Source organism: Pinus tabuliformis, chromosome 3_1 (assembly GCF_031772625.1).
Source record: "Pinus tabuliformis cultivar Carrire ecotype Pingquan chromosome 3_1, CPIR1, whole genome shotgun sequence".
NCBI lineage: Eukaryota > Viridiplantae > Streptophyta > Pinopsida > Pinales > Pinaceae > Pinus > Pinus tabuliformis.
The window spans coordinates 969,488,896-969,560,984 of NC_142301.1; the positions used below are offsets into that span (position 1 = coordinate 969,488,896).

The 72,089-nt window shown below is 38.7% G+C and overlaps 1 protein-coding gene and 1 pseudogene across 1 annotated transcript; both read right to left on the minus strand.

Annotated features, from left to right (window-relative positions):
* Window positions 1-5,869: 5,869 nt before the first annotated feature.
* LOC149191060 (uncharacterized) lies at window positions 5,870-49,011 on the minus strand. Its single transcript, XM_089410651.1, has 4 exons — window positions 48,813-49,011; window positions 10,876-11,579; window positions 10,319-10,788; window positions 5,870-10,067 (listed from the first exon to the last, which is right to left on the minus strand). The coding sequence occupies exons 1-4, from the start codon at window positions 49,009-49,011 to the stop codon at window positions 5,870-5,872; spliced, it is 5,571 nt and encodes a 1,856-aa protein (XP_089266777.1).
* A 9,918-nt stretch (window positions 49,012-58,929) lies between these two features.
* LOC149191061 (protein PLASTID MOVEMENT IMPAIRED 1-RELATED 1-like) lies at window positions 58,930-64,553 on the minus strand (annotated as a pseudogene).
* Between the last annotated feature and the right edge of the window lie 7,536 nt (window positions 64,554-72,089).

Below are 72,089 nucleotides of genomic sequence, written 5' to 3' on the forward strand. Positions count from 1 at the left end.
CAAGTAGCTCCTGAAAATCAAGATAAAACCACATTCACTTGTCCATGGGGAACTTATGCTTACCAGGTACTTCCCTTTAGGTTATTTAATGCTCCAACAACATTCCAAAGAGAATTCCTCGGCATTTTCTCTGATCTTATCCATGATTGTGTGGAAGTGTACATGGATGATTTCACAGTCTATGGGGAGTCTTTCAATGAAGCACTAGAAAATTTGGAAAAAGTCTTAAGAAGATGTCAAGAAACAAGCCTCTCATTAAGTCATGGAAAATGTTTCATGATGTTTAACGAGGGAATTGTTTTAGGTCACCATATTTCCGAAGATGGAATTAAGGTAGAATCATCTACGGCGGAAGTCATTTCCAAGTTGTCAGTGCCAAGTTGTCAAAAGGATGTTAGAAGTTTTCTCGACTTTACTGGATACTATAGAATATTTATAGAAAACTTCACAAAAATGCATCCCAACTCTTTAAATTACTCACCAGAGACTGTGAATTCAGTTGGGATTTTGAATGTCAAGTTGCTTTTGAAACTTTGAAAAAGAGAATTTCTAAAGCACCCATCTTAAAAGGACGTAAATGGAAATTGCCTTTCCATTTCTCAACAAATGCTTCAGATTCAGCCTTAGGAGCTGTTTTAGGTCAAAAAGGTCTCACTCCTTATGCCATTTATTATACTAGTAAAAATCTAACCCCTGCAGAGTTAAATTATATTGTAATAAAAAAGGAGTTCTTAGCTGTAATTCATGCCATTAATAAATTCAGACATTATATAACTGGCTATGAAACTTTTTTCCACACAGACCATTCTTCCATTAGATACCTAATGAATAAACCAATCACTAATGGAAAAATAACTAGATGGCTCCTACTTTTACAAGAATTCAACATAACCATTCTAGATAGGCAAGGAAAACAAAACACAATTGCCGATTTTCTATCTAGAATACAAAATGAAAACAATGATCAACTCGTAGAAGATAAATTTGCTAATGAATATCTTTTTGCAGTATCTACTAAATCACCTTGGTATGCAGATATTGCTAACTATTTGGCCACAAAAAAAATGCCATTTCATTTATCTCCCAGATAAAAAAGAAGAATAGTCCACAATAGCACATCCTATTCATGGATAAATGAGGAATTATACAAGATAGGACCAGACCTCATCATCAAAAGATGTGTTCGGGAGGACGAAATACCAAAAATACTAAAAGCTTGTCACGATGAGCCATGTGGAGGACATTTTTCTGACAAGAGAACTGCTTACAAAATCCTGCTTTTAGGATATTACCGGCCTTCCATTTTCAGGGACACCAAGGAATATGTTAAAAGATGTGACAATTGTCAGAGAATGGGCAAACCTATTCTTTCAAATGAGATGCTACTACAACCACAGGTACTTATTGAACCGTTTGAAAAATGGGCATTGGATTTTTTTGGACCAATCAGCCCACCTTCAAAGCAAAAGAAGTATATTCTAGTATGTACTAATTATGTCACTAAATGGGTAGAAGCTAAAGCACTTCCTTTTGCTACTGAAAATACTATAGTTTCATTTCTTTTTGAGGATATTTTTACTCGTTTTGGTGTTCCAAGAGAAATTGTAACAGATCAAGGGACACAATTCACATCTAGACTAGTGCAGAAGCTTATGGACCAATACAAGATAAAACATTGGAAGTCAACTCCATACCATCCACAAGCCAATGGAAAAGTTGACTCCACAAATAAGATGATCGAGGCTATCCTTACAAAGATTGTACATCTACACAGGAAAGACTGGGTGGAAAAGCTTCCAGAAGCCTTATGGGCCTATAGGACTACATGGAGGAATACTACAGGACATACTCCCTATGAACTTGTTTATGGGAAGCAAGTCTTACTTCCAATAGAGTTCTAGATCCAGACCTATAAGACAACAGTCCAATTAGATCTTGACTTATGAGAAGCCCAAAAGCAAAAGATGACACAATTAAATGAGCTCGATGAAATTAGACAAGAAGCCTTCCAGAGGACCAGCTTAGTGCAACAAGAGAGGTCAAGATGGCATGATAAGTACATTAAAGAAAGGAAGCTTCATCCGGGAGATTACGCATTGCTCTTTGATTAAAAATTCAAAAATTTTCAAGGGAAATTCCAAACCCATTGGCTTGGACCTTATGAGGTTGAGAATGTCTTTGACAATGGTGCAGTTAGAATCAGGACTATTGACGAAGAGAGAACTCCTCTATTAGTAAATGGACATCGACTCAAGCTTTACCAGAAACCATTAACAAGAGAGGAATTTGTTAAAATGTTTCAAGATAATTCAAAACTGAAGATGGTCAAGAAGAATTCTTCGTCTTTTCCACCTTAAAAATTTTCATTCAGTTTGTTCTCCAATAAATAAAATAAAAAAAGGAAAAAAATATAATAAATAAATTATATGTATATATATGCACACACACACACACACACACACACACACACACACACACACACATATATATATATATTAAAAAATAAAAATAAAATTATAAACATGAAACTAACATGTTGTTGGCATGTTTATACAAAAAATTTAAAGTAAAAACCAATTTGTTGGCACTTCAAATTTTCTTTTCAAAAGAAAAAAAAAACAATAAAGTTCATATACTAAAGCCTTCTTTCTCTTAAGTTGCAGAATAACAAGTTTTCGCAGCTAAACAAATTTCTGCAACCTAGTAATTTTGAAGTCTACAAGGATGCTTGGTGATCTGGCTTAAAGGATAGTTGACAGCAAGGCACCTGCAGAAGATCAAAGGACAACAAATAAGGTTAGCAACATAAAATTAAAGGTACATGCTGCTTTAATTTAACAATAGGGAAGGTTATATAACATGTATGATTAAGAAGATATAGTACTAAAGTGCAATCATTATAACCTAAGGGTAATGGCCGCCTAACAAAATATCATATGCCACCACTTTAAAAGTCATGTCACGACCTTATGCCAAATCTGCCAAATTAATTACCAAATCATAAGTTTGAATGCGCCTAACGGTCAGATTCATTCCCATAATCCTTATGATAACCCATCCATTCTTCCCTATTCTTACACTCCTCTGATCTTTCACAACCACTCCATCTTTCCGCCAGCTAGCAAACCCTACCAGTCCCGTTTTCCTGTCAAGGTAGCCAATCTTCGAGGCAAAGCATCCTTCGGCATGGGGGTAATTGTTCGAATTGAGCCAGCAGGGAAGCAATTCCTAGAGGGGTACCCACAAACTAGGGAGTTGTTGCAAAGAAGACAATGGCTGCAGTTCATTGAGAAATTTAACGGCTTCCACAAGGAGGTAACCAAGACATTTGTGCGCTCATTCGATGGAATGGAGGCCGAAATTGGGGACATAAAACTCACAGTAACGGAGTCTATGATCGCTGAGGCCACCGAGCTGCCAAGAAATGGAGAAAAATGGTTTAAAAACAAAGGGATTGACAGCGAGGACTGGAAGGTCTTCCTCAAGAATCCAAACATGGACACTACGGTCTACAAAAAAGGTATTCCCAGCTCTACTCTTAAAAACAAATGGAGAAACTTATTACTTGTGCTTCAAAAGTTTATCACTTGTGAGGGTAGGTTTGGGAAAATGTATTTTTATCATGTTAGAATGATGATGCACTTCCTTGAGGATCATCAGATGAACCTCCCCTATTTCCTCTTGAATAGCCTCAGGAAAATGGCTACAAATGTTCAGAAGAAAATTCAATGCATAGAAAACACCATGTACCTTCATGGTCTGGTAAAAATGTTGGTCAAATTTCATCTCCAAAGTATAGGGGATAACTGGGAGAGTTTCCTAATAAGGAATCATTTTGAGGAAAAATCCCTAGAAAAACCAAGTAGCAGTAGGGCCCTCAGAGGAAGAAAGAGAACCATAGAAATGATAAAAGAACAGGCACCTCAAACTCAGACAGAGGTAACCAAAGAAGAGCTGCCAATAGTAAAAATTTTGTAGAGAATTCGAGGGGAAACCCTAGAAGAAAGGAAGCCAGCCCAAGTAAAGAAGAATTCTCACAAACTAAAACCTCTCCTCTAGAAGAAAAATTAGAGAATAAAAGGAGGAAAGTGCAGAAAACACAAACCCTAGGGTTGAGAAGGAGCACGAGGTTGAGCACGATTCCACAAACAACCTCAAAAACTACAGAATACATTAATCTTGAGGAAAATGAGCCAAATGAAAAGGAGCCAACTGAAGAGGAGCCAACAGAGAACACTCCAACAGAGATTGAGCCAACAGAGAATGAGCCAATAGAGGATGAGCCAATTGAAAGCCCTGGGAATTCTCCAAAAGGGTCACCAAGATCATCACCACAGCCTTACAACTCACCTCTAGGAAGCCCAATACATAGTCTGGGTATTGACCTCGCTCAGCAGGAAATATATGACTACATAGAGTCACTGGAAAGGAAGGAGACAACAACAAAGGAAACCATTCAGAGCCCTGGAGAAGGAAGCAACCAGGTAAATGAGCAATCAACCTCAAACATCTTGAAGCAGGAGATCTTTGAACTAGAAACACTGAATCGATACCTCAAAAATGAAAATCAAGCCTTAAAGACACAGAGTGAGATATAGATTGCCAAGAGTGACAATCTAATCCTACATCTAAGCTTGTGGTATAAGAAAAACAAGAAGCTGAAGAAAGAAAACATAATTATCCAGAGAGAGATAATCAGTTTAAAGTACAAAATTCTAATGAGGAAGCCTAGAATGCCAATCTCTGCCAAAAATAAGAAAACAATGAAACATGGAAATGACAAACAAGAGGCACAAGCAAAAGACAAGGAAGAAGTGTATGAGGTCATACAACATCTCCAGTCTGGGGGAATGTAGAGTCTGAAGATTGTCCTACCATGAAATTCTTTTTTCCTAATGATCCTATCTTTTTCCTTTATATTTACCCCTTAAATAAAGCCATATCTACCATGTTTTGATGAAGGTATGCAATAATATGTCTTCTTGTTTATATTTAACTTTATACCCTATTGTTTTGTTAAAGTTGCAATTGGCTACCGAACCAGTCTGTTTCCGCAGCTAATCCAGGTTTTTGTAGTTGTTTCCTTTGTTCGCAAGGTTCCAGAGTTCCAGGTCAACAACGAAAGGTGCAGATGGATATAGGATGGCTCTCTCATGGATACCTTCCTATCCACTTGAAACTATTTGCTAAAAGAACAAGAGATCACGGTCAAACTCCAAGTCAACCGTCGGATTAATGCAAAACAAAACCCGAGATCAATTTAAACCTTATCGTTTTGCTTTCGAAATAGAAAAACGACGGTTTAGCGATATAAGTTTAGATAGGTTAGAGATATTAGGCTTGAAATATTCATACAGTTATGCCAAGAGACCTGCTATAAAACTAATGGCCGCACTGTTATTTAGGTGCGTGCCGAATGATATAATTGTGAACAGTTTGTGAATTTCGTGTGAATAGAATTGGTCTTTGTGTGCAAGTGTTATGTTGATTGGAAGCTCTGAACTTTTATGTGGAGGGCTCCTACAAACAGTGGCAGGTTTTAATCAATTACAATCTGATTTCCTTTAATTATTCAATTTCTCTGTTTTGTGTGACAATGCTGCATAATGATCTCGCCAGCGAATTGTTTTTTTTTTTTTTTTTTAACAGAAACGGGTATGATCCTTCATTCATTGGGCGGCCTGAAGCCATGAAATCGGTTACAAAAGGCTGGTGTATTTTCTGTTTGGCTTTTCAGCCAACAGACCCTGCCCTCTACTCTAGTCAGATTCTTCTTTTTGCACTTAGTAAAGTGTGCTTCTGCTGCTAATTTCCCCAGATGGAAGATACATACAAACTGGTGAAGAAGGAGACGGAAAAACATTTCACTTTAGGGTATTGGGTCCCAAAGGGCTGTATTATCTCTGAGGAGGGAGCCAATGTCCATCAGGGCTGCCTTATTTGCCTCGCTGTCTGCTTCACTGTTGTTTGATCTCAAGACATGAAAAAATTTCAAATTCATAGTTTTTGTCAAGCCTTTGATCCTTGAGATTATTCTTGCAAGTTGTAGATCCGTTGAGATGGAATTGTTTGCCAGCGCTTGGATAATTACCTGGGAGTCTCCAAATACATTTGCCTCCTTATAGCCCAGCTCTTTGAGGAATTTGGATCCTTGATAAAGTGCCATTGCTTCTGCTTGGATGCTTGTAGAGTGGCCTAATCCCCAGGCAAAGCGGTGGACAACAGCTCCTCCTGGATTTAAAATGATACCTCCGGCTCCCGCAATACCTGGGTTCCCTTTAGCAGCCCCGTCAAAGAAGAGCGATGGTAGTGTTTGGTTGGACAGCCAGGATTGGAATTCTTGTTCATTTTTCCTAATTTTCCAGTCCTTGGGGGGAGGGGGAGAGCTGGTTATTTTCCGGAATTTGAAGTTAAGAGCCAAACCAAGCTCTATGTCCTGTTGGCTTAAATTGGCATCATCCCCTTTGTCTTCCAGCCATTCTGCAAGCTGTCCTTTTACTGCATTGACCACCAACCTGTAATCCTGCTCTTTATTTCTAAAAATCCTGCGGTTCCTCTCCAGCCATACTTGCCAGCTGACAAATTTAGGCAAAGCGCTCCATGCAAATCTGATTGTTTTATTTTTTGGAGGGTGACCAGGATAATTGTTCATCCAACTTGCAAATAGATCAGGGACTGATGAGGGGAAGTTGAACTTGTAATTCCACAGGGCTAGGAGCTCCTGCCAGACTGAGTTAACGAATCTGCAATTAATCATGATATGGAGGGCAGTTTCAGAATTTTCCTTGCATAAGGAGCATCTAGACGGCCCATGAAATCCCCTTATCTGCAGCCTGTCTTCAGTCAATATTTTCTGGTGGCAAAGGAGCCAGCAGAAGTGGTCCACCTTTGGGATTGAAGGAGTTTTCCATATACCGTTCCAGGGAGCTGGATTGGGTGGCACATGAGGCTTCTCTAGGCATTTAACATAGCCCTGAGAGACAGAGTAGCCTGAACGCTTAACGCCCCAGCCTCTCACATCGTGACTGTTTTTTAATGTGGGAGCTAGCCCGTGCAGGTGCGTGTATAGCTCACTGAGGTCTGGGCGGAGGTGGATAGGAACCGCGGGAGTCTTCCAACCGGCCCACGCGTTCCCCTCCCAAGTCGACATATCCCACAGCGTTATTAAATTCGAATCTGTCATCCAACGCTGTAGCTCAGGCTTGCGCAGGACTTCAGCCAGCGGAGGATTATTGAGGATGTTGTCGTTCCATATTTGAATGCATTTCCCATTGCCTGGAACCCAGAAGGCGTTGTCGCGGATCAGAGAGCTGGTTTTGAATAGAAATTTACTGAATGGAGTATTGAATTTATTCTTGGGCTGGTCTAAACACCGCTTTCTTGGTCCTCTGTAATATTTTCTCCATAATGCAATTTGGACCCAGCCAGGATTTGGAGCAATGATCCTCCAAATTACTTTGGCGCCCATGGCAACATTCTGAGCTTTGAGGTCTTTTAATTTCAAACCTCCCTCCTGGAATGGTCTAGAGACAGTCTCCCAATTTATCAGCGAAAATCTTTTCTCATTTAGCTTCCCTCCCTTCCATAAAAATGTTTTGATTAACTCCTCCATCTTATTTATAATTCCTGCGGGTGCCAACAGGACTGAGAAAGTGAAAAGAGGTAAACTGCTGAGGACGGATTTTATGAGAACCGCCTTCCCTGCTAAGTTTAGCCAGGAGGACCCCCAAGCCTGAAGTTTTTGTTTAAATTTATCTAACAGAGGCAGCCAGTCCTTGCCCAATGCCCTTGAGTGAAAGATGGGCAAGCCCAAGTACTTGAACGATGACCATGAAACCGAGATTGCAAATCCCATGCAGCGAGCAATATATCTTGCAGTAGAGACGGGAATGTTCCAGCTGTATATGTGACATTTGGATTCATTTAGAGCGCTGCCTGAAATCTTACAGTATTCATCCAGGACTTCTTTGAACTTGGATGTTGAATGCATTGTTGCTGCCCCCAGTAAAATGGTGTCATCCGCAAAAAGCGCATGATTGATGTTTTTGGCCCCTCTAGCTATGCATAGTCCAGCTAGCTCATGATCCTGTTGTTTGCGTTGAAGGTAGAAGCTGAACACAGAGGCTTGAAGCACAAAGAGAAGAGGGGACAGGGGGCACCCCTGTCTCAGTCCTCTAGAGGCTTTGAAAAAGTCAGCTGCCCTTCCATTTACCAGGGGGGCAATCCATGGCTCCGATATACAGGCTCTAACCCATTTGATAAAGCTTGGGCCGAACCCCATTTTTTGCATAACATCAAACAAAAAACTGTGCCTAACTCGGTCAAAAGCATTTGCAAGATCGAGTTTGATAACCATACCTTTCTCCTTGCGGTGTAGACTGGAGTGGATCGCCTCTTGGACCAGCACAAAGTTGTCCACCAATTGCCTGCCTTGAATAAAACCGCCTTGATTATCGGGGATGATTTTGGGGAGGATCCTTTTCAGCCTATTGGCTATCACTTTAGTTATGACTTTATATCCAATATTGCACAATGAAATGGGGCGAAATCTGCTGAATGTATTTGCTCCCTTCTCTTTGGGGATGAGAGCGAGAAAGGCTGAGTTTGTACTGCCACCTATCTTTTGGCAATCCTGAGATTTCTGTATCATTTTAATCAGGTCTTTTTCTACAATCTGCCAACAAACCTGGAGGAACCTGGGCGTGAAACCATCAGGACCTGGAGCTTTGTCCGGGTCCATTGAGAACAGGGCTTCATTTACTTCCTTTATTGTGATTTTTTCTTCTAGAGACTTGTTCATTTTGGAGGAGATCATGGGAGGGACAACATCTAACCAGGCTGCGTTGACATTGGTACCAACATCTTCTTTGTACAGCTGCTCAAAGTGGGCTGTTGCTGCCTTTTTTATGCTGGTAAAGTCTTTCAGAACTTGATTGGCTTCCTTTATCTCGCTGATGGAGTTGCGACCTTTCCTGGCTTGGGCTTGCTTATGGAAGAATGAGGAATTTCTGTCTCCAGATTTGAGCCAGAGGCTCCTAGATTTGAGCCTCCAGAATTCTTCCTCTGCCAAACAGGCTTTATGGAGACTTTGCTGAAGCTTGGCCTCCTTTTCTAAATCAGCCTTAGTAATTTCTGCTGTTTCAAAGTGCTGATGCTGGATTTCTAGCTCATTTTGGATTTTTTTCCTTTCCTCTGCCGGATTTGGCAGGGTTTTGGCCCAAGCTTTTAGCATGATTTTGACTCTTCTGAGTTTTTCCTCCCATACAAAAAAAGGCGATCCATTGACTGGCTTCTTCCAGCACTCTCTGATTTTTTCCATGAAGTCTTTTTCTTTGATCCATAGGGGGCTGAATTTGAAGGGTATAGGTCCCAAATCCTTAGTAGTCATTAGTTCAAGGCTGATGGGTTTATGATCTGATATGCTGCTGTGGAGGATACGCGATCTGGCTTCTAGACCAAGGAGAAGAAAGGAGCTTTGCACTAGGAATCTGTCCAATCTAGCTGCTATATGCCCCGACCCTACCCTCTTGTTTGTCCATGTGTATTTGCCGACAGTTGGTTTGATATCTATCAGGTCCCAATTTTGCATGAGATCTTCTACTGTTTCTCTGGCCGGATCTCTGACTATACTGCCTCCTCTTTTTTCCGACGAGAGGAGGGTAAGGTTGAGGTCCCCGGCTATGATGACGTTTTCCAGATTTTCCTGCTCAGCCAGGCCTTTGATGGAGTCCCAACATGTTTGCTTTTCACCTGCATTGTTAGGGGCATATACATTGACCAGACTAATAATTTCCTTAGTTTCTAGATGTTGCAGCTTTAAAAGAATCCAGTGAGTATTCAGGGATTCAGAGATAAGGGAGAACTTATTTGAATTCCAGAGCGATCCAAGTCCTCCAGATGCTCCACGGGCGGAGGTTGCATGCGCTCCATCTTTTTTCCAAAACTTTCTGCTTGCTTGGAGGAAGGCTGTCTCCTCCAGCTTTGTCTCCTGGATGAGGAGAATGTCCGGGGCTTCCAGCCTTATTAGGCTATTCATTGCTTCTTCTTTAGCTTTGGAACCCATTCCCCTACAATTCCAGGAGACTATCTTCATCATTTACTTTTGCTGTGGTGAGCTCCTTTGGAGCTCAAAGTATGATTCTTCTTCGTCTTCGGGGTTTTAGCTAGAAGTTTTTCTAGCGTTGGCTGGCTGCCCTGGAGCTTTTCCTTGTATGTTTCTTGCTCCCTTTTTTCTTTGGATGACATTCGACCTCTTGTAGACCTTCTGGGGGTGGACTGGGACTCTCCTATTTCCCCTTCTTCCTCTGAGCCCTCGGACTCTTGGGTTTCCTCCTCGTCTTCCGATGCCTTCCCTTTAGCTTTCTCTGGTTCGCTTTTAGATTTGAGCGGGGAAACTTCTTTCTCAACTTCGGTTTCCTGGGTGATCATGGTTTCAGATCCCAGGATCTCAAATTTATTTCCTTGGCTCTCTAAGGGTGTGTGCTGAGCAGGGCCCGGTTGGGTGGCTCTGGGATTAGTACTTGCAGTTTTCCTGTGCGCCGTTTTGGATCTTTTAGCCTGGTTCCATCCTTCTTCTTTCCCTTTTTCCTCTACCCCTTTGGACGGGCAATCTCTGGCGAAGTGTCCATACACTTGACACCTCCGACATTTGAACGGCAGCTGCTCGTAGTCCAATTTTTGTACATGCGTCCAGGGACCAACCCTTATTTTGATGGCTTCTGGTAGTCCGATCTCCAGATCAACCTCCACGCAGATTCTGGCGCAGTCGTACTGGTCCTTGCTGTTGGCCTTGTCTATGAATTTCCCAAGGGTGTTTCCGATGTGCTTCAGAGAATCCCAGTTCCAGCAATGGACCGGGAGGTTGGGGAGCCTTACCCAAACCGGGACTGCTGATGGCACGTCTACCGCCGGATCGAAATCCGGTGTCCATTTATTCAGATATAGCCCTTGAGGTCCCATGAAGTACGGGCCGTTTCTGAAGATTAGATCCTTATCTTCTTTATCTGAGAACTCAAATAGGAAGTATCCTCGACCGAGGAAGTAAGACGTTACCTTATTCTGGATCAGGGGAGCCCAGTTTCTAGCTACCCAGCTCTCTGTTGTTTTTGGGGAGGGCCAGAGTCCTGTAAATTGCCCGACCAGTGCACGATCTGCCAGCGACAAAGCTACTTGAATCGGCCCTTCAGGAGGTAGAGCGATCTCGGGAATGTCCTCCAGTCTTTTCACGAATTTGGCGGCTTCCACGGCTTTCTTCTTGGGCAGAGAAGCCAGCAAAGCTTTGAAGGCTTCAGCGGCAGATGGAGGGGGGGGGAGGAAGGCCCAAGAGGGGGGTCCGGATCCTCCATGAGGAAGATCCAAACCTAGCCGGTTGCGGCCAGGTACTAGGCAAATGACACAGAACTCGCAGCCTAAGGAAGAGGAAACACAGCGACCCAGCTCGCAGGAGTGCAGGGTCGGGGGGGTCTGCAAGAAACCGAGGGGAGCCGAGGCGGGCACGGGCTCAGGGCCCAAGATCCGCCGGATGCGGATCTCGCAGAGGCTGGGTCGAAGCAAAGTTGATCTCGCTAGCGAATTGTTATCTGCATAAGAACTTTAATTTGCTTTATACCTAGTTTAGACTGTTATCTAATTTGCTTTATAACTGGTACTGCACGGTCCTTTCCTTTGCTAATTATCCAACATAATTGAAGTGTGTTCACTTCACAATATAGATGTTGCTTGGGTTACTTTGTTTGAGCAGAAATTAAATAAGTGAGAAGTCCTCTCCTAAACAATTGAGTTCAACAATATTCCTTCATAGATGATAGAATAGGTTTCTTTTTGCACTTAGAGAATTAGGAGCTGCAACATAGAGATTCAAGATCAAAAATCCCAAACAATCTAACATAAGTAAAACCACTCTCACATCATCTATAAACTAATTGGATAAAGATTAATTCTAGGAAACTTAATCAACATCCTTAAGAATTACGACACTAATAAAATTGACAAACACCGCCCCCATATTAAGTTTAGATCTTAACAAATATTTAACGACCTAATGAATAACTTCTAAGCACATATTGTGCACCTGTACTTCATTAATCTACGCACCCTGGTTGACAATTTATGATTGACAATTCAAGGACATTGAATTGACCAAACATTTTGGCGCCGTTGCCGGGGAAGTACAATTAGAAGTTAAAAAAAAAACCATCATTAATTTAAAACATGACATGCGTAGGGATAGAGACTCTAGGGGTAGATTTGTAGGACAACAGAGAAGTTTAATTCCCACAAATCCACTCACCCCACCACGATTTCGAGATTCCACACCACCTACTCAAACCCGAATTCCATTTAGAGGTCGACAAAGACTTCCTGAAGTCTCAAGATCAGAAATTCAATCCAGAACTTCACCTACTTCTTCTACTGAAGCTGTAATTGAAGAAAATCCTACATCCCCAACCATAGGAGTAATATTTCTATCCCCCATTGGTGAAAAAATTTTGGGAGAAGAATTAGAAATTCCTAGTGAAGAAGAGGAATTGGAAACTTATTCTAATCAACCATTGATAGAGGAACCAAAAAGAATAGAAGAACACTATATTAGCTCCGAAGAATCTATCATAGCTGGCAGTTTGAGGTGGCGGTACAACACGCATCCATCGATTGCATCCATGTGTTCCCAACTCAGATGTGAACCCCGCCTGTGTTTTGGCGCGAAATATGTTATGTTCTTCGACGATTAGGGCTAGTTTGTTTATGGTTAGTTCATTTATGTCTGGGGCCGATAATTGATCATTATGCTCTGCCAGTAATTGTTTGAACGTGTCATAGCTCCTCATTCTACTTCGCCGGTAGATTTTTGTGTGCGCCGCTGTAGTTGTGAGGTGAGGGAGGGCTTATAGGTTGTTATGGTTGGTTGCTTGGTTACTGTATTGTCTTGTTCGACTTCTAAAGTGTGTTGTTCGGTTGCAGAGGTAGGGTGTGGGTGCAGTAAAGGGTTTTGACCCTTGGGTGTTTTCGGTTTGTTGCAAGGTTATATGTCACCAAATGTGGTTGGGCTTCAGACGGATGTTTCTTCAAATTCTCTCGCTTGCTTGACCTTGTTTGACCTAGACCCGACACTGGATACCATGGTTGGCTCGTTGCAAGCTTGGCGTCGTCATTCCCTGGTAGGTTCTTCATCCTGCCAACCATACCTGCAACTGTGTTTGTCAACGCATCTATTTTCTTGGTATTCACACCATTCGTCTTCTTTGTGTTAATATTTGGCTTTTTGTGCCTTCTGTGGAGTATATGTGGCTTCTGTGGCTTAAATGGGAAATTTTGTGGCCTAGTTTGAAAAAAAATTGTCTTTTGTGGAGTATTTGTGGCTTCTGTGGCTTAATTGGGAATTTTTGTGGCTTAGTTTGAAAAACTATTGCCTCTATGGATTAATTGGGAAGTTCTGTGGTTTAGTTTGAAAAAAAATTCGCCTTCTGTGGCTTAATTGGGAATTTATGTGGCTTAGTTAGAAAAAATTTCACCTTCTATGGAGAATCTGTGGCTTAGTTTGAAAAAAAATTCCTTTTGTGGCTTAATTGGGAATTTTTGTGGCTTAGTTTGAAAAAAAATTGCCTTGAAGTATTTAAAGCTATTTCAAGTTCTCAAAAAGGATTGGATATGAAGTCCTTTGTTAAACCACATTGAATTTTTACAGTTTATTTAATATATTCACGTTGAGCTAGATATTGCCCCCAGGATCATTGCATTGGCCCCCAGGATCATTGAGATAATAATTCTAGTTACGAATGAGATCTCAAAATTGACTTGGAGTACTTGAAACCATCTCAGGTTCTCATAAAGGATTGGATATGAAATCCTTTGTTAAACCACATTCCATTTTTACAGTTTATTCAATATATTCATGTTCAGTTAGATATTACCCCTAGGATCGTTGAGATTAGAATTCAAGTGACAAAAGAGATCTTGGTGTTTCATGTGGAGCCTGATTATCTTCTTTATTCAGAGGTATTGCCGCATTGGACCCCATTTCGTAATGTGGCGGCAATGCCGTCCATTTTTGCGCACCACCAAGGGGGTCTGGGGGGGTGACGACGCCCTTGAAGCTAAAAATAACAGTAAAATTGCCTTGTAAAATGTTGTAATTTTGTATTCAATCTAGGCTGTTCATTAGGCGGAAATCTGATGGTAGAAGTTATGTTTAATTTAGGGTTTTTTACCCTAGAAGGAAACCCCTTGCTATATATGAGGGAATTGTATTGCATCTAGGTAGGCGTGTATTTTGAGCAAGAAAGAGAGAGTAGATTGTGTGAGAGTGAAGAGAGAATAACATCGGATTTGTTGTAGGTTTTATCTCTTGATTTGCTGGATAATATAAAAGGAAGGATTGGCTGTTTCTTTGTGGACATAGCCAAAATTGGGTGAACCATGTATATTTGCGTCTCTCTTGTTTTATGCATTTTTTGTGTTTATATTTCTGCGATATTTTATGTGTTCCATTGCTCTATAATATATAATTTTCTAACACTTGGAATTGATTTGGACTACTTAAAGCCATCTCAAGTTTTGAGAAAGGATTGGATATGAAGTCCTTTGTTAAACCACATTGAATTTTTACAGTTTATTCAATATATTCATGTTAAGTTGGATATTTCAGAGGTTTGATTTACATAACATTTTAGCTATGATATGATACATTGACATAAGGATCACAACTTTTTGGGCGTTATGTGTTTCCTTCGCTTAGTCTTAGTTTTATATGGAAGTTATTTTGCAGACTAAGACTAGAGGAATGATTTTGTGTACTTTTTTCCACTTGTAAGACATTCATAACTACACCGAAAGTTGTAACATATGGTGATCTGGATCTCTTGAACAAAGTTTTTAGCTTTTGTATGTTTGCGTATTTTATGAATGGTTATGTTTCATATAAGATCATTGTTTTATACTTGAATGTTTATTTTCTATGTTTCCCTTGGGATCATGGAGATTAGAATTTGATCGATAAAATAGATATCTGAATTGATTTGGGTACATTAGGCAATCTCAATGTTCGTAGAAAACATTGGATTTTAGGTATTTTGTTAAGCCACTTTGAATATTTATAGTTTTTTCAATATTTTCATGTTAAGTTGATATTTCAGAAATTTGATATTGTATCACATTTAATGTATGATATGATATATGGGCACAAAGATCATGGTATCTTAGGACTCATATGCTGCTTCTAATTAGTATTAATGCATAAGAAGAATGACTTTGTGCACTTTATTCACTCTTCAGACATTCTCAAAGATACCCTAAATTTGATATGGTGATTTCTACTCTCTTGAACAAAGTTATGATTTCTAATTATTTTGGGTTTTAGTGAATTTCATAGTTATCCAAATACACATTGGAACTTACATTGCAACAGACCAAAAAGGGATGGTGACGAGGGCTAGTATTGCATCATGAACTCCTAGGGCTACCAACTTTACTTCATCAACCCAGGGTTTGTATAAACTTGGAGGTGACAGTGTTGTATACACAGTAGATGCAATGGTCTACTCTTGTCACTTTTCAACTGGGGTGATAGACCACTAGGGTTTTTCAAACCAATCTTCTATTGACTAGAAGGAGTCTGACTACCAAATGAAAAAGGAAAAATTATCCTTAATGCAAACAAGGAGTGCTGCCTAGTCTAGGAAATGAAAGACTGAATTGGAGGCTGTAAAGTGACATGCAATCATCTAGCTACACATTTACACATTTTGCTTGCAAAAGAAACCTAACTTAACCTTGTTGATAACATGTGATGATCTAGACTAACTGAGCATGGAATATGATCTAAGAAGTATTATGACTACTACATGCATGTGCTAATTTAGAAATTGTAGAAAAATCCTTTTTTATTTTATTTTATGTTTAGTGTTATGAATGCAAATGCTAATTTTCACTTGTTCTTTGGCAGGGGATATAGGTATGGACTAGTCTCAAGGGTATGGAAGCCAAGTGGAGGCCTAATCTAAGCTCAAATGACATTTTTTTAGTAAATTCCGGCTTAAAACATGCTGCTACAAGTTTTCTTGTAGTACTACTACATGATGTCCTAGTTCTGCTACAGGATGCCCTATTTTACTACAGGAAGCATGCTGAAAGCTTAGGAGATGGTAGGAAAGGTAGAATGAAGTGTGGGAAAGGTGTCTGATGGGGAAATGAGGCACGAAGGAGGTGGACACTATCCAAGGCTCAGTCAAATGCTTCAAGATGGTTGGATTTGCTCAATGGAAATGACAACTTTTCTTACAAAACAAGAATTCAGATTTACGGTTTAGTGGACCTTGGCAGCATGGATGGATAGGACTTGGATGAGGCGAATGAGATGAGGTCTCCCTGCAAATTAGAAGCTCCTGCAACAACATACACTCTTGTCTTCCTTTATGCACAAATTCATCTATACATGGAAAATATTCATTGAAAGGAGGAAAACTGAGTTATTATTAGCTAATGGTTAGGTTCATGAATGGAAGTGCTTTGAAACCATAACAAAACTTAAAAGGTAAAAATTGCAAATAATCCTAAGAAACTTAAAGACAATGATTTATTCATCAAGAAACCTTAGAATATGCAGTAATCAAACAAGAAATCTATTTTTTGGATGTGTGAATGGAACCCTCAAGTCATTATCCTATGAGGAAGATGAGGTGAAAGCCACTCCCATAAGATTTTATGAAGTGTTTACTATCACTATGATACCACTGATCTAACTATCCACAAATGGAAGCAAACTAATTAATCACCCAAATACTTGCATATTAACAAAACCAAAATCACTTCAACAACTAACTATGAATGTAATCTAAGGATACATGTACAAAAAGAGGAACCTCAGATGCTAGGGTTGGGCCCTAACCCAGGAGCTTTAGCCCTCTGAGTCAACTCAGTGCTGGATCAAGGGAATGCTTCTCATTTTCATTAAAATATCAAAAATACATAAGATTCATCAATCACAATGTCTTAGCTCAAAAATGCCTCTTGGCTACAACAAAAAAAGTCGAATCCTAATGAGGCTCTAGGCCTTCTTATTTATACAACTGAAGCTACCAACAAATTCCTTAAATTTAGGGAGGCTTGACTCCCATCTTGAGATGAACTGGTCTTCAAATATCACTGGCTTGGCTACCAATGACCTTAATGGCTCGACTGCTTGTAAATCCGAGCTAATAAGATTTGGTGGAGGAATCTTCGAGTGAGTGAGTAGTTAAGGAAGGAAATCCAATGTCCTAAAATCCCTCTTGCTTGTCTACTTCAAGTTCCTGCACTTTAATTAGCCAAAATTTTCTCAAAAACTTGCAATCAATGCATATTAGACCACAAGACATGACATCTCATCTTTACCCTTCTCACTAAGCAAAATATAACAAAACATGTAAAAGAAATGTGAGAAAAGTTGATTTTAATAAGCTGGAGAGTGGAATTAAGGTCCATATAATTTACTCATTGATGAGCCTCATCATCACCCCCCTATTGAAAGTGTTGCTCATCCTCTGAGCAACTCAATCTATGTCCATGTCTTTCATTGCTTTGGTGGCTTCCCTGACATTCCAGACTTTTGTTGCTGTATCCTCCTCTTGTGGATAAAATCTTGAATGCCTCTCTATTTCCTCCCATTGCTTTCTTTCCTCTTATTCCTTTCTTCCTTCTAACATACCCAAGAGCAATGGTGGACTGAGTGTAAAGCCAATCCAGTTGACTTTGAGTCTCTGCAGTGCCTTCTTATACAGTGGGGACCTCTCCAGTGCATCCCTCATTCTATCATGGGAATGATACTCCCTGATCTTTAGGCTGTAGGGTAAGGTGCTCCATCTCCTTTGGCATGCTTGCTAGCTTTCATCCCCTAGCAATATCAAAGTGTCCTAAAAATGAGTGATTGCTTGCTCTTGTGTAGCTAGGTATCTTGGTGCAAGCTAGGGATCATTGGCGATGAGGTTGTGGGTGCTAATGACAGCCATGGAGTTGATATGTTCTACTTTGATGTAAAGGGGCTTTGTTTCTTCTCTTTCCAATACTCTTTTTACTTCCTTAGCCCTGGCCTCCTCATGACTCATCCATGATTCCAAGGCCATTAGTTGTAAGTGCCCCAGCTTTGCATTGGGGTCCCACACATTCAAGTTTGTTAAGGGAAAGTTATGTAAGTAGAATTTAGATATCTTGGCCCTGTCCTCTAGGGTGCTTTGGTCGCATAGCTCAATGAACTACCTGTAGACTTTGAAAGGCATAGTCCCTCGTTGTGCTAGGGTTTTTATCTGAAACTACAACCATTGTTATTTGAGGTATAAGGCATATGATTTTGCTGGCATCCTGCATTGGAGTGCCTCCATGGAGAGACTTGCCATAGTTTCCAATTGGCTCTCTTTTTCTTGTACTTGCCTCCTCAGCCATGTGTTCTCAGCCTCTAGTTGAGATTTCATCACTCTTTCCTTGTCTCTTATCTCTCTCAACCCTCTGCCCATCTCTAGCAGCTCTTGCTCCATATGGCCCACATCCTCTACACTTTTTGATTTAGCAATTTTCATCCAATGATATGTCCTTGCTCTCTCCTTTTCAAGCTCAAAGAATAGAGGGATGGAAATTTTTTGTGGTATTACTCTGCCTCCCTCAATGAATCTATAATAGGAGCTGAGATTTGGTTGTGGGCTAGGTTCCTGCAGCTCTTGGGACTCTCCCTTTACTATCTTTGAAGTATCTTTCTCCCCCTATGCTTGTGTTGCTGCTTCCTTTCCTTCCCTTTGTCCCTGCTGTACTTCCTGCTCATGTTTCTATGTTTCCTATAGTTTTGACAAAGTTTCCTTTAGCAATATTTGTGTTTCCTGTAGGAGGTCTTTCCCTTTTTGAAAAGGGGTCAAAGGTTCTTTAATTTGTTTTGCTGAGGTTGACCTGGTGACAGGCCTCCTAACATAGGTGATTGGTGACCTTGGGGAAGCCTGTTTTGATGTGCTCTCTTCACCTCTAATTCCTAGGGAAACTAGATTTTCTTGTTCTTTTGGTGAGTCTTCAATGATTATAGGAGTCTTGGCAGGTGTTTGAGGTCTCCCTTATTTTATCCTGGTGTTCCTCCTTGTTCTGGAGTATAGGGGAGTCTGCCTCTGCCTCTTTCCTATTGATTTTATAGGTGTACTTATAATAGTCAAGGCAACAGTTGCTTGCTTCTCTATGGGCTCAGGAGACACTCTTGGGGATTCCTCCCCTTCCTTGCTATGTATTTCAGGGTTTGATTCATCCTTTTGTGCTTCTTCCCTACTGTCCTTTTCTTCCTCTATTTCATTTATCTTTGCCTCCTCTTCTTCCTCTAGTTCTTCTTCTTCTTCTGCGTGCTCCTCTTCTTCAAGCTCTTTTCCCTCTTCTTTAGGTTCTTCTTGCTCTTATTCTTCTGTCTTTTCTTCCTCTTCATCACCACTAGAAGTTGGATCTCTTTCATACTCAATGGCTTGAATTACATCTTCGTTGTTCATGTCTACAAAAGTTGACTACATAATAGGAATTCTTAATTGACTTAGGGTATCTTCTAGTATGAGCTTGATCAGTCCATGATGTGCCAGTTGTTGATGCTTCCCTTCTTGTAATTTGATGCTCATGTCTATCATTGATTGCAATTAAAAGTAGGGCACACTAAGTCTTCTATGAGGAGGTAACTCTTCTCAAAATCTCAGCTCATAGAGGAGTTTAAACTGGTAACCATAGACTATATCGAGCCTTCCATCACAAGAAATATACTTGAGAATGTGATAGCTTACTTCATCCCAAGGATATGGAATTATCTACCTTCTTATCCCATTTTTGTCCTCAATTGGTTCCTCATCTTCCAAGAAAATGTTCTTCTTGGCAAGAGTGCTGCTAACTTTATTCTCTTTTCTCCATTGTAAACCTAGAGGGAGTGTAGTAATTCTGCTAATGCTTTCAAGGGTAATTGTTACTAACAATCCTCTCACTACAACAATGGCACTAACTCTAGCTTGAGGTATGAGTGACATTTCAAACTCCCTAGCTACATCATCATCATATCCCCTAAGTAGATCGAAGAATCCCAACCATTTATGCCTTGTAAAGATTTATACCATAGGAGGATGTTGATGTATTCTAGTTGTTCAGGTGGGCTCCCTTTTATTGAAACCCCCTATCATCTTTTCTCTCTGTCAATCTAATTGTATGAATTTTGGTGGCTATAGCTTAAGTTCTTTCCTAGGTGACTGAGGGATTAGAGTTTAGGAGGATGATGACTACAATTCTCCCTTTACTCTACACAATCCTCCACACAATTCTGCCTATCTCTATGCACACAGTAATTACTAAAAGAAATGACAATTTCTTTTTTCCTTTTCCCTTTACAAATTAAAGCACAGAGGATATGGTACCTACCTTTCACTACAAAGCTTTAGTTGAGGAGAATTCTTGAGTACTTGGGCCCTAGGCACCCCCTCGTGGCATTTTTGACAATTCTCACTGTTTCCTGTAGGCGCTGATGAGGACCAATATTGCAGCAAGAATGCTGCAACTCTTGGGCTACCAGCTTTACTTTATCAACCCGGGGTTTGTACAAACTTGGAGGTGACAGTGTTGTATACACAAGTAAAAGTGATGGTTCTACCTTTTGTCACTATTCAACTAGCAAGAGACCACTAGGGTTTTCAAGCCAGACTTCTATGGATTCAAAAGAAGCTTGGTTCCTTGATGAAAGAAATAGAAATCTACTCTAAGAGAGAGCTGATCTACTGTAATAATGAAAAAGACTGAAATTCAATGCTAAGGCACACCATTTCCTAATTAACTGCTAAGAGCTATGCTTTGCAATAATGCTAAATTAACATGAACAAAATGCTACTGTCCTAAGCATGGAAGTCAAAAACATCAAACATCATTGTTATGCATGTAAAGGACTGTAATAAATATGTTTTGTCTTTTTATGCTTTTCATGAAAAATCAAGTGTGCAAGCTAATCTCTTTTGGTGATGTGGTAGGTGGCTTAGGGATGCTGGTGGATGGATGGAAGGTTCAGGAGATGGTTGGAAGGTTTGGGAGACCCTTGGGTGACCTTGGGTGGCTTCCTAGAGGTTTTCCCTCAATTCAGCCTCAAAACAGGCCACTACAGGAAAACCTACAAGATGTACTAGAAACCTACAAGATTCCCTGTATTTCTACAAGATATAGCCGAGAGAAAAATGATGGGTGTTGGAGGTGATGGAAGGCTTAGGGAAGGTGGTTGATGGGTGGAATGGAGTGAGAAAAGGCCTAGGATCACTCAGAACCCAAAACCAAGTTTAGGAGATGGTTGGATTCGCTCAACATGCTTGGGGGAATTTCTATGTAAAATGATGAAATTGGTGAAGGTTTTGATGAAAACAAGGAATGCCTATGGGTGGATGAAGTTGGAAGGTGGTTGCTTGCTATGAGATCTCTTTCTACTTCTGAAGCACCTGCTCTGCATCAAACATGTGTAATTTCCAAAAAGTCATGTAAACAAGAAGAATTCTCATGAGCTAGAAAAGCATAATTTAATGAACTAATTGTCTACCTTATGCATGAGGAAATTGCTGAATAAAATGGAATCATGGATGAGATCTACTGCAAGAATGAAGATATAAGAGATGGCAATAAAATCCTACTTTGCAAAACTGATCAAATGATGGATCAAGTATAGTACACTCTAAATATTATGAAAGAAATGAAAAACTGTGTTTTTGGGGCTGCATAAGGGTCTTTTCCTCAAATCATGATCCCAGAAGGAAGAAGTGAGGCCAGGAAACCTACTGACAGCTTTGTGGTGCTTCTTTTATCCCTTCTAACCTGCTACTGAAGTAAGGCACAAATGGAAGCAAACTAATAAAAAATTAATCAAATCTACACTACTTGCAATGAAATACTTCTAAAGACAATTTAACCATGAATCTATGAAACTAAGCTAAGCATACAGATACAAGAAGAGGAGCCTTTACTGTTAGGGTTGGGCCCTAACCCAAGAGCTTCAACCCTCTGAGTTAACTCAGTACAGGATCAAGAAAAAGCTCATTCTTATTACCAAAACAGAAAATTACATCAAAGTCTTCCACAAGTCTGGAGCTCGAAAATAACTAGAGTTTTTACAACAAAAATCCGAATCTTAATGAGGCTCTAGGCCTCTCTACTTATACCACTAAAGTCTCCAATGAATTCCTTAAATCTAGGGAGGCTCGGCTCCCAAACTCGAGATGAACTAACTCTTTGTCTATCACTTGCTCGGCTGCCTTTTGATCTTCATGACTTGGCTGCTTGCACTCCAAGCTGGTGTGATTAATGGAGGAATATTCAAGTGGGAGGGGAGTAAATGAGGAGGATTACCTCCTACAATCTCTCTCCCTTGTCCCATTCAAGTTTCAAACCTTAGTCTTGCCAAAATTCCTCGATTTTATCTTCCAAACCTACGTTCAATGCATATTAGTCCACTAGGCATAATATCTCACTTTAACTCATCTCATTAAACAAAATATAATCGAAACATGTAATAAGTTGCGAGAAGAGTTGGTTTGACTAAGCTAGGAGGTGAATTAAGGCCCATATAATTACCCAATGATGAGGCTCATCATCACCCCCTACTGAAAGTGTTGCTCATCCTCTGAGCAACTCAATCAATATCCATGTCTTTCATAGCTCTAGTGGCCTCCCTGACATCCCATGCCTTTGCTGTGGTTTCCTCTTCTTGTGCATAGAAACCTGCGTTCTTTTCTACCTTGTCCCACTGCCTCCTTTCTTCTTCTTCCTTCCTTCCTTCTAGCATCCCTAAGAGCATTGGTGGACTGAGTCTCAATCCAATCCAATTGACTTTGAGCCTTTGAATAGATTACTTGTACATGGGTGTTCTGTTCAATGCTTATCTCATTCTTTGAGGAGAGTGGTACTCCCTTATCTTTAAACTGTATGGCAATGTGTTCCATCTTCTCAAGCAAGCTTGCATGTTGTCATCCCCTAACAACCTGAACATGTCCTCAAAATGTGTAATTTTTTGCTCTTGGGCAGCAAGATACCTAGGTGAAAGCTGAGGATTATTTGCAATTAAATTATGTGTACTGATGATGGCCATTGGATTGGACTGCTCAACTTTGATCATAAGAGGCTTTGTTTGTCCTCTTGCCAATATCTTCTTCATTTTTGCAGCCCTTTCTTCCTCATGGTTCATCCATGATGCCAAAGCCATCAACTTTAAATCTCCTAGCTTGGCATTAGGGTCCCATACATTCATGTCTGTTAAGGCCATGTTATGCAAATAAAACCCATACATCTTGGCCCTATCTTCCAATGTACTTTGATCACAAAGATTAATGAACTATCTATAATCTTGAAATGGCATAGTGCCTCTCTATGCTAGGGTCTTGATTTGGAACTACAACCACTGTTCCTTAAGGTATAGGGCATAGGATTTAGCTGGCATCCTGCACTGGATTGCTTCCAAAGAGAGACTGGCCATGGATGCCAATTGATTCTCTCTTTCTTACAATTATCCTTTCAACCATGCATTTTCTATCTCTAGCTAATTTCTCATTAAGGCCTCTCTGTCTCTCAAGCTACTTAGTTCTATGCCCATCTCCTTGAGCTTCTCCTCCATGTGACCAATGTCCTCCACCCCCTTGGACTTGGCAATCTGCATCCATCTATGAGTTCTGGCTCTCTCCTTCTCAAGCTCAAAGAATAATGGAATAGAAAATTTTTGTGGAATGACCCTACCCCCTTCAATAAATCTATAGTAGGAGTCAAGGTTAGGTTGGGGGCTAGGTTCCCTTAACTATGGGTCCTCTTCTTTAGTTTCTTGTTGTAGGCTTCCCTCCTTATCCAATTTTTGAGTCTCCTATAGGTTTAGCAGAGTCTCCTGTAGGACTGCTTTTGCTTCCTGTAGGTCCTGCTGTGTATCCTGTAGGATTTCTTTTCCTTTGGATGAGGTGGATCTAGTTACAGGCCTTCTCACATAGGTGATAAGAGACTTAGGGGAGGTTTGTGCTGAGGATCCTCTTTTTTGAGTTTTCATTGGAGGAGGCATTTTCTCCTACTGTTTAGGTGAGTCCTAGATTACAATGGGAATTTTGGTTGGAGTTTGGGGTTTCCCCTGCCTTATCCTTGTGCTTTTCATTATTCTGAAATATAAGGGGGTTTGCCTCTATCTTTTGCCTTTTTGTTTGATAGGGGTGCTAAGCGCAGTGAGGGTAGCTGTTGCTTCTCTCTCAGTGGGTTCTAGAGACACCCTAGGCGACTCCTCATTGTCTTCTGCCTCCACTTTTCAATTTCCCTTTTCATCTATGTTTTTCCCCTCTTCTCCTCCTTCTAGATGCTCTTCTTGTTTATCGGTCTCCTCCTTGACATCTTCCTCTGTTTCTTCATCACCTTCCTTCTCTTTCTCCTCTTCTTCCTCCTCATCTATCTCATATTCATCCCTCTCTGTTTCTTCTCCTTCAGTTTCAGTTTCTTCCTCATCCTTTTCACTGATAGTGGGACTAATGTCATATGTGAGGGTTTTGATATCCTACTCTATCTGCATGTCTTTGAAAATTTCCCATTGGATAGGAATTATGAGGTTGTGGAGGGCATCTTCTATGATGATTCTAATTAACCCATGGTGGGCTAATTGTTGGTGGTGTCCTTCCTGCACCTTTATGCTTGTGTCTATCAGTGATTGCAGAAGGAAGTATGGTATGTTAAGCCTGTGGTGAGGAGGTGTTTCTGCTGCAAACCTCAATTCTTTAAGAAGCCTAAAGTGATATCCATAAACCACACTATACCTACCCTCACATGATACGTATTTTATAAGGTGGTAGCTCACCTCATTCCAGCGATATGGTAGGCTTGTTCTCCTTACTCCATTCTTGTCCTCAATGGGATCTTCTCGCTCTAAAAAGAAACTTCTTCTTGACAATTTGGCTATCTCCCTTGTCTTCCTTTCTCCAAGGAACTCCTAGGGGAAGTGTGGTACTCTCGCTAATGAGTTCAGGGGTGAGCTCTATGGAGAGGCCTCTCACCACAATAGTGGCATGGACTCTGGTCAGTGGAATGAAGGAGAGAGCAAAATCTCGGGCGACGTCATAATCATACGCTCTTAATTTTTATAAATACCCCATCCAATTATGCCTTGTGAAGATTTATAACACCTAAGGGTGTTGCTGGATTCTCACAGTGTTAATGGGCTCCCTTCTATTAAACCCCCCTGTCATTTTGGTTGGAGAATTTTGAGGAGCTGAGATGGTTGATACAATTTTTAAATGCAGAAGTAAATAACTGAAAGAACCGTGGAGACAATTCCCTTACACAGCTGCCAAATTCACTCAATACTAGGTGATTTTCTGTTCAATTCACTTTGAAAAAAAAAATTAATTATAGAGCCTACCTCCTCATAGTGTTTATTGTAGCCAACCCTCATGTTTTCCCCTCTGAAACTCCTCTCGGCCAATCCTATAGACTGTCTGTCTGTATCCTGTAGGATTCCTGTGTGATCTTGTAGGATTTCCTGTGTAATTCTATAGGAAGTCTTGTGCAAGGGAAAGGTGGAATTCTCTCTTATGTAGGTTTCTTGGGTACGAGAGAAACTTTACTATAGTGAGCCTCGAGGAGATGAGTGCATGAGTGCATGGGGATCAACGATTATTTCCTCTTATGGTCGAGTTGGGTGAGGTGGTGTGCTGTCAGCCGGGGTACGTTTTCTATTTTTGGACTGTTGGTCCCTACTACCACCTCATCATTCCCCTTTCCTCGTAATCAACTCCCAGTTCATGCCTCCATAGACTTAACTGCTTTTGTCCTTCTCCTCTCTTTTTTTGACTTGACTGCTGCTACATGTGAGAGGACTAACTATTTTGTCTTCGTTGACTGAATGAAGGTGGCCAAGTTAACTGGCCACCTTTTGCTTATAAACCAACTTACTCACAACCTTTACATTTTTTGGCTACATAATCAAAATGAGAGAGTGAAGCGAGATACTTACCTGTGGTGCTAATACCTTGCTGCAGTTTGTTGAAGACATGAGGTGCTTGCTACGTGTTGGTTGCATATTTTTCCTTCCTTTTTTATTGCTCTCTGATGATTCATTTGATGTGCAGGTACCTGGTGTTGAAGATGATGGTGGTGCTATTGCTTTGGAGCTCTTTCTGTCCTTGGATCTTCATGCTGGAAGCTTGCTGCTACTAATGATTTTTATTCTGTGGGATAGGCTGATATAGGATTTCCTACAAGATGTCTTGTAGTTGCTTCTCCCTCAAAACTTTTAATCATACACTCTGTTGGGATTTTGAAGATGATGACATGGATAGAGAGGAAGACTAGGAGTGTGGAGAATGAGAAATACTCAGGTGTTGTTCCCTTCTACCCTCTTGTTTCATTTTTTCTCTGTATTTTCTCTTGAGGATTGTGATTTTTTTTTTTTTTTTTTTTTTTTTAGACTAATTTTTTCATGATGAATGCAGGGGCAATCAAGGAGGAGAGAGGCATGGCAATGAAGTGGTGATGTAGGGATGTGATTTTTTCTTTGACATGGAAGGTCATTTTCTCGTCCTAGGGTCACTTCTTGTAGGATTCCTAACCCACTGTAATTCCTACAGGATCATCCTGTAGGTTTTCAGGGGATCATGTAGGTTAATAGGGGATCTTGTAGAAAACACAGTCCCCTTGTAAACTGAAGCAAAGGAGTGAAAAAAATGAAAGAAATGGTGGAGTGATGAATGATGATGGGTGGAAAAATAAAAGTGTGAGTGAAATGAGTCCCTTTTTTACTCTCTTTTTTTCTCTGATTGTCCTCCTGCTGGCCTGCAAACATAATTTTTTCATGATTTTTCTCTTTTTTTCCTTTTTTTTTGAAGACAACTAGTCTACCTCTAAGAGGTTTTCATTTTAGATGTTTTCCGTGGGCGCCTTAGGAGAGGTTTTCACCCAGGGATATCTTTATTTCCTTTTTTTTCTTTTTCCTTTTTGACACCATTGGGCCACCCCAAGAGGTTTTTAGGCCACTAGTGGGACTCAGGCGCCTCATTGAGGTTTTCACCTAAGTCCTTATTTTTCTTTTTCTTTTTTCTCTCAGTGTTTTGATGAGGCAGGAGCTGAAACTTGCTCCACCACCAGCACTATTTTATTGATACCATAAATGAACTCTTGCTTTGACAATGGTCTCTTGTAAACTTTCAGTTTGTGCCCATTAACAAGTAAAGGAATGACCTCTGCATCTATGGTTCTGATATGCATTGAATCATTATCATGACATATTTCTATAACATAAGGCCCTAGCCATCTTGTCCTTAACTTGACCTTAAAGTCTTTATATCTGGAATCATATAACAAAGCCCAATCACCTTCTTGAAATTGCTTGTCCTTGATGTTCTTATCATGCCAGATCTTCCTCTGAAGTTGGGCTACCTTTGTGTGTAGGAAGGCTTGCATTCTGAACTCATCTAAACCATTCAACTGGAGCAATATCTCTTTTTGTGCACTGCTGAGATCTAGATCTATTTGCGCTACCATCCTTAATGTGTTATACTCAAACTCAATGGACAATAGGGCCTTTTTCCTATAGACCAGCTCATAGGGTGTGAATATAGTGGTGGTCTTCCAGGTGGTATTATAGGCCCAGGTGGCCTCAACTAGTCTATTTGCCCAATCTTTCCTGCTACTGTTAACCACTTTGGTCAAGATGCCCTCCAACACTCTGTTGGTCACCTCCACTTGCCCATTAGCTTGTGGGTGATAGGGAGTGGAGGTTCTATGCTTGATCTTATGCTGGCTGAGCAAGTCTTCAATCATGTTGGAGGTAAACTGGTTGCCTTGATTAGTGACCAACTCTCTAGGGTACCCAAATTTGTAAAATACATTCTCCCTTAAGAACTCAGCCACCTTCTCCTTTGTTGCTGCCTTAATTGCCTTGGTTTCAACCCACTTAGTCAGATAGTCAGTGCACACAATGATGTATTGTTTTTGCTTCGAATAAGGGTCAATAGGTCAAATGAAGTCCATGCCCCACTTGTCAAATGGCTCGAAAGTCACTTTAGGCTGCAGAGGCATTTCACCCCTTGGAGTAGGCTTTCCCATCCTTTGGAACCAATCACATTGACTAGTGTATCTTTTCACATCCTGATGAAGAGTGGGACAATAATAGCTTGCTTGTAACACTTTGAATGTTTTCCTCTTTGCTGCAAAGTGACCTCCACAAGGCCCATCATGACAGGTCAGAAGGATGTCAAAGACCTGCTCCTTCCTGACATATCTCCTCAAAATTTGATCTGGGCCAAGTTTGAAGAGGTTTCCCCTAATCCAGGTGAAGGGGGCACTCTTCCTTATAATATTTCTTTTCTCTTCGGAGGACAAGTTCGGTGGGAACTGTGTGGATACCAAATAGTTTTCTATGTCAGCAAACCATAGAAAGAGAGCTGAAATGGTGAACAAGTGCTCATACAATAATTGGTCATCAACCATTCCCTCCTCACCTGCAGGCAGAGTTGATCTGGAAAAAAAGTCTGCAACAAAATTTCCCTTGCTACGCTTATCAACAATAGTTAGATCAAACATCTATAATAAAAGTAACCATCTTATAATACGAGCATTCACATTAGGTTTATTAATTAAATATTTGATTACAGCATGGTCAGTATGGAAAAATGTTTTATAGCCTGTAATATAATGCCTAAATTTGTTCAATGAATGCACAACATCTAGGAGCTCCTTTTCGGTTACTATGTAGTTTAGTTTGGCCTTTGACAAATTCTTACTGATAAAGTAAATCATATAAGGCAATTTTTCATCTATATAGCCTAGGGTTGCTCATATGGCTTTGTGTGAGGCATCAACATGAATATGAAAGGGAAGGGCCCAATTTGGGCCTCGGAGAATCGGTGCAGTGGTTAACTTGTTCTTCAGGATGTCCAAGGCCTCTTGACAACTTTTTGACCATATAAACTCAGAGTCTTTGGCCAACAACCCAAATAAAGGAGAGGCAAACTTGCTGAAGTCCTTTATGAACCTTCGATAGTATCTAACTAACCCTAGGAAACTTCTGACATCTCTCTGCTTTTGTGGAGGTGGGACCCTTTGGATGATAGCTATTTTGTTTGGGTCCACCTACAGTCTTTGCTAAGATATTGAATTTCGTAGCACAGTCCCTACAGTCATCAAGAATTCACATTTCTTGAGACTGAGAGACATGTTCATCTCAATGCATTTGTGCAGAACCTTACCTAATTTGGACAAAGCCTCCTCGAAATCACCCCCATAAGGTGTGAAATCATCCATATAGATTTCTTCTGCATCATGGACTAACTCAGCAAAGATACTCAGGACTGCGCTCTAAAAAGTGGCAGGAGCATTGCATAGGCAAAAAGAAAGGACCCTATAGGCAAAAGTGCCCCAAGGACAAGTGAAGGTGGTTTTATCCTGGTCCTTCGGGCTGATCTGGATTTGGTTGTACTCGTTGAATCCATCTAGGAAAGAGAAAAACTTTTTCCCTTCTAGGCCATCTAGCACTTGGTCGATGAAAGGTAGGGGGAAATAGTCCTTTTTTGTGGCTTTATTTAACTCCCTATAACCGACACAAATCCTCCACTTACCATTTTTCTTTGGAACTAACACCAAAGGATAGACTCACTCACTGTTGGAGATAGGATAAATGAATCCTTCATCTAGCAATTTTTGCAGTTCTTCTTTGACTATATCTTTAAGAGTTGGATTCATCCGCCTTTGTGGTTGCTGAACTGGCTTGCAACCTTCTTTGATGTAAATGTGGTGAGTACACACTGAGGGGTGTACTCCCTTCATTTCTTTGTAACTCCAAGCGAATGCATCCAGATGTTCCTTTAGCATGTTGCACAACTTCTCATCTTGGAGAACAGAAAGAGATGGATTGATTTTCAAAGTTCTCTTAGGGCCGAATTCTATGGTTTTGACATGGAGAGGGTTGGCATTGGCCAAGTATAGATCAATTGGATGGTTATTTAGGGTTTCCTTTACTACTTCTTCTAGGAACAATGTACCGGGAGTTAGACTTTAGAGTAGGTGTTCAATCAAATCATCTTCATCGTGTTGTCCTCCTCCCATGGTTGTTTCTAAGGTATACAGTTGGGCAGAATAAACTTCATCTTCTTCCTCCTCTTCCAGCCATAAAGGTAAATCATGTTCTAGATATGGCTAAGCAGGAGGGTATAGGACTAACTGCTTGGACATATGCCCATTCTTGATGGTCATATTCCTAGCTTTGTAGATGATGTAGGCATCGTCAGTGGCCAACCAGGGCCTCCCAAGGATGAGAGGGTAACTAGTAAGCTTAGCCTAAGGCTAGAGAACTAGGAAATCTGCAGGGTACTCCCAAGAGTCAATGGAGACCATCACATCCTCCACAATCCCCTCAGGGGTCACTGTGGAGCAGTCTGCAAAGCTGCAGGACTGTTGTGGTCTTTCTCAATGAACCTTGGAGGTTGAACTTGAGCATGTTGTCCTTGGTCATCACATTAATGGAAGCCCCAAGATCGATCAAAGTGTGTGGGACAATGGTGCCATTGATGTGCACATCTACTATAGGGCTTCCAGGGTCCAAATACTTTGGACAGATTACCTGCCCCAACATTAATTCAGAAAGTTTTCTAATGACATTAATGGTAGGGGCATCTCTTTTTCGCCTCCCTGGATGCTTGAAACACTTCTCCTTAATAAACTTGTTGTAAATAGGTATATCCTTGATGTCTTGGAGAAGTGGAATCTTAACACATAGGTTTTTCAATTCTCCCAGAAGTTCAGTCTCTTCTGGGGTAGGCTGGAGTGGTTGAGTTAATCTCTCAGGAAAGGGTGGATTTACTTTAAGAATGATTTCCTCTCTTTCTTCTTCAACCTCCCTAGGTGGAGGTGGAGGTTGGTTATCCAGGAGAACTCTCCCAGATCTCAGGTTAATTTCTTGGATCTCCACAACATAAGTTGGATATGATGTCTCTCCACTGTATACTTGTTGTGCCTGTTTGTTGTTCGGGTTCGGATTTGGCTGGGCAGGCATCTGGGGTTGTTTAGGTGGAGCAGAGTGTAATAGCTGTGGTTGGGCAGGTGGTGAAGGAAATAAAGTAGGAATATTGTTGTACTAGGGCCTCCACCCTTGGGGTGGTGCATTCCACTGAGGTTGTGGCAGAGCATATGGTTGAAATGACTAGCTAGCTGGCTGGGAATGATACTGAGATGCAAAGGACCAAGGAGGAGGTGTAGACTAGGAAGGATGAGCAGGGGGTCCCCAAGAAGGTATGGATGTGGTCTAGTTGGGGTTGTAATATGCATGGGATGACCCTTGCATGCCCTGCTGGTATGGCCTAGGCCCATGAGGTCTCCTTTGGTTTATGTAGCAGAGCTGCTCAGTGACCCCTTCAACTCCTTGATATACAACTTTGAGTCTAGGCGAAGAAGGCAACTTGTCTATGGAGTGGTTTTCTTCACAGACTACACAAATTTCAATAGAATTCAATGGACATTCATTCCTAGGGTGCTTCTTGGTGCATCTAGGACAGAAAATGGCCAAGGTTCTCTCTGCTTCCTCCTGCTTTCTCCCAATGTGCATAGTGTCCATCTGTAAGGCAAAGGTTTGCAACATCTCACTCTTAAAATCTTCCAGCATGTTTCCAATTTCACCCTTGATGGATGAATTGGAAGAGGATGTACTAACCATAGGTTGACTTCCCCTACCCTTTTTCCTAGCTACCCTAGAATGGTTTCTAAAGACAGTCTTGATATCCTCATAGGGTAACTGGTATATATCTCCTCCTGCTAACAAGTGTAGGGTATCCAAAAGGTCTTCCCTTACTCCTCTAAGTAGGACCAGCTTTAGTGACTCAGGGTCAAGTGTGCACCTGGCCCTTTTGTAACTAAGCTGGAATCTTTCTTCATAATCCTCTAGGGATTAATCATTACTTAAGTTCATCCTAAAAATTTCCTCTTTAGTATCTTTAGACCTACAATAGTCTCGATACTTGTTGTTGAAGGCTTGTTGCATCTGAGCCCAAGTTGTGATGTTATCCCCAAGTAAACCCATGAACTAGCGCAAAGCTACATCCTTGAGGGTAGATGGAAATAGTTTCAACTTCTGCTCATCAATTGTGTAGTCATAGGTTCAGCATATAATAACAAACTCAAATAGGAAAGTGTCAGGATATTTTATGGTCAAGCCATGGAAATGAGGAAGGGCAGAGGGGGTTATATTTTTCATCTTAGTGTCCCCATTGGCCTCCCTGATGGGGAAGGCACCCTCAACTCTCTCTCTATTCCCTCTGTCATTTATGTTTTCAGCCATTGGCTCGGTAGGAATGGGTTCTTCTTCTTCTTCTTCTTCCCCTGTAGGTTCTTCAAATATGTCTGGTTTCTCACCTAAGGGTTCCTCCAGTTCACAGCCACCAAAGAAGAGGGAAGGTTGGTTGTTTGATGCAGTGGGGGTATTTGGAAAAATTTTCCCTAAGTTATCCCTATTCCTACGAGGCATGAAAATAAATGTTCTTGTTTAGTTTTGTGATTTTTTTCAAACTTTGAAAGTGATTGCAGAATTGAAATTGCAGACTGAATGAAAACTACTGACTGAATGAAAAGATTAACTACTTGATTGAAATCTAACTTGCAGAATGGAAAGGAAAGCAAAGAATGCAAAATGAAAAGGAAGAAAACTAAATTAATTTTGCAGAAATGAAACTAATGGAAAAATATTAGAAACAAGAAATAGAAGAAAGAAATTAGTAATCACATATTACTCAGACGCCTTCCCGGGCAACGATGCCAAAAAGTGACGAGGACCACAACAAGAATGCTGCAACTCTTGGGCTACCAACTTTACTTTATCAACCCAAGGTTCGTACAAACTTGGAGGTGACAGTGCTCTGTACACAAGTAAAAGTGATGGTTCTGCCTTTTTTCACTATTCAGCTAGTGAGAGACCACTAGGGTTTTCAAGCCAGACTTCTATGGATTTAGAAGAAGCTTGGTTCCTTGATGAAAGTAATAGAAATCTACTGTAAGAGAGACCTGATCTACTGTAATAATGAAAAAGACTGAAATTCAATGCTAAGGCACACCATTTCCTAATTAACTGCTAAGAGTTATGCTTTGCAATAATGCTAAATTAACATTAAAAAAATGCTATTGTCCTAAGCATAGAAGTCAAAAACATCAAACATCATTGTTATGCATGTAAAGGACTATAATACATCTATTTTGTCTTTTTATACTTTTCATTAAAAATCAAATGTGCAAGCTAATCTCTTTTGGTGAGGTGGCAGGTGGCTTAGGGATGCTGGTGGATGAATGGAAGATTAAGGAGATGGTTGGAAGGTTTTGGAGACCCTTGGATGACCTTGGGTGGCTTCCTAAAGGTTTTCCCTTAATTCGGTCTCAAAACATGCCACTACAGGAAAACCTACAGGATGTACTAGAAACCTACATGATTCCCTATATTTCTATAGGATACAACCGAGAGAAAAATGATGGGTGTTGGAGGTGATGGAAGGCTTAGGGAAGGTGGTTGATGGGTGGAATGGAGTGAGAAAGGCCTAGGATTACTCAGAACCCAAAACCAAGTTTAGGAGATGGTTGGATTCGCTCAACATGCTTGGGGGAATTTCTATGTAAAATGATGAAATTGGTGAAGGTTTTGATGAAAACAAGGAATGCCTATGGGTGGATGAAGTTGGAAGGTGGTTGCTTGCTATGAGATCTCTTTCTACTTCTGAAGCACCTTCTCTGCATCAAACATGTGTAATTTCCAAAAAGTCATGTAAACAAGAAGAATTCTCATGAGCTAGAAAAGCATAATTTAATGAACTAACTATCTACCTTATGCATGAGGAAATTGCTGAATAAAATTGAATCATGGATGAGATCTACTACAAGAATGAAGATATAAGAGATGGCAATAAAATCCTACTTTGCAAAACTGATCAAATGCTGGTTCAAGTACAATAAACTCTAAATATTATGAAAGAAATGGAAATCTATCTTTTTGGGGCTGTATAAGGGTCCTTTCCTCAAATAAGAAGTGAGGCTAGGACACCTACTGACAACTTTGTGGTGCTTCTTTTATCCCTTCTAACCTGCTACTGAAGTAAGGCACTAATGGAGTCAAACTAATAAACAATTAATCAAATCTACACTACTTGCAATGAAATACTTCTAAAGACAATTTAACCATGAATCTATGAAACTAAGCTAAGCATACAGATATAAGAAGAGGAGCCTTTGCTGCTAGGGTTGGGCCCTAACCCAAGAGCTTTAGCCCTTTGAGTTAACTCAGTACTGGATCAAGAAAAATCTCATTCTTATTACCAAAACAGAAAATTACGTCAAAGTCTTCCACAAGTTTGGAGCTCGAAAATAACTAGAGTTTTTACAACAAAAATTCGAATCCTAATGAGGATCTAGGCCTCTCTACTTATACCACTAAAGTCTCCAATGACTTACTTAAATATAGGGAGGCTCAGCTCCAAAACTTGAGATGAACTAACTCTTTGTCTATCACTTGCTTGACTGCCTTTTGATCTTCATGACTTGGCTACTTGCACTCTGAGCTGGTGTGATTAATGGAGGAATATTTAAGTGGGGGAGGAGTAAATGAGGAGGATTTACCTCCTACAATCTCTCTCCCTTGTCCCATTCAAGTTTCAAACCTTAGTCTTTCCAAAATTCCTCGATTTTCTCTTCCAAACCTACATTCAATGCATATTAGTCCACTAGGCATAATATCTCACTTTAACTCATCTCATTAAACAAAATATAATCGAAAAATGTAATAAGTTGTGCGAAGAGTTGGTTTGACTAAGTTAGGAGGTGAATTAAGGCCCATATAATTACCCAATGATGAGGCTCATCAGGCGCCCACTGCAGGATGGTCGAGACTAGCCTTCCTCACTGTTTCCTGTAGTTTTCTTGTGTTTCCTATAGGTGCTCACTGTAGGATGGCCGAGACTAGATTTCTCCTTTGATGGATCCTCTAGGTGATCCCAATTCTCAAAATCTCGAAATGAACGATGTCATGCATGAAAGTTAGGTAATATTTCTATTTATGGCCGATTTCATTAAGTGATGTGTTGGATGGCTGAGTACGTAATTTATCCTTTTGGACCGTTGGACCACTAGTAGTTATCATGCAACCCTTTCTCGTAATCATCACCCACTCCTGTACAATGTAACTCGACCACATTTCCGATTTATTCCCTTTGATGTGACCTTTCCACGTGTTCATTTGACTAGCACTTTAACTTTTTGTTATCGGGCTGAGGGTGGCCAAGTTAATTGGCCACCTTCAGCTTATAAAACCAACTTTTTCATATTCCTACAATTTTAATCATATTCGTACTTAGGAGAGAGTGTGGATGAGGTGACATACTTGTGGCTTCCTTTTCTTTGTTGATGCATGCTGGAGGGTGGCTCTGCTATGCTGCTTATGGTTCAGGTACATCTTCTCTTTTGCTCTCTTTTTGTTGATTTTATTCTGTTGATAGGTTGTCTTCTTGTTGTGATGTGTAGGTGCTGGCTTCTTCTGTTGTTGTTGAGCTTTGGAGAGGTGCCATAGTGCTTGCAGGTATGTTGCTACTCTTCCAATGCATGGGTGTTGAAGGTTGAGCTTGGAGACTGCTGCTGCTTCAAAATAGGCTGCTACAGGGTTTCCTGTAGTACTATAGGAAATCTTGTAGCTGCCCTTTTTTTTTTGAATTTTTGTGGTCTTTCTTTTGCTTGGAGGGTGAAAATATATTGAAGGGAGTGGAAGGTGTGGCCATGGAGTGGTAGGTGAGGTAGGCAACTGGTGCTGTGGCCCTTTGATTTTTCTTTGTTTCCTCTCTCTTTTTTTTTAAGTGGATTTCTTGATGGACACAGAGGGTGACATGGTCATGAAATGGTGATGGTTGAGATTCGGTGAAGTCAATGGCCTTTTTCTCAACCCAAGATAGGTCTGCATCATGATTTTTCAATCGGAATTTCTTTCCTGTAGATTTTCAGGACTTCCTGTAGTACTACATGAAACTCCTATAGTAACTACAGGAAATCCTGTAAAAGTCACAAAATTCCCTAAAGATTGGATTTTTGATGGTTGGAGATGGGTATGGATGGATGAAACATGGGGGTCATGGAGGAGATGACATGAATGAAGGAAAAAGGGGGTTTTGCATGGATTTCTTCGCACTGAACGTGGTGTCCATTATCTTCTTGAAAACCTGCAAAAACCAAAACTATTATGAGTGAGTAGGTTTGAGGTCCCTGCTATTATTTTTGTGTCTGTGTTTTTTTTTTTGAAAGAAAACTAGGTTGCCTCAAAGGAGGTTTTCATCTTGGTTGCCTGCCCTAGGTGCCTTAAAGGAGTTTTTAACCCGGGGGTATTTTATTTTTCTCTTTTTCCTTTTTCCCCTTTTTTTCACTCTTGGGCCGCCTCAAGGAGGTTTTCAACCCAAATGTTGGCATGAGTTGCCTCATGGAGGTTTTCACCTAGGTTTCTTATTTTTTTCTTCTTCAAAGATTCAACAATATTCAGGAATTTGGTGAGGTGGAAGCTGAGACTGCTTCAATCACCATTACTGCCTTACTGATACTATTGATGAACTCCTATTTTGACAAAGGATTTTTGTAGGATTTCAATCTATACTCATTGACAAGCAAGGGGATACCTTCTTCATCAATGGCTCTTATCTGAGCAATCCCGTTGTCATGGAGCTTTTCTATCACATATGGGCCCAGCCATTTGGTCATCAACTTGCCTTTGAAATCCTTGAACCTGGAGTCATACAACAGAGCCCAATCGCCTTCTTGAAACAATTTGTCTTTGATATTTTTGTCATGCCAGACCTTTCTTTGTACTTGAGTCACCTTTGTGTGCAGGAGGGCCTGCATCCTGAATTCATCTAACCCATTGAGTTGGAGCAGCCTCTCTTGTTGTGCCCTTGTAACATCTAGATCCAATTGTGCTGCCATCCTTAAAGTGTTGTACTCAAACTCAATGGAGAGCAGAGCCTTCTTCCCATAGACCAAATCATAAGGGGTGAAGCCAGTGGTTGTCTTCCAAGTTGTATTGTAGGCCCAAGTGGCCTCCACTAGTCTGTCAACCCAATCCTTCCTGCTGTTGCTCACCACCTTTGTCAGAATGCTTTCCAATGCTCTGTTGGTAACTTCTACTTGTCCATTGGCCTGAGGGTGGTAAGGAGTGGACTTCCTGTGCTTGATCTTATGCTGGCTTAACAGATTCTCAATCATGTGTGAGGTGAATTGAGTGCCCTGATCAGTGACTAGCTCTCTAGGGTATCCAAACTTGTAAAACACATTCTCCCTCAAGAACTCAACCACTTTCTCTTCTGTGGCTACCTTGACAACTTTGGTTTCAACCCACTTTGTTAAGTAGTCAGTGCACACAATGATGTACTTTTTCTGTCCTAATGGAGGATCAATGGGCCCAATGAAATCCATGCCCCACTTGTCAAATGGCTCAAAAGTCACTTGAGGTTGCAAAGGCATTTCATCCCTGGGAGTAGGTTTCCCCATTCTTTGGCACCAATCACATTGGTTGGTATATCTTCTTGCATCTTGGTGGAGAGTGGGCCAATAGTAGCCAGCTTGTAGTACCTTGAAGGTTGTCCTTTTGGCTACAAAGTGACCTCCACAAGGCCCATCATGACAAGCCATAAGGATGTCAAAAAATTCCTCCTCTCTGACACATCGTCTCAGAATTTGATCTCGGCACAGTTTGAAGAGATTTCCCCCAATCCAAGTGAATGGGGAGATTTTCCTTATAATTCTGCTCTTTTCCTTGGAGGACAGATTTGGAGGGAACTGTGCAAATATTAAGTAGTTTTCTATGTCAGCAAACCACGAAGAGAGAATTGAAATGGCAAGCAAATGCTCATATGGCATCTAATCATCAACCATTCCTTCCTCACCTGCAGGTAAAGCCAATATGGAAAAAAAATCTGCAACTACATTTTCTCTGCCAGGCTTATCAATGATAGTTAGATCAAATTGTTGTAACAAAAGCAACCATCTAATAATTCAGGCATTCACATCAGGTTTGTTCATCAAATATTTAATAGTAGCATGGTCAGTATGTACAAAGGTCTGGTAACCAATAATGTAATGTCTAAATTTATTCAAGGAATGGACAACAACTAGGAGCTCCTTTTCAGTCACAGTGTAGTTCAACTCAGCTTTGGACAAATTTTTGCTGATGAAGTAAATGACATAAGGTAGCTTGTCATCTATCTGGCCCAGAGCTTCTCCTATAGCTTTGTCAGAGGCATCAACATGGATGTGGAAAGGAAGATCCCAATTTGGGCCTCGGAGTATAGGTGCAGTAGTCAACTTGTCCTTTAGGGTTTCTAGGGCCTCTTGGCAGCTTTCTGACCATAAAAATTTGGAGTCCTTGGCCAACAGTCCAAACAAAGGTGAGGCTACCTTGCTGAAGTCTTTTATGAATCTCCTATAGTATCCAATTAAGCCTAAGAAACTTCTGACATCCCTCTGCTTCTAAGGAGTAGGGACCCTCTTTATGATAGCTATCTTATTTGGGTCTACTTGCAGTCCTTCCTGGGATATTGAGTGACCTAGAACAGTCCCTGCAGTCATCAAGAAATCACACTTCTTGGGACTAAGGGATAAGTTCATTTCAATGCATTTGTTTAATACCTTTCCCAAGTTAGAGAGAGCCTCCAGGAAATCACACCCATAGGGGGTGAAATCATCCATATAAATTTCCATAGAGTCATGGAATAACTCTGCAAAGATGCTCAGGACTTCCCTCTAAAAAGTGGTAGGGGCATTGCATAACCCAAAAGGAAGGACCCTATAAGAAAAAGTACCCCAGGGATATGTGAAGGTGGTTTTATCCTGGTCGTTTGGGTTGATCTAGATCTGATTGTAACCACTGAATCCACCCAATACTTGGTCAATGAAAGGTAGAGGTAAATGGTCCTTTTTTTGTGGCTTTGTTTAGCTCTTGGTAATCCACACATATCCTCCACTTTCCATTTTTCTTTGGAACCAGAACTAGAGGAGACACCCACTTACTATCTGAGATGGGGTAAATGAACCCTACATCCAACAACTTTTGTAGTTCTTCTTTGACTATATCCTTGAGGGCTAGGTTCATTCTTCTCTAATATTGGCACACTGGCTTGCAACCTTCCTTGATGTAAATGTGGTGGGTACACACTGAAGGGTGCACCCCCTTCATTTCCTTGTAACTCCAGGCAAAGGCATCCATATTCTTTCTTAACATGCCACATAACTCCTCTTCCTGATGTATAGAGAGAGAGGGGTTGATTTTCAATGTTCTTTCTGGGCCAAATTCTATCATCTTGACATGAGTAGGGCTTGAATAAGCTAGGCATAGATCAGTCCAAGGGTTATCTTCGAATTTCTTCACTAACTCCTCAAGAGACATGGTGTTGGGGGGCTGATTCTGGAGGATTTTCTTAATCATGTCATTTTCATTAGGTTTCCCCCCTCCTATAGTAGCATCTAGGGTACTGATTAGGGAAGATTAGATTTCATATTATTCCTCCTCTTCTAAACATAATGGTAAGTCATGCTCCAGAGATGGGTGAGCAGGAGGGTACAAGACCGATTGTTTGGACAAATGCCCATTTTTAATGGTCATATTTCCAGCCCTGCAACTTATGTAAGCATCAACAATGGCTAACCATGGCCTTCTAAGGATGAGAGGATAACCATTGAACTTGGTATTAGGTTGGAGAACTAAGAAGTCAGCAGGGTATTCCCAGGAATCAATGGAGACCATCACATCCTCAACAAATCCCTCAGGAGCTATTGTGGACCTGTCCGCGAGCTGCAAGATTGTTGTGGTCTTTCTTAATGATCCCTGGAGATTTAGTTTAAGCATAGTCTCCTTAGTCATCACATTGATGGCATCCCAAAGATCGACTAAGGTATGGGGGACAATGATGCCATCGGTGTGTACCTCTACCACAGGACTCCCAGAATATAGATACTTTGGGAAAATCACCTGCCCCAACATTAAGTCGGATAGTTGTCCAATGACATTAATAGTAGGGGTGTCTTTCTTTCACCTCCTAGGATGTTTGAAACATTGCTCCTTGATTAACTTGTTGTAGATGGGGACATCCTTGATATCTTGGAGAAGCGAGATTTTAACGCACAGGTTTTTCAATTCACCCAGAAGTTCAGTCTCTTCTAGGGTGTGCTGGACAAGATGGATCAATCTCTTATGAAAAGGAGGTGGATTTTCTTAAGGGACACTCTCCTACTTTTCCTCTTCAATCTCCTCAGGTGGAGATGGAGCTTGATTATCTGGAAGCACTCTTCCAGACCTGAGGTTAATTTCTTGAATTTCCACAACATAGGCAGGGTAAGATGCTTCTCCATTGTAGACCTGTTGTTCCTGTCTGTTGTTCGGGTTCATATTTGATTGGGTAGGCATCTGAGGTTGCTTAGGTGGAGCAGGGTGTAGGAGATGTGATTGAGATGGAGGTGGAGGAAGTAAAGCTGGAGCTTGGTTGTATGGGGGCCTCCACCCCTGGGATGGTGCATTCCACTGAGGTTGTGGAGGAGCATATGGTTGAAATGGTTGGTTGGCAGGTTGGGAATGGTATTGAGGTGCAAAAGACCAGGGAGAAGGTGTGGACCATGAAGGATGAGCAGGAGGGCACCAAGGGGGAATGGATGTATTCTGGTTAGGGTTGTAATATGAATAGGATGCCCCTTGCATGCCTTGCTAGTATGGTTGAGGTCCTTGAGGCCTCCTTTGGTTGATGTAGCAGAGTTGTTTAATCACCCCTTCAGTTCTTAAAACACAACTTTTAGTCCAGGCAGAGAAGGGAACTTATCTGTGGAGTGGTTCTCCTCACAGACCGAGTAGATTTCTATAAGATTTAATGGACATTCGTTCCTAGGGTGCCTCCTGGTGCATCTAGGGCAGAATATAACTAAGGATCTCTTTTCTTCTTCCTACTTCCTCTTGATCTGCATGGTGTCCATTTGTAGAGCAAGGGTATGCAACATTTCACTCTTAAAATCTTCCAACATGTTCAAAATTTCACTTTTGATGGATGTGTTGGAGGAGGATGAACTAGCCAAAGCTTTAATAGCCCTACCCTTATTTCTAGTTGCCCTAGAATGATTTTTGGAAACTGTCTTGGTAACATCATATGGTAACTGATAGATGTCCCCTCCTGACAACAATTTTAGGGTTTCTAGGAGATCTTCCCTGATCCCTCTAAGAAGGACTAGCTTAGGCGATTTAGGATCAAGGATGCACCTGGCCCTTTTGTAGCTGAGTTGGAACCTTTCCTCATAATCTTCTAAAGATTCATCATGTCCCAAGGTCATTCTGAAAATTTCCTCTTTGGTATCTGTTATCACAAAACCTAACCCTGACAAGCTGCTGATCAGGTAGACCTTGAGTAACTGTTTCAAACCAACTTTTGGCTGAGGCTTAGCCTCCTCAACCTGAGAGGGATCTCTCACTAGGTTAAAGATTTTGATAATGGATTAGATGGCTAACTCTATGAAACAAATGAAGAAGTGTAAATGGTTGAAACATAGTCAATAAACATCCATTGGGCTTATGGAGTCAGAAAATGCTTAGTATGACAACAATATTAGCTGAACATGGAAGTCAGGGCATCAAAAGTTCAATGTATTAGTTAACACATAGAAAGATGTAGGAAACACAGTCTACAAATGCATGAAGGAAGTTAGAGCATTGCCAATGAGTTCTAAGTATCATACATTCATACCACTGCAAATAAGGAAATGAAGACAAACATAAAACAATCCACCATTGAACTCTTTCTGAATCCTGAGAAGTAAAGCCAAAGTCTGTATTCATAAAAACATAATCTTCTACAATGACACAATATGAGTGTTTTCTCTGAAAATTTCCAACCCTTGGTGCATTACATCTCTTGTCATATATAGAGTTTCCTTACAAGCTTGAATTCCTTCCTCCAGCAAGAGGGGAATTCGAATTTCTCTAGACCTGACACCTATTGAACTTTAAACAAATTATTAATTACAACTGACTGTAAACTAACAGTCTTAGAGACCTAATTTGACTAGGAGTGTAACTCCTTATCTATGCTGGCAACAACCTTAGCTATGAAAACAAACTCGTTCTTTGACATTTGTCCCTCTTCATCTTTGGCTTGAGTGATGACTTTAAACTTCATGCTGGCCTTTGATTGCTTGTCCTTTAACTGTCCCTAGATACTAGGAAAACTGCCCCTGTTTTTTCTGCTTTGGTCTTCAAAGTGGTTCCTCGAATTCTGCTAACCATTTTATCCCTTTTAATAACATGTGATGCCTTGAATTAGTCCAAAGGTCCTGCTTATATACTCGTGCTAAGACAAAACCCCTTAGATTCTGGTTGAAGCATGACAACTGTCTGAGCTATGAAATGACTGCTGTTTTCGTAGCGCAGAGTTTGGAGATATTAAATGCCTCTCATTCTTTGAATTTTCCTTTGCTTAGTATTCAAAACTTCTGAGGTGGCCCTTTTGTGTCTTCTACAACAGCATTCTTTCATAATGGTTCCCCCTTTTCATTTCAAAATTGATTCAAAAAACAAAACTGGTAGCTTCAGCAGTTTCGTAGCGTGCTACGAAACTGCTGTGCATTATATGTCATTTTTAGCAGTTTCGTAGCGCACTACGAAACTGTTGTGTGAGTCAAAAACACAATTTTTTTTCATTCTTGGGATTTTTAATGGCTTCTCCATATGCTAATGAGCCAACCAAAACTGACATTGTCCATCCAAAAATAATCTTCAATCTTCAAAAAGTAAGTTTTGTATCAAAATTGTGTCAAAATTTCTTCACTTATTGTCAGGTTCATTTATGTTGAGGCTGTTCTTCTGGTTCATTCAGTTGAATCTTCAAATCTTCAATCTATCTTTTCATCATTCAGATACTAGTTCTTAATTTTTCATTGACCCTTCTGATATATCTTGCCTCTTTTATTGCAGGGACCATCCAAGTGAAATATTGAGCATGACAGCTAACTACTTTAGGTATTGAAGCTTTTTTATCTTCCCATAGATCCTCCATTCTGTTGAAATTGGCTTCCTTAACTGCATGTTTCCTTGTTTTTTTTTCTAAGTTTGGAAATCTCAAGATTGGCAAGCTTCAATTTCTTCTTAACCTTCTCAAAGCTACATTCTTCCTTATGAGTGATAACTGTCTTACCTTTGTCATCTTTGTGTAGTTGTGATGATGTTTCTAATAGAACCACAGGTTCTTTATGTAATTCTGCTACCTCCCCTGTCTCACTTGCTTCTGGCTATGCCTCTTGTATCCTTCTTGAATGCCTTGTCATAGGTCTTCTTGGCTTGAACACAAACTCTGAGACCTGGTCATCAAATTGAAGCTTTTTGGAAGATTTAACTCTTTTGGTTTTGTTCTTGCTGGCTTCAAGTAGCTCTGCTTGGACCAAAGGAATCTCTTCTATGTCGATGGCCTAGAGGAGATCATTCAAATTTCTCTTTGAGGTTGGGCTTTCATCAACAATCACAGTCTTCCCCTTTTCCTTGGCTAATTGACTTCTTGTTACTCTTCTTTGGACAATTTTATCAACGGACTACTCTTGTACCACCTCATTGATCTGAACCTTCTTTCTCTGTGACTGTTGGAGTGTGTCTTGAACTGCTAATGGTGTCATAGGCTCCTTCACCTACTTTCTGGCTTTCAATTTCACAAATCTTCTTGATCTTGTTTCCTCCTGATGACTTACTGCTAGTGAAGAAATCTCCTCAGCCTTAGGGCTAAGTCCTGTTTTAGTTTTAAAGCCTGTCATAAACAAGAAAGCAGACCATTCTCTTCCAATCTTCTGAACCTCATGTAAAACAATAAACTTGATGAACCCATGATGGAATAAGGAGGTTTCAAAAGCTTCTTTCTTCAATTGAACCTTATCAGAAATTTTGCCTAAGCCACGAAACAGATAAAAAGGTAAATCAAGAGATATCTTTCTAGTGAAATGTAAGAGGAGCTTAAAATGGTAAGAGTACACCTTATGATATCTTCCCTCACAGGTAAAATATCTTTGGATGCATGTCAGCAAGTTGGCATATGAATCCTTTACATAGCTTCTGGGCACTGATTTGGTTAAGTCTGAGCCTATGAATTCTGGCTTCAAAAATTCTTGGCAGGGTGCCATTTCGAATTTAAAGTTCTTGAACCATCTTTCCTGGCCTCTTGGTATCTCGGTGACTGCAGATATGACCTCAGGAGAAATTGGAATTTCTAGCACTCCAACTCTTGAATTCAAACCAGTGAAATTGAAAGCAAAATCTTTGGTTACTTGAACATGACCACCTTGAAGTTTTTCGTAGAATCTCCAACAACCCACCTGTTTGAATGCATGTTCAACCTCTCTACTTCTCATGAGCACATATAAACCTTCAGGCTCAGCTCTAAGACACCGGCCTGATCTGTGATTTTTCCTTTCTTCGGACATGTCTATGAAATCCCTGCAAAGAAACTTGAAGATAAACCTACACTGTATTAGTTTTAACACTGCCTCACTTGAATTTGAAACTGAGAAGTGCCTCGCTTGAGCTTTCAAAAAGTTCTGATGAGTGCCGTCCTTAAGCTTGCCAATTGTCTTCTTATGCATGAAAGGAACACGAGAAAAACCAAGACTAACTCACCTCACCTTACTTTTTTTGAAATTTGAAATAATGTGTACAAGACATCTAACGAATCTAATGATGAGAATGAATGGCTACATGTGATAGGCATGGTTCAAGCACTGACACATGGTGATGAAACATTAACAGATTTTGATGGAAAAGACAACTAGACAAGATCTGGCACGAATCCCCGATTTCGTAGCGCAGCTAGTGCAAATTCTGGGTTTTGCGCTACGAAATCTCCTAGTTATGAATCCCTGTTTTCGTAGCGCACATAGTGTATTTTTATGAGTTTGCGCTATGAAAACTCCTAGTTGATTTCGTAGCGCATGCCAACTTTAAAACAGTCTTAACACATGACACCTATGAACCAATGTGGGACTAATGATAGTTAAAACAAGATTGTTGACCTTATTTAACAATGGGAATAAGACTCTATCCTATGTTTTAGACTCCCTAAACAAAACAATAGAAATGACTTGACCAAGACTGACTTACAACTTTGAAACCATACTAGTTGTCCAATTTTTTTTTTTTTTTTTAGTGATCACAGTATCTTTGGACTGGCAATAGTCCCTATACTTATTGTTGAAAGCTTGTTGCATGTGAGCCCAGGTGGTGATGCTATCCCCAGGTAAACCCATGAACCAGCGTAAGGCTGCATCTTTGAGAGCGGATGGGAACAATTTCAACTTCTGGTCATCAGAGGTGTAATCATAAGTTCTACATATGACAAAAAACTCGAACAAAAAGGTATTCGAGTCTTCTAAGGCTAGGCCATGAAAGCGAGGAAGAGCAGAGGGGCTTATGTTTTTCATCCTAGCATCCCCATTATTTTATTTGATGGGAAACACACCCTCAACTCTATTATTATCTCCTTCTATGTCTCCAATCCCATTTCTATTTTCAACCATGGTGTAAGTTGGTGGAATGGTCTCTTCTTCTTCCCTGATAGGCTCTTCAAAAATATTTGGTTGTTCGCCTAATGGGTCCTCTAGCTCACAGCCACCAAAGAAGAGGGAAGGTTGGTTGTTTGATGCAGTGGGGGTATTTGGAAAAAAATTCCCTAAGTTGTCTCTACTCCTACGAGGCATGAAAGGAGTTTGTTTTTTTTCTTCTTTAAGGTTTTTTTTTTTAAACTACTTGCATATTGGAAAGAATGCAAAACCAAATTGCAACTACTTGCTAAATTGGAAAGAAAGCACAAGATTGCAACTATTTGCTGAATGGAACTACTTCCAGAATTGGAAAGAAAGCAAAAGATTGCAACTATTTGTTGAATGGAACTATTTGTAGAATTAGAAAGAAATAAGGAAAGAAAGAAAGCAGAAATCACATCTACTTAGACACCTCCCTGGTAATGGTGCCAAAAAGTGACGAATGCTAGTATTGCAACAAGAATGATGCAACTCCTAGGGCTACGAACTTTACTTCATCAACCAGGGGTTTGTACAAACTTGGAGGTGACAGTGCTTTAACATAGTAGATGCAATGGTATAATCTTGTCACTTTTCAACTGGGGTGATAAACCATTAGGGTTTTTCAAACCAATCTTCTATTGGCTAGAAGGAGTCTGATTACCAAATGAAAAAGGGAAAATTATCCTTAATGCAAAAAAGTAGTGCTGCCTATTCTAGGAAATGAAACACTGAATTGGAGGATGCTATAATGTGACATGCAATCATCTAGCTACACATTTACACATTATGCTTGCAAAAGAAACCTAACTTAACCTTGTTGATAACATGTGATGATCTAGATTAACTGAGCATGGAATCTAATCTAAGAAGTATTTTGACTGTTACATGCATGCGCTAATTTAGAAATTGCAAAAAAGGCTTTTTTTTTTTAGTGTTATGAATGCAAATGCTAATTTTCACTTGTTGTTTGGCAGGGGAGACAATTATGGAGGGAAAGGTATGGACTAGTCTCAAGGGTATGGAAGCCAAGTGGAGGCCTAATCTAAGCTCAGATGACAATTTTTGCTAAATTCGGGCTTAAAACAGGCTGCTACAGGGTTTCCTGTAGTACTACTACATGATGTCCTAGTTCTACTATAGGATGCCCTGTTTTACTATAGGAAACAGGTTGAAAGCTTAGGAGATGGTAGGAAAGGTAGAATGAAGTGTGGGAAAGGTGTCTGATGGGGAAATAAGGCATGGATGAGGTGGACTCTATCCAAGGCTCAGTCAAATGCTTCAAGATGGTTGGATTTTCTCAATGGAAATGACAACTTTGCTTACAAAGCAATAATTCGAATTTAGGGTTTAGTGGACCTTGGTAGCATGGATGGACAAGACTTGGATGAGGTGAATGAGCTGAGGTCTCCCTACAAATTAGAAGCTCCTGCAACAATATAAACTCTTGTCTATTCATCTATACATGGAAAATATTCATTGAATGGAGGAAAACTGAGTTATTATTAGCTAATGACTAGGTTCATGAATGGAAGTGATTTAAAACCATAACAAAAATTAAGAGATCAAAATGACAATTGAAAATAATCCTAAGAAGCTCAAAGACAATGATATATTAATTAAGAAACCATAGATTATGCAGTAATCAAACAAGAAATTTGTTTTGGGTTGTGTGAATGGAACCCTAAAGTCAAGATCCTATAAGGAAGATGAGGTGAAAGCCACTCACACAAGCTTTTATGAAGTGTTTACTATCACTATGATATCACTGATCTAACTATCCACAAATGGAAGAAAAGTAATTAATCACCCAAATACTTGCATATTAACAAAACCAAAATCACTTCAGGAGATAACTAGGAATGTAATCTAAGCATACATGTACAAAAAGAGGAACCTTGGCTGCTAGGGTTGGGCCCTAACCCAAGAGCTTCAGCCCTTTGATTCAACTCAATGCTGGATCAAAGGAATGCTTCTCATTTTCATTAAAATATCAAAAGTACATAAGAGTCATCAATCACAATGTCGTAGCTCGAAAATGCCTCTTGGCTAAAACAAAATAAGTCGAATCCTAATGAGGCTCTAGGCCTTCTTATTTATACAACTAAAGCTACCAAAAACTTCCTTAAATTTAGGGAGGCTTGGCTCCCATCTTGAGATCAGCTGGTCTTTAACTATCACTGGCTTGGCTACCAATGACCTTAATGGCTCAGTTGCTTGTAACTTTGAGCTGATGAGATCTGGTGGAGGAATCTTTGAGTGAGTGAGGAGTTAAGGAGGGAGATCCAATCTCCTAAAATCCCTCTTGCTTGTCTACTTCAAGTTCCTGCACTTTAATTAGCCAAAATTTGCTCCAAAACCTGCAATCAATGCACATTAGACCACAAGACATGACATCTCATCTTTACCCTTCTCACTAAGCAAAATATAACAAAACATGTAAAGAAATGTGAGAAAAGTTGATTTTAATAAGCTGGAGAGTGGCATTAAGGTCCATATAATTTACCCATTGATGAGCCTCATCAGATGGTAACTTCATCCACATTGCAATTTGGTTACAAACAAAAAAGTCATGCCACCTCTATGCTTGATGGCCTCCATTTTCTGAGTTGCCCAAACCTGTTAAGTGCCTGGCTAAGCCAAATTTCTACCATATGCTTGAGTCCAGTTAACTCCTTGTAGCCATGGAGGGATTGAATAGCTTAATTGTCCACTTGTGCTACTAACCCCAACACTAACTGGATGTGGCCTATAATACATAGGATTTATCCCTGCACTAGTAGTTGTATAGGGGGTGGGTATAACCCCTGAATGATAGTGGGGGACTTGGATGTTAATCAAGTCTTGGTATGATGGTGTATGATTTTCAATGTGGTCCAAAGTGTTGGACATCATCCTGTTTGCCTCCAACTGATTTGCACCATACTCTTCCCTATCTGTGACCCCTTGTTTTACCAACACTTGTTGAGCCTTTCTTGCCTCCCTCTCTTGCCTTGCCAACTATTTTTGATGTTCCATCTCTTCCCTTGTCTTTTGTCTTTCAAACCTTTCCTTTGCCTGAGTTGTTGTTGTTGCAACATTTGAATCTCTCTTTTCCTTGGCCAAACCCTTCTTTCTCTATTTATATTCCTAAATTTCAGTTTTTCTACACTCAGACTTGAACATTAGGTTCATATATTCTTCAGAGGTGAGTAAATGTGAACTCCTCTCTAACCAAAGATAGTCTGTTGTTGAATGTGTTGAAGAGGCTTTCACTCTCTCCACTGGGAGTTTTAGGAACCTACCAAGTATTGTTTGGTTTGTTGAAACATGCTCCTGATGAACTGACACTTGCCTTTCAACCTCAGGGGAACCTGATTGAACCCCATTGTTTTCCTCATTTGGTACTTCATTCTGAATATACTCTTCTTCCAGTGATCCATTGTCCACAAAATAATGAACAATTTCAATGCTCAACTCTATTGGTTGAGAAGGCATTTCCATGCTTTCATCATTGGTGGATGACACATTATGTTTGTTGTTATTCATCATGGCCTCTGCCAACCATGATGGTGGGGTTACTTGGGTTGGCATGCTCAATTGGTCATTGTTGATTCTTGTTACATTCTCATTTGAAACCACATTTGCATTGTCATTTTCATGATCAACTGCCTCATTTGGAATATCACATGCAAAATTAGTAGGTGCTTCAGTGGGTGTGGCAACCTCCATGTTATTGACAATTGGTTCATTATTGAATTGTGTCTCACATACATGTTCATCATCATAGAGGTTCCCTTGAGAAAGGGATATCATACCTTCAACAGCAATAACATCTTCCTACCAATCCACATCTTCTTGGGCATCAACCTGGTCATGTAAGTCCTCTGCTTCCTGACCTTCCACAACAAATGCCTGGCTGCAACTAGTATCATTAATAAGAGCATCAACATTCAGTGGCAAAATTCCAGTCCTCCTAAATCCAACCTTGATATTAGAAGGTGTTAGAGCCCTTTTAAATTATTTACTTGCAAGCTCAGCTAGCTCAAGTATTTTTACCTCGACCCCTAGATTCTTTGCCATCCATGAAGCTCGCTTTGCCCTGAAAAAATTCTTGAAAGGCCCAAACGTGCTGACATCAAGGGGTTGCAATCTGTGAGTGGTATGAGCTGGTAGTGTTAATAGATCACTGCCCAAAGTGTTGGCCTCCTCGATTGTCTGCACAACCATGTGGTTTCCATGGCCATCTAATATTAGTAGGTGTCTATTTTCAAGTGAGACATCACCTAGCACAGATGCAACGAAGTGAAAAAGCCAATTCAGGAAGAGTTCCTTTTTCATCCATGCATGGGTATGTGCAACCATGCATGCACCTAGTTCACAATTTTGTATATAGTTTTTAAGTTGTGTTTTTCCTTTGAATAAATAAAAACTTGGGATTGAAGAACTAGTTGCATTGATACAACAAAATATAGTGATCCACTCCTTGCTCCTAGGCAAAAATTTTGGCACATATTTGCTCCTCTCTTGGCAATTACCCGCATGCCACAATTCCTTCTAGCTTGTAAGTTTGTTTTGTCACAGTTCTAGATATGGTTTGGGGGATAAGAGTGTTTCTCATATGCATGGGAAAGGGTGTCATAGAACTTAGACACAATTGTAGGGTATAAATTTAAAACCCGTCTCTGTCAAGACCCATCGCTGTTCGTAAGACAAGGTCTGGATGCCTTTTTTAAACCCACTCCACCAAGATTTGCTAGGAAACCCATCTTTGAAGGGGTTTGGCCTCCCCTGATAGATTTGAGCTACTGTGGATTTGAGTTGTATCAACTCTAACCCATGTCCCATTTGGGCCATCTCCTTACACCACACAACCACCTCAGCCTCCTCCTCTTCAGTCATAACAGTAACAGGCCCTCTATGCTTTGTATTAGTGAGCCCATTAATCCAATAATGTATGCTTGAGGATGCAATTCCATGTTTTTTGCAGATGCACGTACTGAATATCCCCTGAACTCTATGTCATCAATTGCACCTAGCATGTCTTCCTTTGTCCACCCTCTTATGGCACTGATCTTCTTAGTTGAGCTTGCACCTTGTATTGTGGTTGAGGGTGGCTCTATGGTAGATGGCTGGATAGTAGGATCTGCCACCACATGAGAATTCTCAACATCATTGCATGGAGAATTGGAAACAATGACATCAATGAAAATTTCCTCTTCCGTTGAAGTGCATCACAATTGGGCACCCTTGGTCCCTCACCTCCTCCTGTTCCTTATACGATCTACAATTGAAACTCGTGGAATGGTTGCAACAACATGCATGTTAAAATTTATTTTTGTCAGTGGAAGTTGTTTCAACAATAGAAACTCAGTATTATCTGAATAAGAAATTTAAATATGAAAAGGGTAATCAATAATTGCAACTTGCATAATAAAAACTCAGTCTTATTTATTTCTTGAAATTTAAATATGAACAGGTTAATCAATACTTGCAACCTGCATATATTTGAATAAGAAATTTATGTGTTTGCATCGACTTGAATCTCCATCCACAGGTTGTAGTGTTTGACCATATCTTAAAACACTCCAGTTCTCTACATTGTTAGCTACAACTGCTTCCAATTCTGCCATTCTTAGAGGCATGACAGTTATTGCATACAAGCTGCCAAATTGTTGTGATTAAGGAATGATCAGGCCTATGTGTTTTGACTCATATGCTCTGTTATTTTTGTCTCTGTTGTCTTTGTTTGGCATGATTAATTTTTTTGTCTCTATTGACTCAGATGCTATGGTTTTTTCTCTACAATTTCACACACAAAATCCGAATTTCACACATAGAAGCCTAATGTTTGTCAAAATTGGAGATAAGGATTTGTTTAAATTTGTGCTTCACAAGAATCTTGGTAGGTTTTTTTAGTATCTATAGGCCTATATTATACTTCATTGTCCTATTAATAAGAAAAAAGGGAATAGATAACATGTGTGAGGAGGTTGCTATTTCCTTTCTTAAAAGTTAAACATGGAGATTTAACTTGGCCATTTCCATGGTGTTTGTCAATTTAAGTATCATTATCTATTTCTTCCATTGTGTTGTTTTAGGTTTTGAATAGCTATTGATTGTGATATCGATATTAAAAACTTCTTTGCATAACGCATCAAATTTATAGTCCTTCACATTCTGCTTTTACATTATGGATTGATGTTGACTACCTTTGTCCTCCACCACTTGAGCAACAAAGGTCTTGTTCAACCAATATAACTCAATAAGTTTAAAACTCTTGGTGTCTTTGGTTCTTAAATAACTAGTGTCCAGGGCCCATTCATTAAACTTTACCTTTAGATATTCATTGGAGAGTTACTGTGTTTTTCACTTGACAACCTACTCAATGCTAGCCACCTCATATTTTCTTGCCATATAGAATCTATAGTGGAAGTTGACAAACATTCTCATAGCATTTGTCTAGTGATGTGTTGTGGCCCTTGTAGGGAAGGGTATACTTTGATAGAGGATGAACTGTCTACGTTGAGCCCACATTTGTTGCATAAAGAGAATGAACATACATCTTTAGTGATGGTGTAGGTTTTAAAGAGAATGAACCCTGTATTTCCCATAATGGCACATGATCTCATCATCCTACTCAAATCATTTCTTAAACTATCACTTGGATGAGCTAGCTTTGCATTGAAATCTCTTGTTCCCCTTCCTTAACATCATTTCATTATGATAACATGTGCAAGATTTTAAAATTAGCTCCTATATGCATGTCAAGGATTTGACATTCATCAGAATAGCCCTACTTTTACAAGGTATTCCTTCATAGGAGGACTTGTATGAGAATTTAAACAAAATGTTTTTTCTCTTCCAAAATGTTGTTGGGTTTTTAGAAGAAACCTGATCTTCAAATTGTTTCTACAGTTCTTGTACCTTTTCCTTGATTTATTTTCTCTACAAATGCTCTTCAATCTTCAGATTAGCCTTGATATGCTTGAGCTCCTGGATTTTTTGCTGCTTTCTTTTTATAGTTTCTGCTACTTGGACTATTGTGGACAATTGTGGAGTGGATAAAAATGGAAGGATGATCTTAGGTTTGGTTTTGGTCTTGCAGATTCCAAGGATGGATGGGATTGTGATAAAATACCCTACTTTCCCACCATCGATTATCATAGATCCATGAGGTTCTATTGCTACAAGGGATGGCATTCCTTAATGCAGGCCATCAGGATATATGTAAGTAGAAATTTCATATCTAGACAATAGTGATCAAAGCATAGAGTTGCTTTAGGTACCTCATAATCCATTTGCATTAACTTATTCCCTATCCCAATAGAAAAATGATTTGTATGAACCCAGTAAATACTGGGGATGATCTCTTTGTTTACAATGTTCAGGTTAGAGCCTAAATCTATCAAATCTTTCAATTTAAAACTTTGGCCCTTGATCTTTATTTTTTATGAGGATGTGATACTTTTGACGTTGTATGGCAAGTATCCTCATTGCATTAAGTCCTTATATATGTTGAGTATCAAATATATTAATGTTTGGATTTCCATTTTCATCAAAATCTTCTAAAGGAGGCCGCATTTGTCTAAGTTGAATGATTTGTTCTTTTAATTCATTTATCTCTTGTCTGGCCCAGAGATCTGTTTGATTCTTTTGTTCTATCCTGTCGATTTTCGCTCTGAGTACTGTGACTTCTTTCTTTAGAATATTTATTTCTTTGCCTAAATCATTCATTGTAAGGGGTTGTGTTCTCTCATTTCTATTATGTCTTATGAATGATTTGGTATTTCTTTCAAAGCTTGCATCAACAAAATTAGGCTTTCTACCTGTGGGGCCAGGAATTTATGAGAACTTACAAGATTTCGCCATTGTTTTAAGGAAGGAATACAAAAGAGTTGTCTTCATATCTCCTTCAAGCAAAGGTTTTATTTGAGACATCATTTATGCATCTCCATCTCCTCTTCCTTGAGCCATACAAACCTTTAATTTTTTTCCAGCAATATTTGGTTCTTCATCTAAGCTTTCTTCTTCACTGCTGCAATTAATGCTTTCAATATTGCAGTTACAAACATGAAGATATTTACAAGAACAATGATTAGTAATCAACAAGGCTTCTTGTTGAATCATTTAGATATATCTTCAGAATCTATTTCAAAGTTTGAAGTTTATTTACTTGAAGAACAACATCCTTCATCTAGAACATGGACTTCTTCTCTTTTAATATGAAAAGGATGATGTAGACATTGATTTGTATTGTGTCTGTCTGAGCCACACCTATTGCAGTGAGCAAAGAAGATCTGTTGTGAACTTTCTACCTTTTCATTGATCATTTCAAGTCTTTCTTGTGATTCTTTTCCTTTAACTTTGTTGGAGGCTTCTCCTTGTGGGCATCTATTTCTTAGGTGGCCTAATTTCCCACACAACCAACAAGTAAGACTTTGTCTAGAATTACTTTGTAGATTACATTTCATGGAGCAATGAGAAAAAGCCGCGAGGTCCTTGAATTTGTGTTTTTTGGGAACTAAAGTGCAGAAGGTAACATCAAGAGCTTTCATGATGGTTTTCAATCTCCTTGATTCATACATTCCTTGCTAGATATCATATTCGATTGTTGAATAGTAGGCCTGCAAGGCTATGACAAAAGATTGTTCATTATGTAGACTATGACATTCATTAAGGATTCAAATCTCTTCTATTGCCTATACCTAACGCTAAATCCATGCCTAGGTGACTGTTATGAAGTAAAATGGTCTCCTAAGGCTACATTCCTGATTTTTAAAAATTCATCAACGTTTAGTTATACTGTATACATGAGTGAATGACAAATTCATCGACTACTTATTGAGTTGTGTTGAATGACAAGGTCGTTCTCTCAAAGATCAAGTGGGATTACCTTATGATTGATGCACATATCTAATGGAGAATAATAGAGCTTCATCCTATGCTACTCTCTATGGATTAAGTACCAAATAAGTGTTAGATTACTGGAAAGTCGCATAGATTTTACTACCTCTTCCACTTCTTTGATAGATATCTCTCTTCAGAGAGCCTCATTTTTCTCTTAGGTAACCAAAGACAGAATGTGATGGATTATTTTTTGTATAACATTTGAATGACACAGAAGCTAAATATCACACACAGAAGCTAAATTGCATGTTGGGCATGATGAATTTGTTTTCTGTTGACTCAGATGCTATGGTTTTTTTCTGCAATTTCACACACAGATGCTAAATTGCACACACAAATTTTTCATATGGTAAATTAATTGAAGGTTTGGAAGATTAAAAATAACAGAAAAAATAAAGGAAAAAAATGAAATTTATACTGTAAATTAATGGAAGATTTAAAAAAATAGAAAGAAAATACTTGAATTATTCCAACCTAATTACAATCTGTACATTATATGATTGAGTGAATCCAACTGTAGATGAGTAGAATGAAAGGTTATGAAGCAATTGTGAGGTGGTTTTATAGATTTCTGTTGTTGAATTTGATTGGAAAGGAGGATTGACATGGATTGACTTTTTCCAAATTCAAATCTGTGTTGTGGATTGACATGAATTTAAACACATAATACTTGCTGGTATTTAATCGAATTGTACATATCATTCTAAATGTATCATTTACAAAATGCATAGTATGATCATGTGGTTAAAAAAATAGTGCTCCCGGAAAAGCTACGGATGAATTTTTGATAGGATTCACGTAAATCTCACATATTTTAATGGCGTTGTTTAACGGGTGACGTTTTTGTTCGGGTGGTGAATTTTTGGTTGGAATTTGGTAATTTTTTTCAAGAAATTTAATTATAAGAGTATTTGTATCATAAAATTCTGGTGGAAATGGTTTCAACACCATCAAGAACAAGGGGACCTAAAATTCTAAATTTTAACAACTATAACTTGGAATTTTTTTTTATCAAAATCATTCAAAATTTTCCATTATTTTGAGGGCAAAAAAATCTCCTTCTTTGACTTCTCTTATTAGTCCCTGCCCTAAGGCAATAGGGACTAATATGAGTAGATGTAAAAAAAAAACAAATACTTAACCCAAAGTCTTGTTGTATATGATTTAATTCACTTTTGCTTTAGCCTATTGAACACTAAAGGTTTTCTCTTGAATCAAAAGCTAAGAGGTCTTATTTGGTCTCTTTTCGAGGCAAAGAGCAATAAAACTTAGTGTTAAAATGCATATTATTGAGAATTTTTGGCTGAATTGAGTAATGCTAGCATTAATGTAGCATTACCTAGTCAAAATTAAATGTTTTGATTGTGCATGTGGCTACTGGCGCACTTGGCTTTGTGATTACACGTGGTTGTTAATATTAACAGTTGTGCGCACCTGGGTCTGGCTCTGTGATTACACGTGGTTGTTAATATTGATAGTTGTGCTGACTGAATTTTGTTAAGGGGTTTGGGTTGCCTGATTTCGTTGCTGCAGTGATCCACAAGTCGGGTTTGAAACATTGCCTATGATTGTATAGAGGCCTGGATTGATAGGATTTTCGGTATTTCGTGGGGATTTCCTACAGGAAGTTAAGAAATATTTATTCGCCATGCGCCCGATACCCCTGCTTCATGTATGGTATGCATTTCTAGGGTTTGTTTATGCTTTATTCACGTGTTCTGGAATCCTATGATGTCGCCATTTATGAGCGTCTGTGAATTCTTTGTAGAGGTAAAGAAAGAAATATCTTTCTCATCAGTGTTATTCATCCATAAAAGATTGAGATTATAGTAGATGTAAACTTCAATTTAAAAGACCAATCTAGCAAAATCATTTTTTTGCTGTAGAGGTAAAGAAAGAAATATCTTTCTTATCAGTGTTATTCATCCATAAAAGATCGAGATTACAGTAGATGTAAACTTCAATTTTGCAAGATCAATCTTGCAAAATCAATTTTTTGTTTTGAAAATCAATCTTGATTGGAAAACAAGAATTCATCACTCAATTTAGATCATCAAGTCAAAGCATGAGGACCTAGGTAGTTATTTGGATTTAATTCTATTGTATCTTTTTCTTTTTTCTTTTGGTTGCAATGTGTAGTTGATTTGTTTCAGAATCGGGAAAATCTTATTCACATTTTAGGTTCTACTTCCCTTTTTAACTCTGGAAACTCTGGAAATTTTTGGTCTGCATGCACTTGATAAGTGGTTTTTTATTCTTGGAGAGGAATACGGGAACCTATTACGACTCGCTAGGGTTAAAGAGATGGTAGGATATGCATAAGAAACGCTGTCGTTTTGGGATGAAGTGAAAGCCTACCTTATTTAATTTACTCATTTTAATACAATAGCCTATCTTATTTAATTAACTCATTTTAATACAATTAACTATAAACTACATAAATAAACTAACATTAATAACATTAATTTTAAAATAATAATAAGCTATTAATCTTTTATAACTATTTAATTTTTGATATATGTTTTTAAGTTAATCATGGTAGACTATTAATTATGGTAGGCTATTAATTAGGTTCCTCCTCACACTACATTTGTATGGAACATGCAAAATTAATTCACAAAGAAGACCATTATTTAAAAAGAAGAGTAAAAAAAGCAATTGAAATAGAGAAATCATCAAACAACATGAACAGAGATGATGGTCTAAAACTAAGTAATTCTTGGAAACCCTTATTAAAAATAAAATAAAACATAATTAATTTTTAATAAACATTCATACATAAATATTAATATTAATGTTAATCATAACTAATAAAGTACCTTATTTAATTCACTCATTTTAATACAATTACCTAAAAACTACATAAATAAACCAACATTAACTTTAAAATAATAATAAGTTATTAATCTTCATAACTATTAAATTTTTGATATATACTTTTAAATTAATCATTAAACAATAACAAACATTTATATATAATATTATTAATGAACTAGACATTTATATATATCATTATTAATAAACTAGAAATTAAAATCAAAACATCCTTAAATTAATCATTTTTATAATATAACATTATTAATAAACTAGAAATTAAAATCAAAACATCCTTAAATTAATTATTTTTATAATATAACATTATTAATAAACTAGAAATTAAAATCAAAACATCCTTAAATTAATCATTTTTATAACTATTTAATTTTTGATATATGCTTTTAAGTTAATCATTAAACAATAACAAACATTTATATATAATATGATTAATAAACTAGACATTTATATATAACATTATTAATAAACTAGAAATTAAAATCAAAATATCCTTAAATTAATCATTAAAATGATAATCAATTAAGCAGATAAAAAGTCGACAATGAATTTTTCTCATTAAATTATTAACTATTAACTATTAACTATTAATTGCTCCAAGCATTCATGCTTTCTCTTCTCAAAATGCAGATTACAGCCCTTATGATGGACTCACTTAATTAGTCCGAAATGTTGGTTATAAAATGATAACATGTTTTTTCCACAAATATTTTTGAAATTATAAATGGTCTCTGCAAAATCACATCAATGCAAAAACAACATAGCTAAAATTTCCATTGAGTATGACAAAGAGAATCAAGTGTATGTCATTAAATTTCATATTCATGGAAATATCATATAAATTTTGTTATTATTATTATTATTATTGATGATAATACAGGCGTCCAATCTGGACTCCTTTATGGATTTTAAGCATTCTAGGAATCTCAGAGTCTATCTTTACTGTAGCATTGAGTACTTGAAATTTACTGTAACATTGAGTACATTTTTTCATGGAATTAAATATGCTAGTGGATTTTTTTGGGATTCGCTTCTGATGGTATCTATATACTCCTATTACAGTTAACAAACAATAGATGAATTAGAATCTAAGTGAGAAAACCTTCACAGTGAGAAAAGGCCAATGATTATATGTTGAAATATTCTTTTGCAACCCGTTAGATGTATGTATATAGTGATTAACTCTTTTTGGCATATCAAATTTTATTATTTCGTAAATGCACTTGCATTTTATAAATGTCTTACAAACTAGCTAAATTTTATTATCTATTGTAAGTGTATTCAATGCCCATATGTCAACCACATTGGACACCCATGTTTTCAAATAACAGAAACCTCAAAGAGTCCAATGCTAAATTGTCTCTCCCTTCAGTTTAGCATGCTTCTTGTAGTAAAATACATGCAGTGAACTCCCTCTTAACATGGGAACATTACTGAACTCCATATGGCAATTTTCAAAAGCCAATCAACAGTCAAAAGTCCACTGGTTCCAAAGGTTACAACTGCGAAACCAACAATATCAAAAAATTCATCCCTGATAGGGGGTATGATTAATACATAAGAGATTGGCCCAGATTTTCAAGTCACTGCCAACCCCAGTTGACATTGTAGTCACAGCTGCAGAACCTATGAAACGGTAAAATATTAATCCATGTTTCCTCAAGCTGATATGTATACAGTCTATCGCAATTTATTTTTCTGACTGGGGAGTATAATGTTTGGATTTCTAATGTAAAAACTTAATGTGGCAAGCTCCTTCCATCTTCCACTGCAATGAACACGAGTGGAAATACTCCAGAGAGTGTCCCTGTGTTTAACTCTGGTCTTTGATGGTGGCTTTAATGTTGGCATTCGTTTTAGATTCAATAAAGATTGCTTTGGACTCTTGTCCATAGCATTTGCAATCAACCAACAAATACCCGAGAGTAGTTGTTTTGGAGTGCTCCAGCTCTTCAAATTAGTGCTTTCCTGCAACTCTAGACCTGCCACATGGACATCTGTGACATTGAACTGAGATGGTGCTTCTTTTCCATCCTTCATTTCTTCAGGGATTCTATCATGCACTATATCTGACAGTCTCCTTTCTATTACGAGATGTGGAGACTGTACAATTTGTTTTGCTTATACTAAAGCCATCATAGGAGCTCCCACCGGTTCATAGCTCCGAAAAGGATCATGTAACTGAACTCTCAAAATCACTGTCAAAGCATTTCCTATGAAACCCTGTTTCCCAATGCCAATATCAACCTTATCATCTTTGGTATGCCTTCTAATGATTGACTCTTAATGAACACCAGTGTGAGCGGCAAGGATCATAGAAATCCTTTCCTTTGTTCCCTCGTTATCCATTCGTGAATTTAGTTGGACCCACTCGTCTAAGGTAATGGCCATTTCCAACAAGCCATCAACATTATTCTTTCCATCCTTTGCATCTAATGATTGCAAACCTGTTGTTCCATGTTGTTATTCGTTGAAGTATTATTTTTAATCATTTTTTTCTATTTACAATTTTTCCTGTATATGAAATAATCAATTTTTATCTCGGTAAGCTAAGAAGTAAAGCAAGCTCAAATCTGAACTCTTACATGTTGCTTTACAACAGCTAGTCTATTGCACTACTGCATAGTTTGCAATTGCATTATCCGAGGGGAAGAGATCAGTAAAAGATACAACAGAAGACCAAGGTATTTGCAAGGGACCATTCGTGAAGGGATGGTTGGATTTTATTCTATTGTTAGATTAAGGCCTTGAGAGACTCTTTTTCTTCCGGTCCCGTAAATGGATTTTTCCTTCCATCATTGGCAAACCCCACAATTTTCTTTCCCCATAATGATAAGCCTATGATTATTTTGTTGTAGGATACTGTGGGTTGTGGAGACACTTTCATTGGCAGTCTTAATAAATGTCTTAAGGATTGTGATTTTCTTCTTTTGGCTTTAAACCAACCCAACCCAAGCAAAGAAGCATGGATGTTGTTAGAGTAAATTCAGCGCTAAAAGACTAGAAATGATAGATTGATGATTAGTTACTGACTTGTCTTCCCAAAAGGTCTACCTCTCTTCCACCCTTTTTCTTTTAGTTTTGGCATGAATAGGCTATCATTTCTAGTCCTCTAGAATGTTTCAAGCAATTTCTCCTTTAACTCCAGGTATAATATTTGTCTATTGAATAGATTAAAGTAACACTTCTCTTAATACAATTATTACTGAGGCTTTTCACTCTAATTGGAGGTTTGTCCTTGATAAAGATGCAATCACTTTAGGAGATTCAAACCTTCTAGAATACAAATATTGTATTATCTCTGTCATGAATTGAATGTTGTGTCTTAGCTTGCTAGTGTCCTTGTGTTAGTCAAGTTCTCATTTCAATAAGAAAGAATGCCGCACCTCCTCATTGTATTTACATTAAATTTATAGTTGTAAAGTTCATTGTTACATGACACAAGTAAAGAATTCCACACCTCATTTTATTTGCATTAAAGTTATAGTTGTAAAGTTCATGTGTTCAATCTATTCACATGACACAATTCTATAGCTAGATGGTCCATGAATAATATTTTGAGAGATTTTATGCAATTAATAGTGTGTAAGTCAAAACATCATGTTACATATTGCTTTGAAGAAAATACTAGTATTGGGAAACTCCAAACTTGTCATACACTAGGCCTAACAACAAAGTGAAGGTACAAAACTTCAAGTTATAGTTTATCCTTTATCAATTTATTAAATGAGCAAATGCGTTTCGAAATTTAAATGGACATCCTTCTCACATATCTACCAAAAATTAAATGTCACAAAAGATAAACTATCTAAAATGGTTGTGTCCATTCATGTTGGATCTTTCTTCACACATGAATTTTATGAGAATCCTCAAATTCAAGACTTCTCCTTTTCCTTGCAACTTATAATCATGCATCAATTCTATAAAGTGATGTTTTTAGTGTGGAATTTATTAGTGAACATTTGACAACATCGTGTTTTGGGAACTCTATTCAGTTCTAGAAGAAGTACTAGAGCAAAAACTTAGAGTATCAAGTTGAATGCAAGAAAACTGTATCAAGTTGGAGGAACATTGTTTTTCCTTGTACTAGTAGGATGCTTCTGAGTAACAAGATTCTTTTTTTACATAATTGAGCAGAGCCTCCATGTTTCACATAATTAAGCAAATTTAAATATTTTTGAATGGAGGGGGAATTTATTTCACAATTTTGTTTTCATTAGCAGGTAAAGCACATGTACATCAAAGAAAATAAGATGCAAAACATAGGTTAGGTTATGTTGTTTTATTTGCATTTGTCACCATTATGAACTCCAATAAGCTTCCATCCACAAATATAGTTGTTAGGGAGAATTAGTACATTTTTTGAGGATCATCCTTGTAATCTGATTTATGAGAAGTGGGATTCTCTGTTTACATATTTGAGTAGAGCCTCCCCAACAAGAGAGCCTAATTTGGATGTCTCTGGTTGGTGATGTAGCCTGGGTTCGAGCAGAGCCTCTCCAACAAGAGAACCTAATTTGGATGTCTCTGGTTGGTGATGTAGCTTGGGTTTGAGTGTCCTGATGGGGCTCAGAGTGAGTATCTCATGGGAAGATGCAACAATCAAAGTTTCGGGTTTTGGGTTTTCTTAATGAAGGAAGGAGGCTCCGACTTTGTAATTTCATTATTTCCAGAGACCAAAGTTGTTGGATTGCTTTGTGAAGATTTAACGAAATCATCCCCACGAATAACATTATTAATTTGTGACAGGATATTGAAGGCTAGGCTTTCCAACACCCTGGAGTAGCTTTCCAAAATTAAGTGGCCAATATCCTGCAACTTCATAATGCATCATCAAGATTAAGAGTTAGAAATTGTTTCCTATAAACTATATATAGTAGAGTCTTGTCTATAATTTTAAGTTTACTATAGGCATAGTAAGATTGTTCTATACATTTGGCGAGATTGTTCTCATACATTTGGCATTATAATGTCAATTTATTTGATTTAATTTAACTATGTATTTTATGTAGAAATATTTTATAAAATTTTAAATTTTAATAATATTATGATAGGATTTTTTTTGTAAATTTTAAATTTTTAACAAATCTTCTTAATTTCTAATATGAAAATTGTAAAGCTAAGATACTTATTTTCTTTGCAAACAAAACTGTAAACCTAAGATACTTATTCTCACATTATTAACCTCTTTCAGTGCCCTGCTATATTTTCAAGGCCATTCTGAAAGGCCTGAGATTGCTCTGTCAACACCCAATTAATTCCTCATGGTATTCTGAAACTCCTCCATACTAAATCCTCAGTTCTGAAGTGGTCATGTTCTCATAACATATTGTCTGGTTTGCTGTGTAATAAATGTGATCATTTCATCAGCCTCATTTCGATGCACCCTGGGAGGGAGTGCATGTGCATATATGCCCAGAAACTTAAACCTGAGATGATGTTGATTTTTTCTAATTTACCATCATCATAATACTGCCATACTTGAATACCTCTACTGCAATCATACCTCTACTTGATTTTTTCTGGCTTAACATCATCATGGCGCCCTGGCAGCTGAAGGTAAAGTGCATTATCATCAACAAAGAGTTGTAAACTCTGCATTCACTTCTGACTGTAACCGTGCAATGTCAGCAACGTTCATTCTAGCTATAATCGTTGAAACATTAACTGACTGTCAACGCATTACAGTGGAGAATTGTGCATGGAAGTTGGAAGTTGTACATATTCTGAGTGTTCTTTTCTGATTGTATAACTTCATTTACTAGGATAGCCATACTCCAGTATTTCTCATTCTGTTTTGCTACGTTGCTCATGTAGAGCATTTACATTTGCAAGCATACAACCTTTGCTTCATTTATGCAATACCCAACCTATAATTGTCATTTTTTCACCTCATCAGAACTAGAAAAATCCACTGTGTTTGACATAACCACTGTTCAACTCGCTTTCGCCTTTGATCTACCAATGCACCCAAAAATCCTCTGAAAATAGAGTGCCATCATTCACCATCATTTCCTTTTCTTGGCACAACAATTTATAATCTTGACCTGAGCTCAGAGAAAATGCTTCTATCTGATTGTATCTTGAGTCCCTCGATAGCTAGAGCTTCTATCTTCTCCATAGCTGACGGGACTAGTTCTTCAAGTGAAATAAATTCATCAACAGATAGATGGTCAAACCTATGATCTGATCTCGTGTCTCGACCTATTAACTGTCTGCATGTCAAAGCAACAAAGATAAGAAACATTGTTGAATAAGAAGAGCTTACTTGAATATATTTTAACAAGATGTGTTTCTCTGAATGTTGTACAAATATTTAGAGACAAAAATAAAAAAACAACAATAGCATTAATTTAACCCAGTTTTAGATATGTCAAGAACTTAAGCCCATACCTTGCTTCTAATGCTATTTGTTGAATAGTTTTCCCAGTGATGTTTTCAAGAGGCATCATTGCTTTAGCTTGCATAGTAAGTCTTTCAGCTCCAGGAGAAGCTAATCTATGCAAAATATCAATAACACTAGACCCCATTTCAGCAGACATTACAAGAGGCTTTGATACCTGCACGATCAATCTTCCCTTGCTTTTACTATTATCAAATTGAGAGGGCCGTCTAATCCACCTGAAGGACCTTTACGAGAATTTTTAAAAGCTTTTACATCCAAACCCCACTTTTGTATATGTGCTTCTGATTCTACCACCTATTGTGCTTGTCAACAACACCCCCCCCCCATTTATTAACGTTAGTAGTAAAATATTACTTTAGTAAATGGGGCTTTCAAAAAATGTATATACTCAAAAAATCAATCCTAGCATGTAGGTATTTCTTTTATTTTTTAGAATAAATCAAGATATCAAACAAAACCTATAAAACCATTAAAATGCTACTTTTTCTTATTTAGCATGAAATGCATCACAAACAATACCTTTCTAACCCACCATGATCTACGATGAAACAATCAAAAAAGAAAATCTATATTCAAAAAATGGTCATAATGTTAGAAAGTCCTTAAAAGCTTCTTTAAAAAGCTAAAGTCTTGCATTGCAACATCACTGTTTATAAAAGCCTTCTCTTAAGATGCTACCCTGAAGGATTGCAATCTACGAAATTGCGATGTTATAATAGCCTTCTCGCATCGCATTTCAATCATACGACACAAGCCTCAACCTAACATAAACCGATATTGTGAAATGCGATCTCGTCTTGGACCCACCTCTTAATCTTTCCACCAACACATGCGGAGGTCCATTATTCGTTAAAACGAATCTCAACAAGTGATGACGCTTGTTTCTCGCATCTCGCATTTCACACAAACTCAAAAAATGGTAAGTAAAATGAAAACAAATTATGCGATATAGCGATCTACGATATTGCTTTGAAAATCGCAAAATCACTATTATCGCAGTTTGAAGGCTCACCACCCTAGGAGATTGTTTCCCGATTTACGATGTGAATATTTATGGACATTCAAGTTAAAGGATAACGGATCATTAGTGGGCATTTATGAAGAAGTAACTGCATTTATGTGTGAAAGGCCATTTAGAGTGATTTGATATCTTCTTACGTGATTTCAAATAAAACACCTTTATCACCTTTACTGGTTTTCTTCATCAATTCATTCCTATGTTCAGTATCATTTTTATCCGATAAATTGTTCCTCTTGAAACTTTCAGGAAAAAGCCGCAGAACAGGACGCCAAAAGCAATGGTGAAGAAAGGGAAAGCAGTCACCTCTGAGAAGTCAGAAATGACTCCTCTGTTCACAGATACTACATGTAATAAGGAAGCAGGGACGTCTACATGGGAGGCTATGTATCAGTTACTAGAGGAAGAACAATGAAGGATTCTTTAGACAATGATTACAGTTGATGGGCGCGATTCCTTTGATCCTTCCATAACTGAGCTTGTGTGCTCATTTTTGCACCAAATAGCCGCACGACAAAAAATAATCCCTTATACCGACATGGTTAAGTGGATCATTGATGACGCTGATATATCTGATAGAGAATTCAAAACAGGAGGCCAGGAAGTTATAGGATCTTTCACTCCAAATAACCTAAGGCTTATGTACCACCTACCGGAGCCACAGGTTACCTACAACAGGCAATTTGTTGAGAAATTCGTCAAAGAAAATGGGGACCTGGTGAACTACACAAATAATTGGTCAAATAATGATGAAATAATTAAGAAAGACAAAAACGGTATGTACGCCACCGCATCTGTTTGTTCCCCTTTCTGTTTTTCTGCGGCTATGCGATGTAGACTATTTGGCAAACCCGACATTAAAAATTTCTCCTCAGAATGGTTAGCCTTAATAGATGCAGCCATTAATGCAACAATAATATAATGGGCACAAATCCTGTTTGATAATTTAGCTAAAGCAATTATAGAGTATAGAAGGAAAAGGAGTATTGCTTCGAGGGTTTACCCTCCAATTTTCATGAGTTCTTATGTAATGGACGCTATTTGTTTTGGTTCTAAATTCCCTCTTATGGGATGGAAGTGGACTATTCAAGATCCACTTCCTATTCACATCCACCACAAAGACATGTGGGAATCCAATTTTGAACCACATTTTTTCAAGATTTGTCACGGGGTTATGCTTCCTATCCATAAACGAATTTATAACCGAGATGCCCCCAGATTCTCCCAAGAAGCTGAGATAGACATCCTCCCAGTAGCCTGATGGTTCGGGGAAGAGACATTTACATATATTAGAGTATTTGGTAGCATCGCCTCTCCCCATGTTCTCCCTTTCTATGTCCCAGATAAATTAATGGCTAGAGAGATAGCCTATCAGACATGCAATGAAGGAGGGATGAGCAAAACATTGAAGGAGTCAAAGAAGGCCATTTGGCCTCAATTTCCTATGTCATGTGGAGTGTTTGCATTACATGACCTTGGACATGCGTTCAGGGAAGTAGATAATATGTTGTCTTTACGATTACCTAAGTTCCTTGGAAGACAATATGACCCATTCGGTATTGTCAAGGATTTTACCACTATGGTCAAAATAAAGATATTCAGCAATGAGAAGGACCCATTTGATGATGTTTTCTTACAGAAGAAGACCTTTAAAGAAGTGAATCATATGGCACAGATAATTTTGATCAAGAGGGTCTTGAAGCATTTTATAGCTACAGAGAAAAGAGATTATCAAAGGTCCCATTGGACCAATTGTTAATTGAACCAATAAGGGATCCCACTCCCAGTGTAAGCATAGATGGTGACTCTAAGGAAAAATCTAAAACTAATTTTGGAAAGGAATCCTGAGAGAAATCGTCCAAGGCATCCGAGAAGTCATCAGAAAATAGGAAAAGCAAGAGCAAGGAATCAATCCAGGATACAACCCAGTCTGCAGCAAAGATAGATGAACAGACTTCGACCATCAAGCAGACTGAGACCCATACTCCCTATATACAGATGATAAATCCTCGGGTAATTAATTTGGAAGAGGAGTGCAATAATTTCAACAAAAAACTCAACATAGAGGAACAAGCACCGGAGACGCAAATGAAACATCAGGAAACAACTCCCAAAATTATAATAAGGGGAGCTGCGAATACTCAAGAAATAGAACACATTCCTGTTACCCCTACCTCTGAGATTGTTTTGAGGATAGAAGAAATTCCCCCTCTTGATGTATTTTACAGCCCACAACACAAGGCCGTTGTTAAGAGATAGAGAAATAAAAGAAAATTGGAATCCACAACGGCTACCACTCCAGAAAATGAGCTGATGGATGTCCTCTGGAAAGGCTCATCCACCGACCCATTGGCCAACCTCACCAGGCTCTTGCAGTTCGCAGGTACATACGCTACAGAAACCATTGACAAAGCAACAGAGGTACAACTATTGCTTAAAGAAAAAGAAGACAAAATGTTGTCACTCAAACAACAGTTACAACAAGCCAAAACCAACCAACATGTAGAAATACAATTGGATAAGCTACAGCAGGAGTTCCAACAAATGCAATTAAAACATCAAAGTAGCTTGGCAGATAAGGAGGCACAGATACAGAGCATAACAGATCTACATAAGGACGACCCAAAGATTGATCAGTTTGTCACCGAAGCACTCGGCCTCAACTCCTAGCTCACACACCAAAAAGAATTGCTATGCCAAAAAATCTCGTAGTGGAACTCTCACTGTGAAATAAGCGACAAATTAACAAGCCAAGTTGTGGAAATGTGACTTGAATATGATGAAATTCTTAAAAAGGTTTCAGATTTCATAACTTGGAAAAATTCTGAAAATGGGAGAAGAGCCGACATGCCCAAACTGGATGAATCACATAAGGAGATCTTATTTGCAAGTTGGGGTTCTCGGCTCAAAGAGGTAGAACAGGCAATAGAGGATGCGGCAGCAGCGGCAAACAACGTCATTGAAAGTGTAAATGAAAATTTGCATAGTGCTAATCTTGTGGCAGAGACCACCCCTGGTTTCCTTCCGAATGCAAAACAACTTGAATTACAGTGGAAATAGGCAGCAGAAGAAAGAGCAGAAGCAATTAGGCAAGTGACCAGGTTAAACTGGGAGGCATATTGGCAATATCTGGTAAAACTGCATAGCCAGTGGATGACCCTGAGATGCCTAATTGTTTCTACCGAGAAAATGGTGCCAGCGCTCATCAATGTCGTGTTTACAGGACAACTGAAAGCCGAAGTCGGCCAACCTACACTCCTCAAGACCATGCTAGATATTTGCGATCTGAAAGATCGAATGCAGGATTAGTCATTATGCACATCTCTATTTTTGTTTTATTTTGCTTAAATTAAGGCAGGTCATTTAAACCTCCTCAACTGTTTTTGTAATAAACAATTTTTAGTTTCATAAGTTAGTATTTAAACCCCTCTCATGCATTTAGAGAGGGGTCCATAAATTTTATTAGAAACATTCTTCAGAACATGCACTGTTGTCCCTTTGAGGAAGTTATAGTGAAATTAATGGAACATGATTTATTTTCTACTTGAATTTGACATCTTCTACTGAAATTGCACTTCTGTACTCTTAGATGACGTTGGATGATTTGAAAGTAGATCAATATTGCTGGAGCACATGAGTAGAACGTATTATAATTAGTACTTTTATCTCTTAATTATTTTTACTTATGCGTCAAGCAATACATTATCTTCAAGTTATTTATGTATGAAAGTGTGAATTTTGATTGCCATTGTTGCACTATTGTATGATGATGATTTATAGTTTATGCTAAATACATGAATGATTTTTATGCGATATATCTCTCATATCATTTCAGCTAACTTTTTATACGAAACGATCATTGTTAAACAGATTCACTTCTTATCGTAATTGAATGATCTTTATTATCAATTGCTTTCAGACATCATTTTAGATCGCATATATCATGTTACTCCCGGGATAGTTATAGTTAGATAAATATTTTTGATTAGGACAAACTGCACATGATTATTAGTTAAATTAGATTAGTTTGAGGCTAAGTATTACTCCAAAAATCTCAAAACATCATCCCGTTAGCACAAGCATAAAAATAGATTGGGAAACTGGTCCCATCATCCCTAGTCGGAGCCACTATTCCAAACGGAAAAGGAGCTGTCCCAAGGTCTAGACTGGGTGGTTATCCCCCTTGTTGAGGCAACGATTTTCAAGCCTTCAACATATTTGGCACTAGAAGGAGGGCCATGACTATGAATGGAAAGTAAATCTAAATCTACAGGCCATTCTAAGAGTAAAACTCCCTCACCATCACCTCCAACTTCTTGTTCGCATTCCAAATCTCCTATTCCCAAGCGAAAAGTTGAAAAGAAAAATACAGAGCCCATTGCTGAAATCCTAAACAAGCTAGGCAGTTCTTCTTCTGAACCCCCTGAAGTACAATATCTGATCCACAAATTGTAGGGGATTTCAATATCTCAAGAAGAATCTGAGTTATCCCAAGGTAGTGTCACTTCTCAATATATCCCATCGCAACTTCTAACTAGAGCACAGAGTGAAAAACTTGGAATCCCACAATTTGAATTCCCTCTACCAAGTTGTAAAAGGGCTAATAAGACACCATCAAAATCTCACAACGAGGTTCTTTCATCATCGTCGTCCATTCCATCCATATCATTGCAAGGTCACACACCCGCTTCCCAACTCCAGATCATGATTCACACAGGTACAGGAGTTGCAACATCCTCTACCCAATCACCTTCAACCACTGGTTCACCCTCTTCTACTAATATCCTAATAATGGCACAGAATCTACCTCAACCAAGGCCATGGACCAACCTAGGAACTGTTAGAATGGCTGGACCTTTGTCCCAATTGCCAGCACATCCAGAAAAATGGTTACCTAAATTTAACACTGATAATGGCATGTTAATTGAAGAACATATAAATAATTTCATGTTGTCCATTAATTTGAATGGAGTTGCAGAAGAAGACACAGTTGTAAGATTATTCCCATATACTCTACAAGGAGCAGTAGGATCATGGTACTTTTCATTACCATCAACCTCTATTAATAGCTAGGATGCTTTTCAAGAGAAATTTTTAACTAAATTGGGAGATGATAGGTTTACAACAACTTTGATAAATGACCTCTCCAATTTGAAAGCTGAACCAAAAGAACCCATTAAGGACTTCAACTCACATTTCAATAAGTTATTGAATAAAATACCTACGGTGTCCAAGCCTAGCGATGAGGTCCAAAATGAATGGTACATTTCTACTCTACCTTCAAACACAACCATCTTCGTTGATAGAGTTGCCAAACCAACGTTAGAAGAAAATATGAAAGAAGCAATAGTTGTTGAAAAACGTATCTTGGCAGTAGAAAATAAAAAAATATTAGAGGAAAGAAAATCCAAGAAAGTAACCTTTAGAGATGATTCTAGGAAAAAACCACCAAAGGATCCTTTTGATCTGGAAGGGTTACAAAAAGTCCTCAAGACCATGTCTAACAAAATGGTTGACATAAAAAAACAAGTAGCAGAATCTTCTTCCAAGAAACCTTTTAGACCATATAAAAGGAATGCCCCAACCGATCCTAAACCTCCAAATGCTATATCGAACGCTGAATCAGATGGAGATGAGGAAGAAGCCTCAAGTGAAGAAAAAACTGACGATGAAGAAATAATGGAATTACAAGGAATGTGGGATTTTATCCTTCCAAATGAAGAGGATCAGGAAGCACTACCTGTTGCCACTAGAAGCAGAAATCATCTTGATCCACCTCAATCAAGTTCAAAATAGAAAACTTCAATGCCACCTCCCAGAGATAAAGTCGTAGGTAAGAAATCTTCACCGAAATCTACTCAAACAAACCCTACCCAATCAGATTCTTCACCTTCATCCAAAACTCTGATAATTCTCGACGAAATGGAATACAATATTATTGAGGATATGAAGAAAACTAGGGCAAACATCACCTTTCATGAGATTAGTAAATTAAAACATCAGCAGAATCTACTTTTGAAAGAACTCAAAGCAGTTCCCACTACCCCGCTTCCTGCCGCAGTAATATCACAGGCCGCTTAGGAAATGGGAAGACCCCCTATTATTTCTGCAAACAAAATTTATCCAACCGACATCGCTCTAATTGGTGGAAGATCTAAATCTCATACTCTGCCATTTCTCCTTACTTTTTAAGTCTTTGATAAAAAATTGCACAACTGTTTAGTTGATTATGGTGCTTCATCTAACATTTTGCCTAGAACAGTCTGCGCTAAGTTAAATGTCTAGCCTCAGAAATCTGCAGTACGAATAGTACAATTAGATCGGTCTCAAGTCGAAGTTGTCGGAGAACTTAATCAAGTAACCATTAGACTTTCATCAAACCCAAAATTTTGTCAAGTCATTGATATACTTGTAGCTGATATTCCTGAATTCTATGGCTTAATCCTCAGTAGGGACTGGTCAGAAAAGCTCCATGGTTACTTCACAACCGACTGGTCTCACATGTGGCTTCCCTATAACGGCAAGCCAAATCAGATAAGGGTTGATCGAGAGAAACATAAAAAATATATAGTGACAGAACTGGAAGGAGAAAATGAGCCGGTAGCATATAAAAATAATATAATAGGAAACTATTCTGTTGAGTCATTCCTAGGGAATTTCAATGCTCATACTTCACCTTAGAAAACTCTGTTGTACCTCAAATAAAAAATTATTCCCAAACAAACACCTCTAAATGTGTGAATTTTGTAGATAAACCTGTACATAAATCTTTATTTTGGAAATTGTTTTTTGATGGATGTAGATCCAATGTGGAGCAGGGGTAGGATGCATATTAGTTAGCCCAGAAGGGGAAAAGACTATGCTAGCATGTAGACTTGAATTTGATTGCACAAACAATATTGTTGAATATGAAGCATTGGTTCAAGGTTTGTACAAAGCAATTGGTCTTAATATCAAAGACCTCCAAGTGTTTGGAGATTCTGAAATTGTCGTTAGACAAGTAAGAAATACTATACACTGTATGTTAGGACATTTGAAACACTACCAATTGTTAGTCCAAGACCTGACCTCACATTTTACAACATTTAGTATTTTCTTTATCCTAAGACTCCAAAATGCTAGTGCCGATCTCCTAGTTAATGTGGCTTCCAAGCTTATTCCACCAGAAGATTACAACCCAGATCGATTCTCCATTGAATTAATTTTTAGGCCGTCTATTCCTGATAATATCACCAACTGGAGAGTCTTTAACAACGATCCCGATATCGTAAGCTTCCTCACTTCAGAAGGCTCTTATGATGACCAGATAGTTGATGAAGACCAACATGACAACCAACTGAAGCAAGAAACCAACAACAACGCTATACCAAAATCTGTAGTTAAATTGGAAGATTTATACGACCTCAAAGATAGATT

Coding starts and splice junctions, on each gene's coding strand:
- LOC149191060 (XM_089410651.1), bottom strand. CDS start 49,011: ATGGAAATGCCTTCTCAACCAATAGAGTTGAGCATTGAAATTGTTCAT. Junction 11,580..48,812: donor AACAAACCAAACAATACTTG/GTAGGTTCCTAA, acceptor GTTCTTATGCAG/ATAACAATTCGCTAGCGAGA. Junction 10,789..10,875: donor CATCAGCAGTCCCGGTTTGG/GTAAGGCTCCCC, acceptor TTCATAGACAAG/GCCAACAGCAAGGACCAGTA.